The 61,267-nt window shown below is 37.9% G+C and overlaps 4 protein-coding genes across 4 annotated transcripts; all 4 read left to right on the forward strand.

Annotated features, from left to right (window-relative positions):
* Positions 1–4,386: 4,386 nt before the first annotated feature.
* LOC143889470 (serine carboxypeptidase-like 42) lies at positions 4,387–17,070 on the forward strand. The gene is made up of 10 exons (XM_077393688.1): positions 4,387–4,801; positions 11,386–11,493; positions 11,680–11,772; positions 11,950–12,042; positions 12,130–12,215; positions 12,910–13,188; positions 13,296–13,429; positions 15,957–16,049; positions 16,130–16,247; positions 16,710–17,070. Exons 1-10 carry the CDS (start codon positions 4,573–4,575, stop codon positions 16,869–16,871), a joined length of 1,395 nt encoding a protein of 464 aa, XP_077249803.1. The 5' UTR covers positions 4,387–4,572; the 3' UTR covers positions 16,872–17,070.
* An 8,121-nt stretch (positions 17,071–25,191) lies between these two features.
* LOC143889471 (phosphatidate cytidylyltransferase 1-like) lies at positions 25,192–41,950 on the forward strand. The gene is made up of 12 exons (XM_077393689.1): positions 25,192–25,596; positions 26,607–26,707; positions 29,067–29,320; positions 29,487–29,638; positions 29,880–30,021; positions 32,853–33,009; positions 35,625–35,672; positions 36,369–36,455; positions 39,400–39,528; positions 39,627–39,683; positions 40,930–41,013; positions 41,762–41,950. The coding sequence occupies exons 2-12, from the start codon at positions 26,642–26,644 to the stop codon at positions 41,837–41,839; spliced, it is 1,254 nt and encodes a 417-aa protein (XP_077249804.1). The 5' UTR covers positions 25,192–25,596; positions 26,607–26,641; the 3' UTR covers positions 41,840–41,950.
* A 3,892-nt stretch (positions 41,951–45,842) lies between these two features.
* Positions 45,843–57,590, forward strand: TBL7 (TRICHOME BIREFRINGENCE-LIKE 7). Its single transcript, XM_077393690.1, has 4 exons — positions 45,843–47,135; positions 50,208–50,366; positions 56,716–57,014; positions 57,250–57,590. Exons 1-3 carry the CDS (start codon positions 46,288–46,290, stop codon positions 57,002–57,004), a joined length of 1,296 nt encoding a protein of 431 aa, XP_077249805.1. The 5' UTR covers positions 45,843–46,287; the 3' UTR covers positions 57,005–57,014; positions 57,250–57,590.
* An 830-nt stretch (positions 57,591–58,420) lies between these two features.
* LOC143890568 (uncharacterized) lies at positions 58,421–59,434 on the forward strand. Its single transcript, XM_077395289.1, has one exon. It carries the CDS (start codon positions 58,421–58,423, stop codon positions 59,432–59,434), a length of 1,014 nt encoding a protein of 337 aa, XP_077251404.1.
* The last annotated feature ends 1,833 nt before the right edge of the window (positions 59,435–61,267 follow it).

The following is a 61,267-nucleotide window of genomic DNA, read 5'->3' on the forward strand; positions in this document are numbered from 1 at the left end:
GATTCCAAATCATTCAAGCTGATTACACAGAGAGCATCTTGAGAATGAGAAAGGGTGTAGAGTGGACCCTTTTTGTCTTTATTTTGCTGTCTTGTAGTGAATTTGTTCTTATCTTGAATAAACTTCCGTTATTGGCTGCCCTAAAAGTCCTGATTGGATTGCAAGAACAACATTTCTACCAATCAAAAAAGAAAAAAGAAAGAACATTTCTAACGGAAAAATTTTTCTCGGGAAAAACTTTTCTTTTCCATGATTTAGAGGAAAATGATATGATTATGGTTAATTTAGGGTAGGTTCAAGTTATCATAAATTGAAGGTCCTTCTAAGTAAAAATTAAACTGGGTAGGTTCAAGTTATCCTTTTTCTTTCCAATTTTTTTCGAAAAATTCCTACAATCCAAGTTGGGCCTAACTGTATAGTATCCCTACGCCATTGGGACAGTACTTGATGGGGTATAAAAACAGCAGCCTATTAGCTGTCGACACGTGGCTCAAGGATGGCCCACCGCAGACCCCGCGTCAGCAGGGGTAGTTTGGTAATTACAGCAGAGTAGGTGAGCTCGAACCTATCGTTGGCCGACACCTGTCCTGGTGTAATAACTCCTCAACTACCCCCGTTTTTCCTCTATAAAAGGGTTTTCAAAGCTCATAAACAGGGTAATAACTTCTGACCCACCACTCTTAAACTCGCTTTGCACTCCTGCTCATACTGACTTGAGTGTCGAAGGGCCTGTCCGGAGTAACACTCCGGGTCTCGTTTGCTCCTTATGGAGGGCTCAGCTACTCAGCTCCCTCACCTCGGTTTCTCAGGTCCTCCAACTTGGCTCTTACGTCACTGTCATATCTGTTACCGATTTTAGGCCTAACAGTACTCTATGTGAATAAATGATAGCAAGCCTATCCAAGGATAAAAATAAGTCCCACCTTGCCATTTGGGCAGTTCTCCACAGGGATAGAAATCCTTGGATAAGTTGTTCCTGGAATTGGCTACTCTGCTTTGTATATAGTTTTATCTTGAATAAACCCCTTAGATTGGCTACCCTGTTTCTATATTATTTGCTACCTATTGGGAGGTTACTCGTGAATGGAGGATAGTAAGCCTATCCAAGGATAAAATAAACAACCGCTTGCTATCCCATAGAGAATAGCTCCAATTAGAATTGCAATTTGCTAAAAAAGGTTAGACTTCCTTAGTTAGTAGAATGAACTAGGGTTGTCAGCGGACCCAATTTGGACATGGTCCACCCATGTCTAGGTCAATATCGGTTTGGATCCTTATCGGTCCGATCCTGATTCGAGAATTTCTCATATCTTATTTTTAGCACTTGGGTCATGGTTCAATTAGAATAGGACCGTCCATCACAGTCTCCTAGGTCCTACTACACGTGGGCCCGACCGACAAAGGGTGCAAATAGTCATTCTGGTACCATGAAGCACATTTCATATCACATACTGAAAATACCTCTCATGTTTCCCTACTAGCTAGAGAATAGTAAGTTCCTATTATGCTATATTATAATGTTAAATGCCAAAAATACCCCTCACATTTTGTCATACACATACAAAAATATGAAGGATATTTTCGAGTTTTGCCACTATCCTATCAAACATGGGACACTTTGACAGACCCACAACTTCTGCCTATGTCCCATATAACTTGATCTTGGTTGAGTCTACGTCCCACTCAAGAAACTAAGACAGACCCACAACTTGGAAACAGATGTATAGGGATGGTCAAATGGTCTATAAATCTGTCACTAAAAAGGGTTTTTCTCGAGGTTAATTATACTCTCTTTTTTCTGTTAAGTGATGGTAGTGTATGAGTGTTTATATGACTTGTTAAAAAATATAGTAAGGCCCTCCTTGTTTGAAGATTCAAACAATTCATTTGTTGGGAGTCGGTGCAGACAGATTGTTCCCCAAAAGAGAGAATCATCTTCTCTGGATGATTCTAAGCTCTAACCCTTCATTTTGTAGGGGGACAGCACCATTTAGAAACCTCTATACAGATTGGAGGGTTAGGATTATCCTATGGAGATGATTTTTGGAGGACAATTGAAACAAGGTGGGTCCCACTACATATTTTTTAAGAAAGGGCAGCTATGTGGGAAACCATATAAAAACTCACATGGAATCAATGATTGTACCATATTCTAAGTGATGAGATCATATAAAAGTCTCCAAAATACAGCTGATGTAATGCATGTGTACCAACTTGAGTAAGTTTCAATCGAGAAAAGGCAATCTGTAAGTACAAATTTTGATGAGCTAATCAAAAGTGGATGTTTGAAGTATCCTAATTCTAACACCAAAAATGATATCTACACTCCCTTGTTTTGACAATGGCATATATTAAATATTGGGAAATGATTTTAGCACTCCACTCTTAAGATATATATGTCCCTTCTTGTCTTTTTTTGTTTTTAATTGGTGTTCTCAGAGCATTTTGGGAACTGTAGACAAACCTTTTGACAGCACTTTAATCACTAAAAGACAAGAAGCTTTCGCCACATATAAAAGAGTGGAGTGCTAAAATATTTCTTTTATTAACAGTTGACGGCATTGCCTCTAACCATAGTAGATATAACTCAACTCGACTAAGCGATTGTCCCAAACTAGTTGAGGTTGGCCTAACCATGGTAGATATGTAAAACTTAAAAATAGCATTGCTATTATTAAGAAGGGATTTGCTAGGGACTTTCGTATAAAGGCATTTCATAGGTGTTTGTTGCATGAGAGAGCAGAAACCTCAGATGAATTAAATGAATAAGACAAAATCTGTTGAAAAATGACCCGGTGCGGCTGCTCTCACATGCAACAGATGGTCGCGAAATGCCTTTCTGCGATGGTCCCTAGCAAATACCTATGGAAAGGGGCGCCAATATCATAATAAGGGCACATAGAGGTTAATAAGACTAATCCCTTTTGGAGATGGAAAAGGCCAAAAAGGTGGTGTGTGTGTGTGGGGGGGGGGATAGATGGTGTTAGGCTCCTTCCTGTAAGACAGTTTTTGGGCGGCCTTGTTTGCAAGATAGTTATTTGTCATCGGATGGGGCCATGGATGTGCAAGTTTTGAGATATTAGATTGATCGAACACAATCCTCGTATATATTCAAACCAATAAGAAAGATTTGGGAAGTTATATATTCTCCCCCTTTTCTTCCCGGTCCACCCCCTTATAGTGTAAAAAGTAGGGGTGCAACACAGGTAGGGTTGGATCGGGTTGCGGCCAACACTAACAAACCCGGAGATAATTCCTTCAACCCTAACCCAACCATCCTCAGGTTGGGGATGGTCAACCCTAACCCAACCCAACCCAACCCATCTAACCCAAAATCAGGTTGGGTTGAGTCAGGTTGGATTCCATGTTCAGTTGGGGCCAAACAGAAAAATATCATAACCCAAAGAAAATCAAGATAAAATTAGAGGACGAAGATTGGCTTCGGGTCGGGTCAGGTTGCTAATACCTCAACCCTAACCTCACCCGAAATTAAATCGGGTTGGCTTTTCCCAACCCTAACCCAACCCAACCTGAGGAAATGCCAACCCAACCCAAGCCAAAATAAAGTTGAACCTGCCAGGTTTGGTTTGAGCCCGATCCAAGTTACACCCCTACCTTTAGTGTATTTATCTAGGGTTGTAACTTAGGACATGTTTAGGAATAATCATGGGTCATGGGTCGGGTCGGGTCGGGTCGGTTCGGTTCGGTTTTTGGATTGAAAAACCCAACCCAATCTCAGGTTGGGTCGGGTTTAAAGAAAAAAAAAAAACCTAAACCCGAAAACCCTGCCCGGCTCTTATAGGTATATTATTAAATCTTAAATATTTTGTGAATAAAATGACAAAACATTTTCCAAAATATTGATATAATTGTTTTCATTAACATTAAGTTTGTTACTTGAATCGGTAGTTTCCTTCTTAAATTTATTCACTATAATTTTTTGTGTGAAGATTTCTTGTTTCTAGCTACAATCTTGAAAATTAGTCACTATCCTAAGCTAAACATTAAAAATCCTGATCCAACCCGGCTGGACCCCAAGAAACACTCTAGGGTAGGGTCAGGTTTATTAATCTTGGGTTTTACCATAAAAAATTCGACCCAACCCAACCAGAGATAATTCCTCGCGTAGGGTAGGTTCTAGAAAGCCCGACCCGCCAGGCCCGGGTTGCAACCCTACTAAAGGAGGTGGGACCAGGGACGAAAAGTGGACGAATATATGACTACCCATAGTGGAAATAGGGCCCATCAAAAAAGTCTGTTAGACTAAGTATTCTATAGCGTCAAAACATTGGTCAAAGTAACGTTTCCAATTTTTTAACGGCTCTTTCCAGTTTCCAGCCAAAATCCAAAAAATCTCTCCCCAAATAGATAAATACTCAAAACCAAATTCTATTTTTAGTACCTAACATCCTTTACTTACTATCCTACGGAAAAGGCTTAAACAAAAAACCCGAATTTCACGTGCATATCTCAACAGAATTCTCAGACTACTTATTATTCCTCACCACATTGCTCTTCCCTTCATTTTTCTAAAGAGATCCTTTCTTTGTTTTGTAGAATTTTTGTAGAAAAATGGGTCTCTGGGTTTGTGGGTTTTTGTTGGGTTTGTTGGTTTTGTGTGTTGGTGGGTACCCGAGTGAGGATTTGGTTTTGAAGTTACCAGGCCAGCCAAAGGTGGATTTTAGGCAGTTTGCTGGGTATGTTGATGTGGATAAAGAGGCAGGGAGGAGTTTGTTTTATTACTTTGTAGAGGCTAAAGGGGATGCAGATAATAAGCCCCTTACTCTCTGGTTGAATGGAGGTTGGTTCCTTTGATTCATTGGAAAGATTTTTATGTGGATCTTTTTTTGTGTCATGAAACTTTTGCTTATTGTTTATAGACCCCATAAGATTTTACTGTTTATCACTCTTGTATGTTATAGGGTTTTATGGTAGGATTGATATGTTTTCTTCATTTTCTCTCGTATATGGAGTTTCTCTGTGATTATTTCCTATGTTTACTTGGTGGTTTTTTTTTTGGGGGGGTTTTTGTGGTGGAATTTAGCTTATTCTCTTGTATCTTTGTTTAATTTTTTACGCCTAGTTTGCTATTTTTTCATGAGAAGGAAATTCTTATTAATATATTCCCCCTTTGGCTGCCATTTTGTTTGATGATGGGATTGATATGTTTTTTTTCCTCTCTTATGTATGTAGTTTCTATGTGATTATTTCCTATGTATATTTAGTGGTTTTTTGGGTTTTTATTTAGTGGAATTTAGCATATTCTCTGATACCTTTGATTTGAGTTGTTAGCCTTCTTTGCTATTTATTTCATGAAAAAGGACATTCTTATTAATATATGCTCCTTAGGATGCCAATTTCTTATTCCCCTTACTCTCTGGTTGAATGGAGGTTGGTTCCTTTGCTTAATTTCAAAGATTTCCATTTGGGTCTTTTGTTGTTCTTTGAAACTTTTGCTTATTGTTTATAGACCCTATAAGATTTTACTGTCTATCACTCTTGTATGCTATAGAGTTTGATGATGGGATTGATATATTTTCTTCATTTTCTCTCTTAGCTGTGTAGTTTGTGTAGTTTCTCTATGATTATTTCCTATGTTTATTTAGTGGTTTTGGTTTCTTGTGAATGGAGGTTGGTTCCTTTGCTTAATTGAAAAGATTTCCATGTGGGTCTTTGTTTTTTTTATTTTTGATCGGCCTATGTGGGTCTTTTGTTGTGGTCTGAAACTAATGCTTATTGTTTATAGACCCCATAAGATTTTACTGCCTATTATTACTCTTGTATATAATAGGGTCCCTTTCAAAAAAAAAGTCACTCATGTATGTTGTAAGGTTTGATGATGGGATTGATATGTTTTCTTCTTTTTTATCTCTTATCTATGTGGTTTCTCTGTGATTATTGCCTATGTATATTTAGTGGTTTTTTGAGTTTTGGTGGGGGAATTTAGCTTATTCTCTGATACCTTGGATTTGACCTTATTCTCTGGTTGAATGGAGGTTGGTTCCTTTGCTTAATTGGAAAGATTCTCTAGTGGGCCTTTTGTTTTTTTTGTTTGTTTTTTGAATACCCATGTGGATCTTTTGTTGTGCTCTGAAACTTTTGCTTATTGTTTATAGACCCCTATAAGATTTTACTATCTATCATTCTTGTAGGCTAAGGGTTTGATGATGGGATTGATATGTTTTCTTCATTTTTCTCTCTTAGATGTGTTGTTTCTATGTGATTAATTTTTTATGTGTATTTAGTGGTTTTTTGGGTTTTGTGATGGAATTTAGCTTATTCTCTGATACTTTTGATTTGATTTGTTAGCCTTAGCTATTTGTTTCATGAAAAGGAAATTCTTATTGATATATGCTCCTTTGGATGCCAATTTCTTATTTCCCTTTTCTCTTTTGGTTTTCTGCTAAACTATTACCTGCAAAATTTATAATGATTGTAATACTTGCCTGTATTAGAAACAGATGCTTAAATTAAAATTTGATTGAAAGAGTTATTTCGTTTTAGTGTGTTAGATATACGAAGTACAGTGTTGAGAAACTGTTGATTTTTTTTTTTTCAGTTTCCAGTGAAGTTACTGTTACCACAGCCCAGAACTTTTTAGGTGACTAATTTCCCCTGCAGTGGGATGTAAAGAAAATATTAATGAGGTTTAGCCTATACCCATGAAAGAATTGCCAATTTTTTGACAGGCAGTTGTCTGCATATATTTAAATGGTAGTAGAGGTATTTATGATTTGTCTACCAGACTTTTTGCTGACAATCATCTTAATGTTGTGTGAAGCATAGGATATTTGCGACAAGATTAGGCAACTTTCCAATGGGTTTAGATTTTGCATTCGTCCTTCATTTGTCCAGAAAGAGTTGAGCTTCCACCTCAACATGTATTAGTCAATCTAGTCTAAAAAGAGTAAAATGTGCCAAAATATTCACCTTCCTGTCGTTATTGAAAGTAGGAGGTTTAGACATCCCAACTTAACTGTTTGGGTTTAAGAGGAGCTGATACAGAATTTATCACATTTTTTAACATAATTTTTTTTGTATTATGTTTTCTTATCAGCATGTAATATGCAAGAATCCCTAAGATATTCAAGAGTTAAGAATTAACCGCATAGAATTCTCTATATTATCTACCCTAGTGTCAAATTCTTAAATGAATGGGCCCCTAAGGGCATGTTTGCATTTCCTGAAAGTTTTTTCATTGAAATTTTCTATTCATAGGGAACTTTATTGCTTAAATTTTTTTCGATTGGTTTGTTCACATCCATCTATTTCCCTGAATATAAATTCTTCGGTTTGGTTGACATTGGTCAGAATTTTCACAAAAAATTATCTCTTAACAAAAAGTAGGATCTCTTAAAAACAAAAGTCTCTCTCTCTCTCTCTCTCTCTCTCTGGAAAGTAATGAACTGACTTATCAATAAATTTAACCCTACCAACCTTTGCAGCAGATACCTATACGTTGCTCTTGGTCCCAGGGTCTAGCTTATGAGTTTATATAATAACTTACCAAATTATTTTTTTGTAGGTCTTTGCTTTTTATTGTGACTGAAATTTCTGAAGGACCTTATCATTGTAACCATACAAAACAGTTAGGGATAACATTTTTCTGGACCTATGCATTGTCATGTTAGATTATAACAGTTTCTGCTAACATGAAGTTACAGAACATTTCTTACATTATTGTAGTCAATAACCACAAAATATTCCTTCCAGTTACAACGATCCATAGAGAACCTTCTTTTCTCATCTTGGTTTTCTTTAAATTGGAATCAAGGTTTCTTGCACTGATTAGTAGAATATGTTGTATAAATTAATTGTTATTCTTCCGTACTTTCTTTTCTCAACTACTATGGAGCTTCTCTAGTTTCAGCATAGAAAGCAATGCTAGGGATCTTTGAAGGCCCCATCATGAATGTCTCTATTAGTTGGATCTATTTCTTCTTTATGATCTATCTCTCTGTCATCCTTTGCCCCTACATATTGTTCGGCCTCTATCTCCTTCATTTCGTCAGCGCTTTTGACATCCTGCAACATTGTGAGCTGTAGTAGTGTGATACTTTCTATCAAAACGTGGGACCGAAAGTTTTTCTCACTAGAACTTTCTGGTTACCTTCAGCATGCTGGCAACCTTTGCTTACTCTTCCTTTCTAGCTGGTCTAGACCTCTCACTGTTATTATAGTGAAGCTTAGAATGGACTTCCAATTGAAGAAGTTCTGCTGACATGACTCCTTTGATACTCCTTTGGAGCAGCTGCCCCTTTGGAGAGATGGGTCTCTCTCTATGAAGCCTTGTCCCTTATGCGATCTTATGGCACATATGGGGTGAAAGGAACAGAAGGGTCTTTGATGACAAAGAAAAGGGCATTGGGAAGCTAGTATCTGACATTAAAGTGGATTTGGTTATGTGTGCTCTAGCGGCTGGCATCACTTCGCCATATTCAACAGTCGATATCATTCATAATTGGCAGGCGATTATATGGGAGAAGAAATTCTGAGCCCCCTCCCTCCGGTCTCTAAAACTGAATTTTGATGGTAGTACTATAGGAAAACCAGGCCTGGCAGAGGTCGATGGTCTAATTCACGATTCTGAAGGGAGGATGTGGATGTCCTTTTCCGATCCAATTGTTATTTGTGATTTGAATGAGGCGGAGGCAAAAGCATTGTTGTGGGACTCAAGTGGTAGGTGGAATACTTATCGCCCCATTGATTGTGGAGGGCAATTCATCGAATGTCATAGCATGGGCAAAAGGTTCAGCCCGAGGGCCGTGGAAACTGTCTGGCACCATTTTGGAGATTCGTGACTGCTACAGGGTGATGCAGATTGTTGGCCCAATAAGAGGCATATTTGCCCATTATGATTTATTTCCTTGTCATTTAGTTTTCTAGGATTTTTATTTCCATGGTATTTAGTATTAGGTCTTTTATTTTCCGTGTTATTTAGAGTTAGGGCATTTATTTATTTTCCGTGGAATTTTATTTCATTTGCGCATATATAGCCTCATGTATTAGGGATTATTAGTTTTGATGATTAAAGATTGATTGAGATTTCTCCCCTCTATAGATTTCTACTTCCTTATTCCCCTCTTTATCCTCTATTCTTATTCTTCTATTCTTCTTCTTCTTCTTCTTCTTCTCCTCTTTTCCCCTATTTCTTATATTTCTCTTCCCTGGCCTACATCATGTTTACTCAGCCTCCTAATTTAGATGGACAGTCATGCCTCTTCGTCATTGTTCAATCAGGTACAACTTCTGCCCACCATGTGAGTCTCTCCCCAAGTCCATCTCGGATTATTAGCTCGAGAACCTTGGATCACTTTAACAGGCAGGGATAAATGAGAATTGCCGATGGTTCTTTATCTAGCATATTGGGTAAAAGGACCATTTGGTGCAGCGGAAATCAGAACCATATCTTCGAACCCAGGTCCTTTGCTCTGATACCATGTAAAACAAACAATTACTCCAAAAGCTTAAGCTGTTGGAGATGGTGTTATTTAATCTTTTATACTTTAACAAGATGATAGTTCAAGACATGGTGTTATGCATTTGCAATGTCGAACTGGGATATATGTTGGACAAATATCCAGAGTGTGATTGAGTCAACTTTGCAGAGAAGATGATGAAAGGGTATGATCACACCACATGATCCAAGAGAATGATTGAATGAAGAGGAAAAATATATGGTGCATAGTTTTTTACATTTCAAAGGCGACATGCCAAATAAACAAGAGGTTATATTGGCCGTGGCAATTGTTTGGAGACTCAAGGGCGACTTCTTCCCAACTGACGCGAGTTATGCAGACCAAATGCCCCATGAAACCTCAAAAAAATTTCCATTAGCAAGAAGACAAATCTTAAGAGTCGGACAATTCATGCAGACCAAAGGTCCCATGACACCCAATATTTCTTCCATGAACAAGAAGACAATGCAAGAGTAAAAAATAGTCCTCGATGGGTTAAACTAATGATGTCATCATGATATCCCCATAACGTTATGATGACATGAATGGTTGGGCCCACAAGTTTGGCGGAAAGTTAGACAAAAGTGTATTTTTAATTTGCTAGGAAATCGATAAAGAATTTTGTTGGTTTGTTTTTTCGAATACCAATGAGAAAAATAGTACCACACTTTTTGTTTATCTTACTATTTTTTTAGTGCACCTTGACTTCTTAGAAAGATTTAGCTTTGTGATTTAAATGGATGTTCATATTATTAGAGTTTAGGTTAGAAGATTTCTTAAGCAATTGTTTAAGGAGAAGTCGGGGGGTTATTTTCTGACAAATTTATTGATATACGAGATATTCCTCCATTACTCTGGTCGTGTGATCAGTTTTCGCATGATGAATCTCCGTATATTAATCTATATTTTGATATTTTATTAGTGCATCTTGTTCCTAATTACTATACTATTTTATACGAGTTTCTCACTTTGTTTGGAATCAGACGAGTTTCCCTTTTCGTATTTGAGGTGATAGAGATTCATCAAATCCTATTTATAAAATATGGTAGATAAAGACATTGGATAAGCGTTTTGATCTTATTTTTAAGCTCCCTCTTAGATTCTACATGTTTTTCGGCAGTCTGGTTTACCACATTATCTCTTTGCTTGATTGCCTATTTTATTCACGTCGTTAGTCAGTTTATGGTAGCACCTAGGACCGTCCATTTGGCTGTGGTTCATCACATCATTAACCATTTAAAATTATTTTTTTTCCCTCTAGCTCTTTTCCTTTATTGCCATCATTATATTTAAGAACTTATTTAACGCTGATTGAGTTGGTGTGTTACTTCTAACTTACGTTAGGTGAATTGGCTTCTATCCCCATACTCTTGTTTTTAAGAACTGCAAGAAAAGTGACTCATTATAGTTTGTCATCGATATCTCTATTTTTTTTTTAAATATCTCAAAAATGTCAAAACAATTTTGAATTGATGATAAAATAACGATTTTTGAAAGATTTTGAAAATCATGTACGATACGAATCTCATTGTACGATTTGAATCTCATTGGTTTTCAAATTTTTCTAATGTCGCAAAAATTTGCAAGATCTATTGGCTTCTCTCTCTCTCTCTCTCTCTCTCTCTCTCTCTCTCTCTCTCTCTACGTGTGCGCATGTGTGTGTTTGGTGGGAAAGAAAGGTGAAATTTTCATTATTCCCATTTCTTTACAAGCATCCTGGAATCTTGAATTGTTAATGGATGACTGGACATGGTATTCATCAGACTTTTTTTTTTGAACGGTATTCATCTGACTTATCTATTTGAAGCATGCCATATTTGTTTTAAGGTTCTAGTAGCACTCTTCGCAAGAAATCTCCATTTGCGTTTTTTATCTTGGAATATTAGATTCTTGATCTCTGATTGTTAATTATACCTCTTATTTTCAGGCCCAGGTTGTTCTTCAATTGGCGGGGGTGCCTTTACAGAGTTGGGTCCATTTTTTCCTAGGGGTGATGGTCGGAGTCTTCGGAGAAACCCAAAATCGTGGAATAAAGGTCTCATTTTCTCATAAACTAAATAAAATAGATTTTGTTCCACCATGATGATGTTTTCTTGGGGTCTCCTGTCCCTTTTATCTTTGTTTCTTCCATGAATACCATTTTTGTATTTCTTGCATCTCTGATTACCCATTTTACTTGATGTAACATTTTACAATTCCATTGACTTTGTATCTTCTGTAGCATCAAATCTCCTTTTCGTTGAATCTCCCGCTGGAGTAGGTTGGTCATACTCAAATAGAACTTCTGATTATACTTGCGGTGATGCCTCTACAGGTAGGTGAATTACCCACCTCTAAGATTTACGTTTCCTTTACTTAATGAGTGGTATTAGAATAATCAGTTTCAAACTTTCTGTTCTGAAACATGTTGAGATTTACACAGTTTATTTCCATGAAAATACCAATCTTTTGTGTCTTGATATAACTACTGCCAATATTTTGTTCTTTTCAGCTAGTGACATGCATCAATTTTTAACGGGATGGTATGAGAAATTTCCAGAGTTCAAATCCAGGGATTTGTTTCTAACTGGAGAAAGCTATGCAGGTCTGAATCTCAATAGAAACATTAGAACCATCTTTGTTTCTACCTTCTATTTGAGTGGTTTTCTGACTGGGATTGGCATGTTTACAGGACATTACATACCACAGTTGGCTATTGCTCTGCTGAACCACAATAAGCATTCAAGTGATTACAAGTTCAAGATTAAAGGAGTAGCTGTAAGGAAACTTGCTCCACTAATGAAATTATCTAGCATTCGTGGCATGGGTCTAAAATAATTGGCCCAACACCCCATCAAAACAATGAGCTGTAAAATTGTGACTGCACCCTATGCATGGGCTTGGGTGGAGATTGTGGGACCCATCCCAGCAAAAAATGAGGCAGAATGGTGGCCCACCCGATGCATGTGTTTGAGTGGAGTTGGTGGGACCTATCATAACATGGTGTAAAATGTTGGAGACATACCCTATGCATTGATTTGTATGGAGTTGGTGGGACCCACGCTATCAAAATGTAGTGTAAAATGGGGGTCCACCATATTCATGGGTTTGAGTAGAGATGGTGTACCCTACTATATCAAAACATAGGGTGTACAATGGTGGCCCCACCCATGCTATGCATGTGTGTAAAATGATGGGCCTCACCTTATCAAAACATGTGTCGTAAAATGATGGCCCCACCCATGCTATGCATGAGGTGTAAAATGATACACCATAGAAAAATTACAGTAAAAGTTTTCTATGGAAAATGATTTCTAATAAAAAAATTCCATGGAAAGAAAACGAATGACAAAAGAAAGGAACACACACATATGCATTTGTTTCTATGAATCATAAAATGAATGTTTTTATATCTTTTAATTTAGTCTCTTGTGGTTATGACCAATATTATCATTATCACTTGCTTAAACAGATTGGTAATCCTCTTCTCAAAGTCAAGACAGATCTTCCTCCAACTTACGAGTATTATTGGTCACATGGAATGATTTCTGATGAAATTGGCCTATCTATCATGAATGAATGTGATTTCGATGATTACACCTATCCTAGCACCCACAATGTGACTGAAAAGTGCAACAATGCAATTGCTGATGCGAATCGAGTGGTTGGCGACTATATAAATTCATATGACATCATCCTTGATGTCTGTTATCCATCAATTGTCGAGCAAGAGCTACGTTTGAAGAAATTAGTACGTTTTCATTTCATCAAAAAGGATATATTTGTTATTGGAAGGTCTTAGTGTTGGGTTTGGTTCATGTGTCAATTAATTGTCTCTATTATACTGGAAACTGGCAGGCTACGAAGATCAGCGTTGGGGTTGATGTATGCATGACTTATGAAAGACGTTTCTATTTAAACCTTCCAGAAGTTCAGCATGCTCTTCATGCAAATAGGACCAATTTACCATATAGCTGGGGAATGTGCAGTAAGTAAGTAGTCTGGGCTTGCCTTGAGTGATATCATGGCTTATTCTATTGGTCATTTATTAGTTTGCCTACAAAAATATTGTTTTATCGTGGCTTATCCTATTGGTCATTCATTAGTTTGCCAACAATAATATTGTTGTTAATAGAACTCCTAAAGTCACAGACACTTCTGTTACTTGCTGAAGCTGGATTGATTCCAAATTCCTAACTACTAGAAATTGGATGAGAGAACAGAGTAAAACTGAATTTGCTTCACATTCAATTGTCAAATTTGGATTTTCTGTTCTTCCTTCATGATATATAGACTGTAGAAAAACCGAGAAATACCTCCCCGACTATGGATCAAACACGATGTGCAGCAAAAACGTCAAGAAACAATGCAAGAACACAATCACACGAGAAACACAAGATTTATGTGGTCTGGCAGTGCCTACGTCCACGGGGGGAAATTTTCACTATTTCGGTCTAGGGTTACAAACTCTCTTCTTCTTGGCCAAGAAACACAAAAGAGAGAACTCAAAACCGTAACCCTAACATGTTATATATCAATGTCACTACATGAATAAATTTACCGAAATACACTTTAGAGGAAATCAGAAAATTAAATTTTCCTTCCGGGGGTGCATGTGCATTGCGCACATTAGTTTGTTAGGGCCTGTATGATGCCAGAACCCAGAATACAAGACATCTGCACAACATAGACTATGAATGTAGGAAATTTTCTATGAAAGAACATATCCTTGCCCACTTCCGGGGTGCATGTGCATCGTGCACATTAGTCTCTCAGGGCCTGTATGATGCCAAGCACATTAGTCTGTCAGGGCCTATATGATGCTAGAACCCAGAATACAAGACATCTGCACAACATAGCCTATGAACAAAATGTAGGAAATTTTCTATGAAAGAACATATCGTTGCCCACTTGGGAACTATTTATAGTACTACTAACTATTTTTTAGTATCTAACTATTTCGGATTTATGCACATGACCGGTATGCCCATAAACTTCCTTGTGAGCTGCCTTTCTGCCAGATCTGTCTTATCTGCTTACATGTTGAAAAAAGCAATCCAAAATACTCTCCCATTTCAAAAAAAAAAAAAAAAAAAAAAACTATGATTTTACTCTGATTTGCCAGAGGATTCAGAGAGTTAATCCATCTGACTTGAAGAATTGAAATCCTTGAAGCAATCCATCCTTTATGATATCTTACACCACACTTTGATTAACAGTGGTTATTTAATTGCCTCATTTTTCACTCATATTTTCAATATTCAACTGTATTTTTTTGTTTATGTTCTCCTCAGTTATTATTTTCACAATTTGACCAGTTAATGCTCTCTCTGGAAGTTAGTAATTGTATCATCTCACTCAAAAGAAAACTAAAATTCTGCTCCCATGTTGAGAAGGCTCAAACAAAGTTCAGCCTTTCCCATAGTCTCTATGGCCTCAATGGTTAATGATTCAAACCTCATCTCTTTTCTATCAGAATAAAAAAATGAAAAAGCCTAATCCTTACTCGGCCACCATACAACAACACTCTCCTCTCTCAATTTGATGTGAAATGGGACTTTCCAAAATCCATAATATCCAGGCCCTTTGGTGATTTTGGTAAAGTTCTTTGGTGCGTAGTTCTTTTTTACTTAATTTGAACATTTGGAAAGAACATAATGATTGTATCTTTCAAGAAGTAAGAAAATTGTTAGTGAAAATAATAATGGAATCAAACTTGATTTATTATTTTTGGCCAAGAATAAATTGGTTGTGAGTGTGCTACCGTCTAGTATCACCTTATGCAATTGGAAAAGGATCATATAGGAAAGAAAGATAAAGATCAAAGCTTCATTCGATTGGCAGCCTTCCTATTTATCTCTTGGGTAAATAGGAAATCTGATAATCCATGGCATTTAGCTCCAATCTTCCTCGAGATTATTGACCATGTCTTAGCAATCTATCCTCAAATCCAACATAATCCAAGGTCGACTAACAAGGAAGCGGATATCTTGGCTAGGGAAGTTGTTAATAGATCTGTTTTAACAATTAGCAACCAATACCCGATTGTCTAAAGCTTGGTCTTTTTCTTTGTAATTTGACAGCCATCCTCCTCATGTATCTCCCTTTGATTTAATGAAGTTACAATCTTCAAAGACAAGGACAGGGTGAACTGGATGATGGTCATTGTTTTCCTTTTCTTTCTTTCTTTCTTTCTTTTTTTGGGACGGTATGGTCATTGTTTTCATATAACTGAAAAACAAACTTTTGTCAAGACCAAAATACCATTAGCTTACTTTTCTTTGATGATATTCCCACCTGAATTTTTTTCTTGTTCCTTTTTTTTTTTTGTCAAGACCAAAATACCATTAGCTTACTTTTCTTGTTCTTTATAAGTACACTTCTTGCTGACTGCTTGTTTAAAAAAAATGTGACTGAATCACAAAACTTGGCAACACTGAATTAACACATAAGTGGTAGTATAATAGCTGCTTGTGCAAATAAAAATAACTGATTCTTTTATTATTTCAAATGGCCCAGTCTACTGAACTACAGTGAAACAGATGGTGATATCAACATAGTACCCTTGCTTAAAACTATAATTCAAAATGGCATACCAGTCTGGGTTTACAGGTGAGCATTTCTTTATGAAGAACTATTGTCTGATTGCCATTTAAATGAACACTTTGATTGATAAGTCTCTTGAATTTCAGTGGTGACCAGGATTCTGTGGTGCCACTGTTGGGCTCCCGAACACTTGTCCGGCAACTAGCTCATGATCTAAATTTCAAGCCCACAGTCCCTTATGGTGCTTGGTTCCACAAAGGACAGGTATATCCTCCCCTCTTCGCATTACTTATAATAATATTGATAAATGGGTTATATTATGGGGGCCCAATCAGTGAAAATTGTTTTATACCCATATGCAAGTGTTGAGGTGATTTTGGGCCTCTTTGGATACCCCAAAATTTATTTGCATATAATCTTATATCCATGCAGTCTTTTTTTCCTTTTGAATAGCTATATGTAGTCTTATGTGCATGCAGCATATAAGTGTATGGATTGTAAATAGTTTATATATATCTTCTTTTATGGCTTCCAAAGTGAACTTCATGTCTCATTTTCAAATAACATGACTTAAAATAATCTTACTGCAAATAATCTTATCTTCTTTATGTCAGAATTATATATTGTCAACTTCTGTTGGTTAACTATTTGATTACTCTCTCTTTCTTTTCTTCTCGTTATTGATCCAACTTTTTATCTCCCTTTTTCTCAATGTTATGTGGAAAGGTGGCCGGTTGGGCGACTGAGTATGGGAATATACTGACCTTCGCTACTGTTAGAGGTGCTGCTCACATGGTACCCTATGCGCAACCTGCAAGAGCATTGCATCTATTCTGGAAATTTGTCTCTGGTAAAAGATTGCCAAACACAACTGATCCCATAGATTGAGAATCTCTCATTCCACCTGCAACATTGGGTGATCATGACAGCTTTTGATTGTTTCGAATTCAAACATTTTTCTTTCTCTAAGAAAAATGTCGAGGTCCACCCTCATCATTGGGTGATCATGACAGTGTTGATTGTTTCGAATTCAAACATTTTTCTTCCTCTAGGAATAAAAGAATAAATTACAAGTTTCTTTGTTTCATCGACCTTTCCTATATCTTTGTCGTGGTGGTGTTATTTTTTGTGGGAAGAATTTTTTTCCCCTGGAGAAAAATAAGTTATGCATGAAATGGTAACAATTCTGTCTAATAACATCAAAAACATCATTCCAGTCCTTAAGGCTTTCCAAACTTAACAGTTCCATATGTATTAAAATAGTTTTGGTGGACAAAACTTGCGTCTTTTTATGCTTGTTCCTCTGCTCGCTTTATTCTATAGGCTACAACAGAACGACATTAAGTTGAAAAACTAGATAAGGCTTGTGGTAACTCTAGATTTTGTTTAATTTGTGAAGGTGTTATTCTTATTAATATAATTACGAAAAGGCTACTTATATTGGCAGCGCCATGTTTTGATAATTGCACAAACTCGGTTTTTCTTTTCCTTTTTATTGGCTTCTCCTAGGTCTCTTTGGGAACTGTAATAACCTATCAGAAAGCAATTAAAAAGGAAAAGACAAGCTGCGTTCGTGCAATTATTAAAGCATCTCAGTGCCAATATCAGTAGCCTTGTGAAAATTGTATCGACGAACATTATTCATGTGAAAATATGTGAGAACCAGCACTTTAAAATGGAAGTTATTTAATAGCTAAATCAGTGTATATAATAACTAGGGATTTGCTAGCCAAGTGATGCATATTGTAGGCCTAATAAGAGGCATATTTGCCCATTAGGATTTATTTCCATCGTATTTTGTTTCTAGGATTCTTGTTTCTATGTTATTTAGTTTCTTGGGTTTTATTTTCCATGTTATTTAGATTTAGCCATTTAGGGTATTTATTTACTTTCCATGGAATTTTACTTCAATTGCCTGTAAATAGGCCTCATGTACTAGGAATTAAAAGTTTTGATGGAGAAAGATTAATTGTGATTCTCCCTCTAATATCCTGTCTTTTTCTCCCTTAGATTTCTTCTTCTTCCTCCTTTTTCTCCTCTCTTCTCCTCTCCTTCTCTTCTTCTCCTATTCTTCTTCTCTTCTTCTCCTCTGTCTTCTACTTCTCTTCCAGTTCTACATCAAACTTGGTATCAGAGCCAAAGCATCCAAGATCACGCTGAAAGGATCCGAGATCTGCGTTCCGAGCCGAAGGATCCAAGATCTACATCAAATCTAAAACAAGGTGCTCTCACATGCAACAGCCAGCCGCGAAGTGCCTTCCTGCAATGGTCCCTGGCAAAAATCCCTACAAATAAATGGCCAACAAGAAAAATGGATAGAGAAGTTCAAGCCCTTCTCCAAATCATGTGTTTAGTTGTTCTCATTGTTGATTACAGAGTTGCTGCTAAAGTTCTAAGGAATAGAGAAGTGAGATGGACCCTGTGGGCTCCTTGTGAAGATCTTGAGTTACTAGATACTGATGAAACCGCCCCCGTGTTAGATATTTTAGGAAAGAAAACGAAATGGTGTAGAAATAATGAAGTGAGATGAAGTGTTATAAGTAATACTTGGTTTATATGTAGTTTTGAAAGGGAAGGAAACGGAGGTGAGAGAGTAGCCAACCTCTTAACTAGAAGACAAGATTTGTTTGGAATTATTATGGAAGAAATTTTGAGAGAAAGATATATTGTCAAAGATGTTAGAATCATTCTTAGGTGACTTTTCTTTTCAAATGTTTTGGTATATTTTGTTGTGGTTGTATGATGTGATTCAAATGCATGCAAATAAAGTAAAAACAGAAGGTGGATGTCGGCCCATGCATGTCATGTGCATGGTTTAAAATTTCGACCGAAATTTCGGATACTGGTGTGGACCGAAACCGAAATTTTCCGAAATTCAATTTTTCGCCATTTGTCCGAAATTTCGAAATTTCGGTTTTATGACATTATTTATTTTTTTAAAAAAGTGTTACAAAATTTCGGCCGAAATTTCAGAATTTCGAAATTTGGGTCCGGAATTTGGAACCAAATTACCAAATTTCGGACCGAAATTTCGGCGAAATCCAAAATTTTGGTTTTTGGTGGGGTCCGAAACGGTTACTGAAACTGAAATTTTAAACCATGGTCATGTGTGTATAATTAGATATGGTGGGAAACCATATCCTGCCCATTGTAGTTGACCAACCATGATTGGATTAGGGATGAAACTTGGGTCGGGCTCAACCTGAACCTGACCGGTTCAAACCGACTTTTGGCTCATGTTTGGTTGGGGTTAGGAGTGGAAAAAGCCAACGCAATTTAATTTCAGGTTGGGTTAGGGTTGAGTCCTTGGGCAACTCCACTCACCCTGTCTCCTAACTTTATCTCCATTTTTTAAATCTCAGAGTTATGCTTATTTTTGTATTTGTTTTTTGTTTTTGCCATGAGGCAATCCGAACCAAACAAAACTTGATTTGGAAAAAACGAGTTAGACAGGTTGGGTTGATCCTCCTCGACCTGGGCTTGGGTCGGGTTAGGGTTGAGGGAATGCTACCTCGAGTTGGGCTAGGGTTGGCCTTAACCCAACCCCACCCTAGTTGCACCCGTAGATTGGATGATCCTATCTTGATCCACAAGGTGTCTTTAGGGGCATGACAAGAAATGCGAAACACTGCGGGTACATGCAAAGAAATGATAAAAAGGGCAGTATTTGCTAGAGAATTGGGAGTTCCCATCGTAATACATGACTACTTAAACTCTTTACATAACATAAAGTGAGTCAACTTGCTCGATTATTGCCACTTTCTTGTGTTTGCAAAGAGGTGATACAGTTGACTCGAAAGTCGGGTGCTTTGTTTACAACAATGTACTTAAAGCAATGTGCCCTATTAACGCCCCTATCACGTAAGTTGAAGTTCGCTTGCTGCTCCATAATCGCGCTCCTCCTTACTACGTTCAGCCCTTCTTAGTATAGTAGCCCTTTCACGCCCGGGTCTACAAACTGAGCTGCTTTCTTCCCTCTTGAGCGTGCTCCCCCTGCTACCGGAGCTTACTTACCTAAGAGCTAAAAGGGCAGGGACTTTGTTAAGCTGTTCGGCCACATTCTATTTTGACTTCTGGATTGCCTTACGAAATATTCACTTGTTGTCCATCAACTACACCTATCGGCATGATCTTAGGCCCTGACTCACCCTCCTGGATTGGGAATTGTCTTCACAGATAAGTGAGATGGATGCTGCTAAAGGTGGAAGAAGCAATCATCATATCTATAATCCGCCGACCGGCCCCAGCTAATGTGCCAGGTTGCAAAGTGGTTAATCCGGTGTGCAATCTTCGCCCAAGGCAAAAGAGAATACGTAACACTATGCATGTTGCATTTGTGCAGCATGAGACCCACACCATGAGCATCAACTAACGGGGACCATCCACGTGCTATGTGTGGGGCCAATGTTAAGATATTGGGTCCCGCAGAAACATATGTACTATGGGAAGCTCCATTAGGATCCAATGAAATATTCACCTCTTTTTTACTTGGGACGCCCCGTTCTTCATGACTACTCTTTTACACTGGGGGACTCGGGTTGGGTTGACACCAGCCGAGATAGCATTCCCTTAACCCTAACCCGAGCCTCAGGTCAAGGATGGTCAACCCTAACCCAACCCGCCTATAAATCTCTCAACCCTAACACAACCCATCTAACCAAATTGGGTCGGGTTGGGTTCGGTTCACCTAGGGCCAAACAAAAAAATACACGAAAAAAACTTAATCCTAAGAAAATCACGATAAAATTAGAGGACGAAGGTCGGATGTCTGGTTCGGGTTACAAGACCTCAACACTAACCCAATCCGAAATTAAATCGGATTGGCTTTTCCCAACCCTAATCCACCCCAACCCAACCTGAGGAAATGCCAGATCAACCCGAGCCGAAATCGGGTTGAGCCCGACCGGGGGGGGGGGGGGAATGAATACATCATTTCCCGTGTACTACTATACATACTAGGAAAACTTGGGTGGCCCCGAGGATATTTAAAACCTTATTATTGTAAATTCTCTTTAAATATTGAATGCCTTATATATTCTCTTTAAATATCATATACATGTAAATTTCTCTACGGCTATTTAAGACTTCTATTTATACTGTTTTTAAGATTTGGCTCTATTTTTAACTCATAAACATTTAGTCATAAATGCATGTATTTTTATTTTTTTTTGCATGAATATTGTTTTTTCCTCCATAGCTCGTGCATTGTCTTTTGGGTAATAAAAGCATATTTTATTTTGCATGGAACTAGTCTGACCAGGACATGCTTACTCCTTTCTTTAATTTTATATAACCTACCTCCTTACTTTATTCGTTTACTTTCACCCAATTCACTTTTCTTAATAGACTAATGAAAGTAAATTGCCTTTCCTAAAATACCCCTATCCCTTCTCTCACTCAAGGTTTAAAATTTCTTTGCTAAAATTACCTACATACCCTAATCACACTTCCTTCCTAACACATCTACCTAAATAATCTACTTTACAGGGATATAAACAAGCTAATTAAACTATTTATACTAATTAAGAGAGATGTTGAATTTTGTATATAGGGCTATAATCCTTTTTGGTAGCAAAGAATGATGAGAAGGAAAGAGAAGCAGCATTGAGATGAGCATGATAGATCAGTGGTTGGGAGGAGATGGGGGTATTTTAGGAGTTTCTATTTACTTCTTATTAGTCTATTAAGAAAAGGGACTAGCTAGAGTGAAGTCACATGAATAGATTAAGGAGATGGGTGATATATAAAATTAAATATAGAGATTACAATAGGATTTTACTACTTTGTTAGGTGATCCATTCAACACCCCTTCTCTACCACAATTTTTTAGAGGGCTGCTAGCAAAATGGGATTTCGTTTGGAAAATCAAGACAAACCCTATGTTGTGACACATGTGGGAGTGAGCTTGAATCCACACAAAATGCAAAAAATCTTTGGTCAGGTTCACTTTAAACTTTATTTTCCAAATTAATTCCTGTTCTGGAATATTTTTCCTTTTTTTATTTAAAATAAAGAGTTTCATTATGGGTCAAGCCTCTACCTAATTTGGGTACCGCTTTGTTCTTCAACCTTGAGGTCAGAAGTTCAATCTCAGCTTACTAGAAAAATGTGTTGCAAGCCAATTAAAAAATGTGTTAAAATGCTTCACAACTCTATTTTTATCCTTAGGACCAATTACCAATGGGGGACAAACATTAGGCAAAATTATCAACAGGACCCATGCTTTTCAAAAATTATCAATGAGGGACAGAAGAGGTCTTGTCAGTAAAAGTTGGACGAAAATGCCTTTTGGCATTTACAACACGTTTTGACCTTGGTTTTTCCTTCTTCCCTCTTTTTTTACTTTTCCATTATCACCTCTCTTTTTTTTTACCCTACCAGTCATCTTCCTCCTTGTTCAGCCACCATTGTTGTTGGCAAATCTTGAAAACTTGAATGTTGAGTTCTTACCATCTATCTCTTTGTATTTATGTTTTGTTTTTCTTTTATTTTTTAGGGTTTTGTACTAATTTTCATTCCTCTGTTTCTTATTTATCTTATTTAGGGTTTAAGCTTTTTTTGTAGGGTGAGTTCTGGAGATAATGCATGGATGGCTTCACTCACTTTTTTGGAAGACAAGTGGTTGTATAAGAAAAAGTTCATGTAATACATGAATGGATGGCTACGCATTTTTTGATTTACTTTTATTTTTTGATTTTTTTTTTGTAATACACAAATTGGGATGTAATACATGAAACACATTTAATGAAAACAACATCCATTTCTTTTGTTATTTCTATCATGAGCAGAATTGTAATGCCATTAGAAGAGTTGCTATAGGCTGAAGGGTTTTGTAGCAGAAGGGGTTTATCAATTCTCTGGAAGGGGGTTAGCAACTCTCAAAAGTAGGGTTACCAATTTCCAAATGGGCTTATCAACTGCCTGAAAATTGGCCGAGAGTACTGGAGTTTTCGAAGAGGGTTTTCAAGTCTCTAAGAATGGGGTTATTTAGTATAAAAAATGGGGTTACCAATTTCCGAATGGGCTTATCAAGTGCTTGAAAATTGGCCGAGAGTACTGAAATTTTCGAAGAGAATTTTCAAGTCTCTAGGAATGGGGTTATCTAGTATAAAAAATGGGGTTACTAATTTCTAAATGGGGTGATCAAGTCCCTCAAAATTGGCCAAGGGTACTAGAGTTTTGGAAGGGGGTTTTCAAGTCTCTGGGATTGGGGTTATCTAGTATCAAAAATGGGGTTACCAATTTCTGAATGGGCTTATCAAGTCCTTGAAAATTGGCCAAGATTACTGGAGTTTTGGAAGGGGGTTTTCAAGTCTCTAGGATTTAGGTTATCAAGTATCAAAATGGGGTTACCAATTTCTGAATGGGCTTATCAAGTCCTTGAAAATTGGCCGAGGGTACTGGAGTTTTGGAAGGGGGTTTTCAAGTCTCTAGGATTTGGATTATCAAGTATCAAAATGGGGTTACCAATTTCCGAATGGGCTTATCAAGTCCTTAAAAATTGGCCGAGGGCACTAGAGTTTTGGAAAGGGGTTTTCAAGTATTTGGGATTTGGGTTATCTAGTATCAAAATGGGGTTACCAATTTACGAATGGGCTTATCAAGTCCCATAAAATTGCCCAAGGGTACTGGAGTTTTGAAAGGGGGTTTTCAAGTCTCTGGAGTTGGGGTTATCCAGTATCAAAATGGGGTTACCAAATTCCGAATGGGCTTATCAAGTCCCTTATGAACACGTTTTTACTTCCCGTTTTTTTTTTCACTCGTTCATTTTCATGTTTTTTTTTCTTTCTACCGTACGATTCATCTTCCTCATCCTCCATTGAAAGGGAGAATGAGAAATGCAAAACCTTAAAACAAATGAAAAACAAAACCTAGATATTGAGAGATAGATGGGAATGAACTCACGTTTCAAAATTTTGAGTTTTCCCACCTCCAATGGTGGCTAAATGATGGAGAAGATGACTGGTAAGGTAAAAAAAAACAAAGTTAAAAATGAAAAAGTAGAAAAAAAGAGGAAAAGGAAAGAGAAGAGGGAAAAGTGGAAAAGCAAAACGTGTTGCTTAAGAAAAGGGCATTTTTATCCAGCTTTTAATGAGAAGACATCTTTTGTCCCTCTTTGATAATTTCTGAAAAGGATGGGTCCTGTTGATAATTCCACCTAATTTTTGTCCCCCATTGGTAACTGTCCCTTATCCTTAAAACCACGATTATGACAATTGATTGTGAGTCCAAAACCAATTATTAGACTCAAAATTAAGAGTCTTAGACTTGTAATTTTTTCAGCATATTAATTGGTTTTGGACTCATATTGGGTTGTCATAATCTTAAACGAACAGGGCCTTAACAAGAAGTACTCAAACCCATTGCCTTGGTCCTATCATAGAGCCCCTATCGCCATTGCATCCAGCCAATTGGCCTGCTTACCTTCTGTCTTTCTCATCTTGCCTTCCCTACCAATGAAGAGATAATTCAAATGGGTGTTGCCTGAAGACGATTTGCTTACCATAACAGACAAGATTTAGAAAAGAGGACAGTGACAGCCAATGATAAGGAACTATAATCAGAGAGGTGCCCCTCATTCTCCCTTGAGATATATTATTTACAAAAGGAAAATGATATCTGTGACCGAGAAAGACCGATGAGAGAGCCTAACAATGAGAATGTGCCATGTGTGCAAAAAAAAAAAAAAAAAACTTTTTGTTGATTTCCCTAAACCTAAGGGCTCACTAACACTACTGCTCTATACAAAATCTATCGTAATTAAAAGAAATTGAAAATATTTGCCTTTTAAATAGAGAGAAATTATTTAAAATTTGTGAATATTTTATTACTACACATAATTTTGGAATTGTTGATGGATTTGTGGAATAAAGCAAAAAAGTTAGAAACAATTCATTCAGGCTACTGATATTAGCACTGCCATGAATTGATAATTGCACTAACTCACCTTGTCTTTTCTTTTTTAATTTGATTTTGATAGAGCTTTTTGGGAATTGTAATAACCTTCGACAGCTGGTTAAATAATGAAAGACAAGGTAAGTTAGTTCAAGTATTAAAACAGGGACAGTGCCAATATCATTAGCCTTCATTTAACTGCCATTTTAAGCAAAGCATTCCGTTTTCTCAATAAATTGACGAACATGAAACTTCACGTGGGAATATTATTAAGGCATCATTTTCCTTTGTAAAATTTGTGCATCTCTTCGCATATATTCTTCCCTCTTTCACTTGGGACAGCCCCCTCTTGTATATTTATGACTACTCATTTCCACTAGAGGGGTCTGTCCAAAGTAAAAATAGGGGATGAATATATAATTTCCCTTGTTCTGTTTTTCTCATTGGTTAGGCCTCTCCGTCCCTGTTCTTAGATACCTTCCTTTCCCTCCCATCTCTTTATTTTTTTCTCTCTTTCTCTACCGCCGCCTCTAAATCCTCCACATAGGCCAGACCCACTTACTAAATCATTATGTGTGCATTTTTTTTTACTTCTTTTCATTCCCAAATCTAGGGTTTTGTTTCTTTAGATTTGGCCCTTTTTTCTTAATTTCCTACTCAAAGAGAAGTCCCTCAAACCCTCTCTCTCTCTCTCTGAAGAAGTTTCTATTGGAGACTGGTAACTTCATTTCTCTTCTCCTCTTATTTTTCTCTTGTGACTGCATTTTTTTTTTTTTTAAATTTATATTTGTTATTTGCATAGTTAAAGCCAACCTTAGTACTGTTATTATAATTTCCTTGCAATTCAAAAAAAAAAAAAAAAAAACTCAGATGAGTCTGGTATCTATGGTTAGGCTCCTGATGTTACGCGAATCTGGCTGAGTGTACAAACGGTCCTGATGCGCTGGGTCCCACCTTTTTTGCCTGGTTATGGAGGGAGGGGGAACCCTTTGACACTCAAATCAGACGGAGGCACCCGAATGAGAGCTGAACACGTGGGTCGGGTGGATACGCGGTGTGTTGTGCTATGATAAAAATGGTTTTGGAGAAATGGAGGGCTAGCACCAAAAAACCCTGGACGTGGAATGGAGGGTTCCCTTTTATATAGGTGGATTTCAGTGTTCCCGGTGCGATGTGACCGTGGCGTGACACTTTGATAATAGCTGGTGCAGGTACCGTCACTGGGGTTGTACGAAAGGTCAGAGATATCAAGCCACTGATGTGATGTTGACGGATGAGACACATTGTCCCCTATGGCGGTAGGGAGTTGCTGTGATCTCGTACGACAGGGGCGAGAAAGTGCCTATGATTGTCATGACATGCCAAACAGATGTAGAACCGAACCATTCTTGACACTAGTTTGGCATTGGAGGCCTCTACCATCTGTAGACTTGTAGTTGTAATGCTAAAAGTTGTCCTAACATACTTTCTTCTTTGAAGCCATTCTTGAGTTTAGGCTGAAAAATTGCCTTTTGAATCAGATTATGCTGCACAATTCTTTATTTATGTTGGTTCTAGCTGTGATACATTTCTCTCATTCAAGCATCTATGAATTTTAACGTTTTTCTTCATTAGAAGTATCATCCTTTTGCTTTCTATTTCATATTTGTATTCATTCACAATTTATTTACTTAAAGCAAGTATGCTCTCTTTTTCTGATAGGATATATTTTAATTTGGTGTCTTACAGGGACTTTACTCGGCATTTTTTAGTTAGTTGAAGCCATGCAAAAGGATACCCCTTCATCTAATCCTTCTGGTCGGGTTAGACACCGTAAACGCTCAAAGGAGGTTGGTTTCTTGGTTTTTTCAGTGTCGTTTGGAGCCATTTTCTACTCTTTGTTTGGCTCTTTTGGTTTAGAGGAATGCTAGATTCACAGGCGCCGTTGCAAAAAAAGGGGCAAAGGGCGCCCCCATTGGTCAAATCCCATTTAAGATGGCACATAAAATTACAATCTTAACTGTCTTTAATGGGATTTGACCAGTGGGGGCGCCCTTTGCCCCCCTTTTTGCAAGGGTGCCTGTGAATCTAGCATTCCTCTTTGGTTTAATAGTCTCAAAATTTCAGCTGACTTTGTACAAAACTGCAAATGCTAAGGGGCTCAATATATGTGCAACATATTTTACTCTTGCAAGCTATGCTTTCTAGGCATGGAGTAAACTATATTAAACTGAATGGTTCAGTTGCAAATATTTGCTATGAGCTTGTGTATTTGTTGATAAAAAATTTTGTGCTCTTCTCTGGGTCGATCAGTCCACCATTTGAATTCTGTTCAGCAACATATATGATTTTTAATAGCCAAATTACTCAGATAAAAAAGGCTAGCCTATCTCTGTATCTTATTCCACTGCCCCTTTTTTCTTAATGATTCAGACTAGGCTCAGTTCTATGAACTGATACTTTATCCTCTTATTCTAGCACATGATGCAATATGTCAGATCCTTCTGCCTTCAAACTCAAGAAATTGTTTTTTTAGTCTCATAATGGGTTTGACCATACTATGTTCCTATCCAATTAAACTAGCTTCCAACTAGTGAATTAAAACAAAGAGCAGATAATGAAATCAACTTTACCAGTTGGGCCGTAGAAAAAAAAACTAAATTGAAATCTAATTTACATTTCAAATATGTATTGATCTATTTGTCTTTCTGTTTATATCATAGTGAATGTTACTTTTTTATATATATAACACTTTATTACCATTTCTCAGCATGTTTTTAAATTTCCACAGAAACTGACACAATATGACCGAAATGTTCTGTTTCCTTCCCCACCGAAATGCATACCAAAATCGAAACATATACCGAAACCAAAACTGTAAGTGTATTAGCGGTATATTAAATTAGTATGTTTTCCATAATTATATTTATATTAATTGCATGTAAAATGTGGTGTATGCATTATGTATGCGTATTTATATGAATTATATGTCAAATGCGGTATAACCTGAATTATCAAACACGCACTACTACGCATGGGTGTTCGATATTGTAAAAGAAATTATGGTTGGTCGTCCTGCTTATGTGATGGTTTGTAAGTGTGTATTGCGCTTATTCTATCATTTCCTGTAGTTTCATCTTAAAATTATATCATTTGAATATGCTTCCTTACATTTTCCATCATTTTATAGGATTCCTACCGAAATTTTCAACCGAAACCGAAATGGTTCTATTTCCACGATGACCAAAAGGTCCAAAACCAAAATTTAAAACCTTGTTTCTCAGGCCTTAGATTAATTCAATATTGCTTATTGGCTTTTACTAGGTCTAGATTAATTCAGTATTGCTCATTGGCCTTTACTAGGTCTTCATCATTTTCTGTGATAATTTGATAGATTAAACCCTGAAAATAGCAGTTAAATTTTTTTTTTTGCTAATTGGGTATTAGATATTTTAAAGATTGTTTTCATTTTAAAATTTTATTATTTTCTTTAGAAAATCCACTAAAAATAGGGAAATCCTATATTTCGGAAAAGAATCCTATCATATATGCATGTTAGCTTCAAATTTATCTGATGTGTCTTATTCTTGCCCGATCTATCAACTAACAGAGTTCGATTTTTTTTATTTCAAAAGTTAATTATTTTATTAATCTTTTCTTTAAAAATTCTTTAAACTTCCAATCTTAATTATATGTGAGGATCTTTATTCTTATCCATATGCGACAAAAGCATATTAGATCCTTGTTGTACCCATATTCCATGATTTTGCTATTTCGGGGGATACCCGTAGCCAATCCCTTCCCATAAGATACTTGTATCTGTATTGAAATAAAATAAGTTGCATTTGCTAGGGACCATCGTAGAAGGCATTTCCTGGAATGGCTGTTGCATGAGAGTGCAGCCACCTTGAATGATTAAATGAATAAGACAAAATCTGAGACTATGTGGCTGTAGTCACATGCAACAGCTGTTCCGCGAAATGCATTCTGCGATGGTCCCTAGCAAATCCCAAATAAGTTTTATTTCGTTGGTTGGTGCTATGATGCTTTGCTTACCACATCAGCCATTAGGGTCTCGTAGTGCTGTTTCATCTCTATCAGTTAGGACCAAGTATGTCGTTATTTTTCTAGTGAGCTGTTCATCATGGAGCATGATTGTGGTCTTCCTCAAAACTGTTGTGTAGCTTAATGATCTTTATTTGGTTTCAGGTTCCTCACGATACAAATAAAGAAAATGGAAATCATTTACTTGTTGACGATCAGAACAAATACAAATCGATGCGGATTCGTGCACACTCATCTGTGTGGATGATTGGTGGTTTTGCATTTATTATCTACATGGGCCATCTATATATTTGGGCCATGATTGTTGTCATCCAAATATTTATGGCAATGGAACTTTTCAATCTAATGAGGAGAGCTCATGAAAGCAGGCATCTTCCAGGATTCAGGCTCTTAAATTGGTGCGCAGTTCTTATTATCTTGCACGATCCTATTTTCGAAATATTATATGGAAAGCCCTTTGTTTCATTATCTGATTGGTGGAACATTTTTTATGATACTTAGTGATTCATATTCAAGTGCTTTGCAATTTTCATTTATGTATTTATCCTTCATTTCTACTTGCAGGCATTTTTTCTTCACGGCCATGTTGTTTGCATATGGGCGTTTTCTTAGTCGACAGCTTGTGAACACTGTATCTTCAGATAAAATCTTGTACAAGTTTGTGAGCGGCCTTATCAAATATCAAATGTTTATTTGTTATTTCTTATATATCGCAGGTTACCTTTTCTCTTTCTCCTTGTTTTCTATATACATTCTGATATCAAGCATATTTTCTAAACCTTACGACAAATGTCCACAGTTTGCATATTCTATGTTTCATTCAGCATGCCATTTCTTTTCCCCTGGATTTTCTTCTGTTTTATTTAGTAAAATTATTTATCTCTATTCTAGTAATCATATTTATATTTATAGTTACATACTTCTCCAGTTATGGTTTTTGATCTATATTGTGTGTAGGCTTTGTCTGGTTCATTCTTACCTTAAAGAAGAAGATGTACAAGTATCAATTCGGCCAGTACGCATGGACACACATGATTCTTTTTGTGGTATTTGCACAGTCCTCCTTCACCGTAGCAAATATTTTTGAAGGGATTTTCTGGTAATATGTCATTTTCAACTATTTCTTATGATGTTAATTTAGTATTTTTCATGAAAGCCAAAATTAACCTCTGTGAGGTCATTAGTGACTTCTTTGTGTAGTTTGGTACAACTTCTTTCAACTTATGGGTTATTGTTAAGTGGCTGCTTTAACCATCCTTATTTTTATCCTCGCATTTATTTGTAGTCCAATTATGCAGTAACTCATTAAGTTGTAATGCATTATTATGCACTTTGAAATAGTCTATTAATTATGTGCCCTTTACAGATCTGTATAAAACATATGCCTCAATTTCTTTACTCAACTCTTAGTTGAAGATTAAGGGATTTTGTTCTTGAAGATAATGCAGTGTACTTCCAGCCCACTTTACCTTGTTCCTGTGATCTAACTTGAGAGTGTTGTGGTGTGTGCTCAGATGTAAATTTCATTTCGCTTGTCGTTTCGTTTTGGCTACCGGAGCGAATATTTCGGTCATTTCGGTCGGATTTTGTTCGAAACTTTTCGTTCCACTACGACGAGGGGAATTTTTCTAATAGTTAAAAATATGAAGAAAAAATAAAAAATTGTTAGAAAATATAAGAAACAATTAAATGAACCATATATGTAAAAGATCCAACAGCTACTTAAAGGAAAATCAATCGCTATTAGCTGAAATGCACGTGTTAACATTTTCTTTTGAAGAATGTCACTGGTATTAATGCTTTCCACAATAACTATCCAACAGAAAATTGCCAGCCCGGTCAAGAATAGGAAGAAGTAACACATCGAGAAGGTGCCGTTAGAGTCCCATATACAACATCTTTTGCATGGTGATTTGGCGCAATATAGACCTCTTCAACATATTTTACCATATCTAAGAATTTGTTCTCTTCGTCATCTTTGGAATATTTTCTAATAGACCTGATCCAATCTACTGGTCCATTGATAGGATTCAATTATAATTGAATTCTTCTTGATGGAAACATTGTAGAGAGAGGGTGAAAAAGCGTAAAAGTGGTATCGTCCACCCACCTGTCCTCCCTAAATGTGATATTGTTTCCTTTACCAACACAAAATCTTATACCCAACATACAATTTTCTGCCACGACACGCATAAATCTCCGAGCCATATAACCGCTACCATTACTAAGAACCTTATTATCCCAAGTGTTACTGTCCATACCATACTTGAGATTAATAACACATCTGTGTATGGCATCCCTCTCCTCCCCGTATCTTCACAACCATTTACCAAGCAACTCACAATTCCTCCATTTTAGGCTATCAATGCCCAGACCTCCATTTTGCTTGGGTCTGCAAACCTCCTTCCAATTAATGCGGTGAATCCGGTGATTGTATTTCTTCTTCTCTTCTTTACCATCCTCTTTGCAAATTTTCTTACCTTTTTGCAGCATAGCCAGAGATTTTAAATAAGGACGTGAAATAAACCCAAAGATTGGGGGATTGGGCAACAAAAATAACCATTACTATCCCACTCATTCAATTTCTTTTTGTCTGGCTTCATAGTTCCTCTTTTTGTAATGTCTTGAAAGTCTTCTAATGATATGCATATGGAGTTTCAATGTGCTATGCTTATTGATCTATTTTGTTGCAAGACAAGTTTGCCCTGGTTAAGACCTCAACCGGGATTGCTCTAGTGCTGATAATTCTATTCCCAAATTAGTCTACTCTCTGTTTTGTTGATGACTCTCTCTCTCTCTCTCTCTCTCTCTCTCTCTCTCTCTCTCTCTCTCTCTCTCTCTCTGTGTGTGTGTGTGTGCGCGCGCACACGCATTCGTGCGTGTGCAAGCGTACAGGTGTGTTCGTGCCGGTCATTCGTCTCTATATCCACCACCAAAATCAGTCTCAGTTCGCTTTACGACCCGTCTCCTCTACATGCCCTTTCTTGTCTGACCACGGTGAGTAGTCAATCCTTCCTTTACCTCTCCTGTCATTGTTACCATCTATAAGCAGCCACCAAGAAAAACGACACCGTGCCAGAAATTTGATCACTGGTCTCCATATGAAGTGATGAATCACAAGAAGAAATGGGTACATTTGATGATTGCAGCAGGGACAAGTGTTTGATTGCTCTCTTTGCTGTCTTTTATGTTGACGGGATTTCGTATTTAGGAACACATCCCCATGCCAAATGATTAAATGGGATTTGAGTTTGGTATACCCATGTCATATGCACTGATTAGCATGTATCGCCGTTGGGGAAATAGAGCAGGTCTACACAAATTTCTTCAGTCAATAAACTTCAAACACCTTAGTCCTTTGGACTGCTACAATTATAAGGAAGAACCCAGAGTTGTAAAGACACCATGGTAATTGATCCGTTTCGGCAGATGCAAGTTGCATAATTATCTTATTTTTAAAAAAAAGTTGCATAATTATCCTTTATCATGGATTAATTAGGTCGTTGATAGACTTCCTGCAACCAAATAGACCATTAAGCGAAATTAGACCTCATGAATATGTGCATAATGCATCCATTGGGGTTCTGTTTTTTAGCAAACTATTAACTGATTTCTATGAAGATTGCACATCCTGCTTTGAAGAAGCTATGCATATTACTCATGGAATGTACTACAAAAAGATCATTGAAGTTTATTTACATATGAACTTAAATGAAATTCACTTAATTTTCTTTTTGCTACCTCCATGAAATTGCATAAGACAGTCTGATATCAAGCGTGATCTATTTTTTCATGAAGAAATATCTCTTTTGTGGCATGAGTTTTGCTAGTTGTTTTAATCTTGTTGATATCACCTGTTAAAAGTAAATTCTGCAGTTTGTTATTACAATTAATCGTTTTTTTCCTGATCAAGGTTAGATTTTAATGCAGGTTTCTTTTGCCAGCGTCACTTATTGTTATCAATGATATTGCTGCCTATATCTTTGGCTTTTTCTTTGGCAGAACACCTTTGATCAAGTTATCTCCAAAGAAAACTTGGGAGGGTTTTATTGGAGCATCTGTCGCCACTATTTTCTCTGCTTTTGTGGTGAGCACCATTTTTTATTTTGCATGACTATATGCTCACTTTTGAAAATGTTCTTATTGTTCTTCAAGAAGCTTATCTGGTAATTTTTTTTTTTATATATTTGATAGATCGTCTTTCTCGTTTGTAGAGAGTTTCTGTAAATTGCACCCTGGCCAGTTTATGTCTTGCCCCAGAGTAAATTTGTTATATACATGAGAATAGGGCATTGCATTTTTTTAAACTTAAAATTTATCTAGGGATCCGATCCGACAACTTAAATTTTATTAATATGAAAAAAATACAAGAGGGGGACATATAATAGGGCATTGCCAACTAGACACATAATCGTTCATGCCCAAATGCATGGGCAGGAATTCTCACAAATATTTCCCACATACTGATTGTTTATGTAATGTACTAGTTCATGTAGGCAACTGCGCAATGGTGGTTTTTTTTGCCTATAGGAGGAGGTGGTTCTTTTGTTAAATTGTGCACTATAGTGTCATCTATTTGTCAAGAGTAGGTTGCAATGATTATCCATGACTATCCATGGAATTTCCTGTCATCATCCATAGGATTAGACTTCAGATAGGATTTGGGACCAGCTACACTATGACACACTTACTTGCCACATGCAAAATTTGTTCATATTGGATCAATTCAGTTTCTAATATTCATGCGAATGCTAACCATTGGTGATTATTACATCCATTTCTTAGTTTTTGGGTTATTCCATGCCTCCATCGGAGGTGATGTTTTGGTTCTCACTTATGAAGAGAAGTGTGCATTATTTCTCTATTGGTTGGGATCACAAAGCTAAAACTGTATGAACCGCCTCAAAGCTTGGTCGAGTTAACTTGACCTGACTCATTGAATGATTTGGTTGGTGGTCTTTTAATTAAATACATATATAATACTTGTTAATGTATGAATGTTTGGTATTTTGATGAAAAATGCAGTTTAGTTATTTTGTAGCTCCGTTTGTTTTGATCAAGGTGGGATCACCCGACTCACTTTTGAGCCGATTCGAGTTTTTGGGTTTTTACATTCATTCTTCTTAGTCGATACATGAGCTTTCCTTTCATTGAATATTTGGTTAAATACTTTCGTTCTATTTTAGGGCTAGAAAGCGCTTGTAAATCTTGAGGTGATATGGACACATTTTTATTGATGATGGATTGATGGTGATGTTTTAGGAGACATGCCCTCATGCTCCTTGACAAATAAGTTGCAAGCGGAAGTTACTATGAAAAGAACAATCTTGAGGAATGGATCAGATACTAGGGTACGGGTATGGAATACTTTGGGGGAATTTTCCGTAAAATCGTTCTACCATCGCCTCATGTCTTGCCTTGTCGCGCTTCTGGTATAGAAAGGGTCTGGTCTACCCATGCCCCCAAGGGTTGGTGTATTTGGTTGGGCCGCTCTTCGTAAGCGAATTCAGACGGTGGATTTTCTCAGGGGGCGAAAGATGTTGATTGTTGATCATTGTGCTCTATGTATTCAAGACGGGGAATCAATAGATCACTTATTCATACATTGCACAATAGCTAGGGAGATATAGAGCGGTATTTTGCAAAGATTTGGGATCTCTTGGGTGTTCCCTAAGCACCTAAGCGTCCTTTTGGACTGGTAGCAATTGACTCCTTGGAGGAAAAAAGGCAAAATCCTATGGAACACTATCTTCCTTGCAGTTGTTTGGGTTTTGTGGAAGGAGAGGAATGCCTGGATATTCAAGGGGTATGCTAAGAGTCCTTATCTATCTAATAAGGCAATAGCTCTCACAATTTTCTGGGTAAAGGCACTTCCAAGCTTCAAATTTATTTCCGCCTTTGATTTGTGGAATGGGTGGAAGGGGGTGTGTCTTAGTTCGGAGATGTGACCTTCGATAGTGCAGGATTGGGAGCCACCGGCCCCTGGGTTCTTGAAGCTTAATTTCTATGGCTCTACTCTTGGAAATTCGGGCCCGGTAGGCATAGCGGGTTACGTGAAGTGGGCCTTTGCATGCCCAATTGGAGTGGCCGATTCAAGTGAGGCGGAGGTGCGTTCAGTCCACCAAGGAATCAAGAGCTCAGAATAATCTGATCATGGTGCGATCAGTAGCAATGGCCAAACTAGTGGTGGCCCACCAGGTCAATGGATCCAATCACCTATACATTTTCCATACTTACAGTGAACACCATGTATCACTCTTAACACAAAGTCAAAAACACCGTGTTGTACCATTAAGTTGAATATGTGTACAGTAAACACCATGTGACACTCTTAACATAAAGTCATAAACACCGTGTTTTACGATTAAGTTGAATATGTGTTCCGTCTTGGATTGATTGTTTCATCGGATTGCATTCAATTAGATCCCTTGTTTGATGGTGCATCGTAATTTATTTATTTTGTTGATCATGAAAATGTGTCACGGTTCTTCTGTCTTCCAGTTAATATGTACTACAGGTCAATTGTTCACATGTTTGTGCATGCTCTGATGTGGCTATAATGTTTTCTAGATTTGTACTCGGAATGTCTGCTTGAGTGAACTAGAGAGGAACTATATGTTGAAGCATTATGAATCTGAGATGACCCACCAAAAAGACAACTGAGATGTACTGACATGATCATTTACCTTATTTATTATGCAGCTTGCAAATGTCTTGGGCCGTTTTCAGTGGTTAACATGTCCGAGGAAGGTATTTCTTTTTAACTAAATGCAGTTATCAATGATCATTGTAATAAATAATACCGGGATTCTTGTATAGTCCCAGAGTGCCCGTATCAACAGGATACGACACATATACAGGTACAAGATATGGCTCCATGAGAAAAAAGTTTTATTTGAGTACTCCATCAAACTAGACAATCTGTGTCATTATCATCTATCTATGATTCCAAAACCACAAAAACACCATAACATGGTTAACATTCAAGCCTTTATATTTTGTAATAAATCACTAAGTCAAAATCTTTCAAAAAAAAATCTCTACATCAAATGAACTTAGTTTTATAAATATTAGAGTAATGCTAGGGAGACCAAGAGTATGACCAAGCAGGGGACCAAACAAGTGGGTTCTCGCCACAATATCACATTTGACGTGAGCCAGCCCTTAGGTCTTGGAAAATCAACAAAAAGTAAATTTTTTTGCACACATGGTACATTCTCATTGTTGGGCTCTCCCATCGGTCGTACTCTCGGTCTCCAGATCATTTTCCTAATGTTATAGTAGCCATATCTGTGTTCTTTGATTTTACAAAAAATGTCATATCATACTATTACTAGCACATCCATATCCGTATCTGTTTATGTGTCTGGGGCATCATAGATTGCATTACACCCATGAAATCTGGAGATATTTATTATTCTATTTTTATGGGCAAAACACATGCAGGATTTATCAACTGCATGGCTTCACTGTGATCCCGGTTTGATGTTTAAGCCAGAATATTATTCTTTATCAGGATGGGTGCCACAGTGGGTGAGTAATTAGATACTGTTCCTTTTTACTATTATTGTGTATAAAATCTGCTTGGTTCATTTTTCAAAAAAAAAACAAAATCTGCTTGGTTGGTAGTTGCTGCATAGACGAACCTGAATATTTTAACAGATAGGGAAAGAGAGTAAGGTGTTATGAAGTCCTTGAATTAACAAATATTGTTTGCTTATGGACGTTTTCTTTGATAACAGGTTGATTGTTTTTATGATCTAACTGCATTTTATATTTCTAATTTCCCTTCTGAAATATTTAAGCTCTGAGAATATTTTAAAAGTAATCATTAAATATTACGCCTTAAATGAGAAGTTTTTGAATAATTAGATTATCCTAGAGGGAAGTAATAGTGTGACCTTGATTTTTTTGTTTGGTTGGGCAACGGAAAGCTTTTTTAGCATATAAATTGTTCACGACTCACGTTTATATAGGTGAGTAACATATGATGATTGAGGTAAATCTCACCAAAAATTCTGTAAGTGCACATGCACATGGGGTTGTTCGTTCTCGAGTCAAGAATGTTAACCTTTTTATAGAATTGATGTGTTTCAATTTTAAATTAATTTTTTCAGTTTATTTACTCAAGCTGTCCATGCATATCGTGACACGTTCAGTTTGGTTGAAGTTTGATAGTTACGTTTTCTAGTTATAATCTATGTTGCAGGGATATGGGTACCAGTGTCGGAATGTGACACGGTTACCAAGTTTCAAATTTAGTAAGCCAGAACAATGTATTTGTTCCATTCAAAAAAAAAAAAAAAAATGTATTTGTGTATTTGGTAATATATTTTAATCAATTTTAAAGTTTCAATACTTATACATCTGAAATGGCTGTAACAAGATATTGGGAATTTTAATAGATTAAGCAAATGCCATGTTTTATTTCCATATAAAAAAATCCAGTTCTTAATGGGGGTCGGAGGTTCAATCTCAGCCTACGTACCCAAAAAAAAAAAGAAATCCTGTTCTTGAGATGGATAAAGCTCAAAGCCTATGGAAAATATAAGTTTGTGTTAGTAGAATTTGTAGAATAGAAGCGTTCAAGAAGTGTCCTATCGAATCCATGGAGTGATCGAATCCAACGAGTACATTACCCATTTACAGTATCCCGTGTAAAATAGGATATAATCAAGTCATTTAAGACTATTTTCTTCCAATTAATCAACTGAGATTATTCCTATTTGTATATGCCTCAATTTACTCTTTAGAGCCTTTTCTTATCTGTACATTTCTATGTGCACAATATGTAAAGGCATCTTCTTGGAATATATAACTTGATGTTGTCGTTTTCTGTACAACTTTGATCCTTCACACTTTCATGGGTACTTGATTATTTATGATTCCATAGTCATAGTCGCTTTTTATAAACTTCGGAAATGTTGGCATAGACGGTCATATTTCTACATGCATGGACAATGTCGACATGCGTATTCCTGTGCTTGAGATTTCATAGCTCAAATGAGGTGACCTATGATCAATTGCAGGTTTTCTAAAATCTTGAAAAAGCGAGTGGAAATTCCAGTCAAAGCGGGGTCCATTGATTGGAGGTTGAAAATGATAAGGTGAAACCTTTTTTTGGTGAAGCAGTCTCAATGAGGATACATAAGGGAACATGGTCGTAAACACGAGGAATGTTAGCTTGCCAGAAAGTTGAGATTTGACTGCTGGTTGTATATGGTTGCATTGAGAAGATTAGAAACATTAGGTGGGATTTAACCTTGTTGAGTAGAGGGGGTTAAGTGGAGGCCTTCCCAAAAGAGTTTGGGTTGGGGGTGGTTGAACCGTTGAAGTGTCTTGGCTTCTGGTCTGGTGCCTACACGGAGTAGACAAAATGATTAGGGATGCAACAAGTAGGGGGTGTACTTCTTAAGAATCCTTTACCAATGATAAGTCCTTTGAGATAGACAAAGAAGTGATAAGATTCATGCTGTGAAGGAAGTGATATATTTTGTTCAATATGTTGAGAAATACATAGAAATGACACACTAGTAGAGTATCACACGTGATGAAGGGAAACCCAATATAGCTATACTTCAAATCACTCGACCATGACCATCTCTACCCCCCCCCTCTCTCTCTCTGTAATCTGTGTTTCGTGCGACTAATTGGCTTGTTAGCTAAATAGCAGTGATGATCTACTATGAATCCGTCTTTGAAATTATTATGTACATGACCTTTTGCCTTACAAAATGATCGTTGATCTCTATGTCCTTTGTTTTGGTGGGAAGGATGGATTTTGTGAGATATTGACAGCATTCTGATTGGCACAATAGAGAATGTGAGTGATATCTTTAAATGGGACTCCTAGGGTAAATGGCTGATCCATATTAGTTCAGTAGAATTTATATATCTATAACTTGGTTTCAAAACTCGACTTTGCCATTGTCCGTTGTTTCCTACTGACCAATGACACTTTGTGGTCATTAACAATGTTACAGAAGAGGCTTCCAAAAAAAAACTACTACACAAAACCCAATAATCAAGGTTTTAAATTTCAGTTTCGATTTCGACTTCGACTTCGGTCTGCATGGAAATAGAAACATTTCGGTTTCTGTTGGAAATTTTGGTGGAAATTCTGTAAAATCACAGAGACATATGAATACATATGCAAATGAAGGACGTTTAAGATGAAACTTCAGGAAGTGCTAGAATAATTACAAATACACAAAAAAATATATCACATAAGCAAAAAAAAAGAAAAGAAAAAAAGAAAAAAAGAAAACTAGCCATAATGGTTTAATAACATGGAACACATAGTGACATACCATCTATATTTTATGTTGTTTCTATCCTATTGGGTTGTATTTGGTTATCATTTCATGACTTGTTCTGTACTGGCATAGCTTTTTTAGTTTAAGTTTGTCCGATATAAGCTCTATATGTGTCAGTCTATGCTCTAACCAATTTTATTTTTTCTATTATTTTTTAACAGTTTCCATCGAAAGAGGTGCCGATTTTGCCCGTACAGTGGCATGCTTTAGCTCTTGGTCTGTTCGCATCCATTATAGCACCTTTTGGAGGCTTTTTTGCAAGTGGTTTCAAAAGAGCTTTTAACATTAAGGTTTTTCCTCATTGATTGCTGCACTGAAGCTGAATTGATAAAAATTTGCATGATAAAACTTGATGCTTTTTAACCATATATTTCTTCAATTATTACAGGATTTCGGTGACAGTATTCCTGGGCATGGTGGGATTACTGATAGAATGGATTGCCAGGTAAGATGCTGAGTAGGAAATGTTTTTTCTTTGTGGGTAGGTGAACTGGCTTGAAAATTCGGAAGGTTAATAGTTTAGTACTAGCGTACATTGATATGCGTTTCTGGCTTGCAATAAGAAGTGGTGCATCATAAAACATGAAAACTTAATGTTATTAGATTTTTGAAGTTGAAAGTTTATTTCTGATAAATTTAAATTTAAAAGAGGGACTTTTTTATCTTTATAATTGCAAACTAAATGTGTATTGTTTTTTTAAATGTATTATATTCGCAGTTTGCTTTGAGAACTGCATGCTAAAGTTTTGAAAAGAGAGACAACTTTTTCATTTGTGTTTGTGAGTTTCTAAACTTGTTAATTTCTAAGGAAATAAGTTCCATCATAGTCGCTAGATGACCTAGCACTTGTTTGCCATGTGATCATGATTAAACAATTATCCGTGCTTATTCATTATGTGGAATTGGTCCAATCTGATCATTTCATGCCAGCTGGGCTGATGTGACTTTTCCAGTTCAGTGGTTGATCCCGTTTTTAAAGACATTGCCTCGAGTATTAAAGTTAGTAATCTTCTCAAGTTTCTAATGTACTTGTGGTGTGCTTAGTGTGATTGGATTTGATCATCCAATGGATTCCAGTGTCGAATGGTCACTGATCAAAATATCTCACTCGTCTGATAATCCTAATCTATACGGGATTTTGCCAGTTGAAAGTGAAACATTTTTAACGGTCCATTTGCAGGGCACTGACAAGATAGCTAGCATTATCTGATCAGGGAGATTTATAAATTAGGACCCATCCATGGTGGGCCCCGGCTGATGACTAGTTTCAATCACCTTTTAACTAAACAAGCCTTATACTTAATTATGCTATCATCTCATTTTTCTTCTTTAACTAAACGGGCACTTCTACTTAATTATGCTGTCATCTCATTTTTTTCATCTGTTTCTTATTCAGTCATACTATCAATTATGTTCTGTTATATTCAAACTCCCTTGTGTTTATGTGATGTTTGCTTATCCTTGAAGTGGCATAGTTGGTGCTGCTGCTTTATCCTTTATCTTTCTGGAGGTGTGCTTTGTTAGTCAATAAGAGTACCATATTTGGGTGTTACCTTATTGTATCTGGACTTCTTGACACATTTGCAATTCATGTTTCTGATAGAATGTCATGGTCATCTCATGAGACCTATGTGCGAATTGCTCTTTCTGATTGATATGATGTATTTTTCCGTGGGTTCTTCTTTTTGTAGATGGTAATGGCCGTGTTTGCATACATCTATCATCAGTCATTTGTCATGCAACAAAGCTATTCGGTCGAGGTGATCCTGGACCAGGTAAAATCACGCTTCTCATTCTGCATTAGTTTTTCTTTCAAATTTCTTTTGAGAAATGATTGACTCACACAAGGAGTCATCAAAGTGAGTCGTCCAGTTAGAGCTAATTGAAATGTGCTACGCACTTTGACGACGTTCGGCCACCATGAAAAAATATTCCATGGTTAGTTGTGAGAGATGTGCGGGAGACGGTGGGAGTGAGAGGAATATGAAAACCCCTTAAAAAACAGGAAAACGGAAAACTAAATCTAAATAGGTATTTTCTTTTCACTAATCTTTAGGGACTTTTTATGCTATTTCTACTTCCACCCATTCAGTTCTCTTCCCTTGTTCTCAGCCTCTCACACAAATATTCCATGGAATAATTTTTCATTGTTGCCAAACATGGCCTTTATATCAACTTGCTTGCTTTTTTCGTATGTGGTGACGTGTGTCGGGCCCTTCATTTCCATCAGGGATGGTCCCCACTCGCCTACATTGGCATCTCACTGAATTTTGGTCCCTTCTAGTCAAGATGGAGAGCCTTGACATCGTGGGGGTGAGGGAATATGAAAAGAAGCTCTTAAAAACCAGAAAAACTAAAAACCAAATCTAAATGATTATTTTCTTTCCACTAGTTTTTAGGGATTTTATATGCTTATTTCTAGTCCCCACCCATTCAACCCTGAGCCCACAAATAGTCCATGGAATAATTTTTCGTCTTTAGATCAACTTGCTTGCTTAAATATGTGGGGTGGTTATGATGCAGATGAGGAACCTTGCATTCGAGGACCAACTTTTTCTATACAAGGAGCTTGGGAAGTTCTTCGAAAACACAGGCGGTTAAAACCATGAGGCATGTTTTCGCATGCGTATGTACATGGTGTTGCGTTCTACGTGTCTTCTTTTTATACTTAACTCAGGTTTTCAGTATATAGAATCTTTATTGTGCTTGTAAGTTTGTAACTATCTTCCTCTGGCTTTTCTGTCCCTCTTTTCTTCATCTAATCATTTTTACCTCTAGGGAATGTTCCAATGAGATTCACCATCATGATCTGGACCATCCATCTAGTGTACCTTGATCTGGACCATTCACCTGGTGGACCCATGTTAGGTTTGGTGATCTTAGTGATACTAATAGTGGCCTGTTGAGTCCTTTCATTGGGTGGTTGGACTTGGGTTTGTCCACCGAGTGTAGTTTAAGTCTTTTTGGCATCTTCACAAGTAGTGGTCACTAGATGGGAGATTACAATTATGCTGATATCAGGTGGGTGGGCTCATAGTATCATTTCTGATACTTGCACCACCAAAATTAGCCATTCCACCCCCATTTGCTTCTCTTATGTAACAACCTTGATTTCGCCAAGTTGGTGCAGAAAATAGTTCGGCTTCTTTTACTTTGTCTCACCCTTCACTTCTTTTGGACATCTTTTTTCTGTTTTTTCATGCAACTCAGCATATGGTGGGACGCCACTGTTTTACATCTGATGTCACATGATGGGTGGGTCCTACTAATTGGGGCCACCATTTTACACCTCATGTTATTGATGGGATGGGGCGACAGCTTTCATCTATGTTTTGTTACGGGGTGGGGCCTACCATCTTTACCAAACCACGCATTGGTGGAGCCCACCATTTTATCCCCTAATGGATCGTGCCCCATTTTACACTTCACATTTTGAATATGGTTGCTTAACTTATCTTTTTCGTGTGCGTAAAACTATGAACTTGCTTGCGAACACAGAGATATCGCTTTATATACTAAGGCCAGGTATGGCAAACATGAAGATATTAGTTGTGAGAGATGGGATGAGAGGGTGGGAGAGAGGGGAGCATGAAAATTCCCTAAAAAATACGAATAGAAAAACCCAATTTGAAGTAGCATATTCTCATGCTTGTGCCCTCTCAAGTCTCTCCATCCATCCTTCTTAGCTCCTCTTTCACAATTGGGCCCGCCAATATTCGATAAAATAATTTTTCATAGTTGCCAAACATGCCCTAAAAGGGTTGATTAGTTTACCAGAGATTACTTTGGATGATTTTTTATTTTATTTTTTTGAAATGGTACTTTGGAATTTGGATGACTATTATATGAAAAACAATCTCTTCTTACAGTTCCACCAAAATGTTGTGTTCAATCAAATCATTAGCTAAATGGAAACCTTCTTATAGTGTCATCATGACGATGAGGTGAATAGCTTAGCACCAATGTTTAGAAAGAATTTGTTATTGTTGAGGCTGAAATTAGAGCTAAAGCTCTCAGAGGCGGTCCCTCGCTGAACTCGGCTGTTGTGGACGGCCTGTGCTCGTAGAGCACAGAAAAAGCGTCTATAATTTGGACTTTGGGACATCCTCCGATACTTAAGTCAGATGAGGCAACAAATACAAACTGAGCTGGAGAGGAAGATCAATGAGAACAGAGCCATTAGATGTGCAACTTGGATTTCGGTCCCCATTTTATGGACTTAGAGTCGGCAGTTTGGGAAGCTTGCTATTCTTGGAGTCTCATTTGATTAGTCAAACTTCAGGGAAAGTCGGTTTCCTCTCTTGCCCTCAACTGCCTTTGGGACGCTTGCGCCCCGAACATCATGGTGCCACTTGTCAGCATCTCAATGGAGGTTGGATTTTTACCTCAACGGTTATAATCTCGAAGAAGTTTGAAAAAGAGTGATATGTCAGGGGAGTACTATCCATTTTCTCAAAAGGCTTATCAACAATAAAACTACGGCTCTTAGTCGTACTCTTTTGTACTTTGGAAATTTATTACTTGCATTCATAATTTTGGGTTTGCTTTACAAGTATTGATGCAGATTGTAATGAATGTAAGGAGTTTGTAGATAGCTTCCTTCATATGTAAGAGAGGAGGGGAGGTGTTAAAACTTAAAAGTACATGGATTTCTCTGTAGTTAAGATATCTCTTTCTATCGGTTAGGTTAAATAATTAACTGTTTAGTTTTAAAAAAAAATCATAGTTGGTAGACAACATATAAAGAAGGGGACTGATATCAGCACTACCATATTTTCATAATCACACTACACTATTTGTTTTTTTCTTTTTAATAAGCTTTTCAAGGATGCTATAATGCCCTATATGATGTCAGGTGAGTAGTGCTATTATCAAACTATAGTAGTGTGAATATCAGCCTAGTATAAAATAATTTCATATATAATATGAAAATCGTGTGTATCGTGCCCACGACCCAACACTATTTAAAATATTGAACATTAACATTCGGGTATCTATGTAGCTCCATTATTAATTGCTTTCAAATCTAGTACATATATTGCTACAAACATGGGGGAGTGATAAATCGACCCCCCCAAAATGATAAATCGACTCTCCATGTATCTGTCTCTCTCTTCGGAGGAGAGAGATAGACACATAGGGAGTCAGGAGAGAGATAGACATATGGGGAGTCGATTTATCATTTTGCGGGGTCGATTTATCACTGCCCCAAACATGGGTGTCATGGGTCCGACCAATGGCAAAAACTATTACAAAAATTTGTAGTCTTTTAGAGCATTGAGAGGTGCCCATGACACCATGTTTTCTTGTTATATAATGTATTATATAATATAGATATAGATGGGTACTGACATAGATATGGAGATACATATAAGAAGATGACATCCACACCCCTTTGTTTTAATAATGGCACTTTTCTTTTCATTTTAAATTTTAAATTAGCTATATTAAAAGTTGGGAAAATAATTCGAAGATGCGAAAAGATTAGGAGAGGGGCATTCCTTCGTTTAAGATTCTCTGAGAACCGATTGTGAGTGCTAAACCGATTATTGGACTCAAATTTAATCATACTAATGAGTCCAATAATCGATTTGGCACTCACAATCGGTTGACTTAATCATGAACAGAGCTTAAAAGTTGAAAAGTTATAATAATCTTGGGAGTGTCAATGTTCAGATTGGATTTACCTGTGTCTTGGACAAGATCCATTCGAATTCTTTATTGGCCAGGTCTGTTTTAAGGGTGAAACGGAAGGCTCAGTTTGATTAATTGGAATCAACCTGAACCCGGCTCAATTTTATGGTAAAAGCTCAAACCGAATTCCCAAATATTGACCGGAGTTGCACCATTAATCAATTTTGGAGTAATTTTAAGATATTACTTTGTTGAGTTTGGGTCATGAACTTCATGAAAATTTCCTAAAGGATTCATTAGCTAGTTTGGGACAAAGGCTTCGTTGAGTTGAGTATTGAAGCGTCCCAGGTCTTACTTATGTTGTACACAATGAGAATGTGTGTGTGAGAGAGAGAGAGAGAGTCCATTAACGTTTTGAATCTTTTGGACCAATACCATTAGGTCCATTGACACCGCCAGACAAAGTATTTAATGGAAAATTATACGAGTGTGGCCGTACAAACCCATATTTTTCAAAAAGTAGAGTACAAACCTAATCATAGGATGATTCAAACCATCCATTTGTGGGGCCACAACGTAAATAGTTTGTACCCCAAAAATCATTTCCATAGGATGATCCTAACCCTCCGATATACAGAGGGACTACACATTATGAAAACTTTTATAGATCAGATGGTTAGGATCATCCTATGGAAACAATTTTTGGGCCACAATCTATTTACGTTGTGTCCCACCAAATGTAGGTTTGGATCATCCTATAGTGTGGGTCATACCCTACCTTTTGAAAATAGGGTCACACATAACTCAGGAGTCTGCATGCTAGATTTTAATGTCTCTAACTGAGGAGTGCCATTATCAGAATAGTGGATTGCATATATGGATAGTATAAATTTCTAAATTACCTAAATACCCCAAAAGCTCTCTCCTTAAGTCCCCATCTATTTATTTTATCATTCCCTCTCTGATTTCATTACCTGCTTTGCCACGCCAAGTCCTTCTCCGCCATTTCCTGCGCTTCCTCAAAGCTTGAAATTTCTAGGGTTTCTCCAAATCCAACCCCAAAAAAATAAAATCGGTTCGATTTCTATTTCCTTAATCTCTCCACATTCTCTTTTACATATCTTTTCCTTCTAATTTTCTATTGGTAATTAACGCGGTTTGTTTGGGTGGGAATGAGTTATTGATTTTGTATTGGATTTAGAAGGTTTTGTGAAGGATCAGATTCTTGGATATCTTGATGTTTTATAGACAATTTAGGGTTATTGATTTTGTATGGGATTGAGCGCTTTTGTGAATGATCAGATTCGTGGTTTTCTTGATGTTTTATGGACAATGTGGGGTTATTGATTTGTTATGGGATTGAGAGAGTTTTGTGAAGGATCAGATTCTTGGATATCTTGATTTCTTGATGTTTTATGGACAATGTTGGGTTCTATCCTACTTTTCTGATTGAGATGGTGAGCAGTTTTAATCGGAGTTCTTCTGCCTATTTCACACGTAGAAGTGTTAGTTTCAATAGCCCTAGCCCTAGGGTTTTGGCACACCGTAATAATTGGGTTTCACTATCTTTCAAGGTGGCTATTGTGATTTGGGTGTTCATAACTATATTTCTTGCTGTTGGTTGGGGTTATATGTCAGTCTTCCCCAATTTTGGTAAAGCCTTTAGTCATCGATATGGGATTCCTGAATTCATTGGGTCGAATGGGTCATGCGATTTTTCTAATGGTAGATGGGTCAAAGATGACACTTATCCTCTATATAATAGCTCGGAGTGTCCTTTCGCTGAACGGGGATTCAATTGTTTGGCGAATGGGAGGACCAATAATGATTATCTAAAATGGAGGTGGAAGCCTCAGCATTGTGATATCCCGAGATTCGATGTGCATAACATTTTGGAAAGGCTTCGTGGGAAACGGGTTGTTTTTGTGGGTGATTCGATGAGTAGAACGCAATGGGAGTCTTTAATATGCTGGCTTATGACTGGGGTGGAAGATAAGAGCACGGTGTATGAAATCAATGGGAATAAAATAACAAAGCAAATTAGATTCTTGGGTACACAGTTCAGTTCTTATAATTTTACTATCGAGTTTTTTCGGTCGGTTTTCATTGTACAACAGGGCAGGCCACCTAGACATGGACCGAAGAGGGTTTTATCTACACTGAAGCTGGATGTGTTGGATGATATTAATAAGAAGTGGATTGATTCTGATATTCTAATTTTCAATTCCGGGCAATGGTGGAATAAGGGGAAGCTTTTCGACACGTAAGTACCTCATTCTTATGGATCAATTTTTTCTTAATAGTTCAGACATGGGTAGTTACATATGGGTTAGCTTGTAATTTTGTAATTGTAAAACCGGTTAGTATGCATTCATGAATTATACAATGCTCAACCTGTGTGAATTGGCATTTGCTCTTGAGCCAGCAACAGTACAGGTGGGAACCATTGGGTAGTATTGACCATTCATATGGCGTATTGGGCCCCACAATATCTCCGCCAATGTGCTATAAGTCTCCTTCACTCGACAATCCTAGCCATCTGACCAGTGGGTCTTCTCCCATTGAATGTTGACTGTTTGCAATTTTTTTTCTCCTTTTCATTATGGAAAGACAAGAAAATTTCAGGGTAGCAAACATTATCTAGACTTTCTCTTAGATTCGAACCCATAGCTGATGATGGAACTAGAATAGATATTTTTTGTTTCTTACTCACACGGGCCCATATCCTTTGCTTTTCTATCAATTTCTAATTCTGATCTTCCTCCCCAATCTGATATTATGCTACCGGTACAGACAGAAATTCCCTTATGGTCCAATTCTGAACGGTAATGTATTTTTCTCAGCCTTCCATTTTGTGGAACCAATTCGATGGTTAGAATTGATGATGTAGGCTACTAGGTCATGGCCTATTAAAGTGGGCCCATTTGATGAATGGTCTGGCTCATCAAGTGATAGGCCTACCTGTGCTGTTTGTTGCTTATATCTTACGCAGCTGACTGGTGTCATGCTCGGGCTATGCAATTGTCTGCTTCCTCTAATTTCTGGTTCAGTTATTGTATGCTTCTGATTTTTATGTCTAGATCCAGTATTATAGCATTAAACTAAGACCTTGATTCATTTTTTGTTACCTTTGACATTTTTTTAATTTGTTCTACATGGTTCATGCTTCATATATCTAGGCACATCATATGGTAGCTTGAAAATGCACCTATCTTTTTTTGGGAAATGACAAATGCAGCCCTTTTCATCCCATGGGACACCCAACTGCAGTGTACGTGGCAATCAAATCTCTTGAATCCTTCTGACGTGAAGTACATCGGCCTCTCTGCAGACATTGATACACTGCTGCTGGGTGTCCCAATTGATGAAAAGGGGCACATTTATCATTTCCCTTTTTTAAAATTTTTTTCCCTTGCCCGAGGTCTTTATTCATCCATTATCTTTTTTTCTTTGGTTGTTTTTTTTTATCTTGAAATATCCTACTGTTTTTATTTTATTTATTTTTTATTGTTGACATGTGGCTGCACACCTCAGGCTTCATTTTACGATCTTCAGTTTTCAGTGAATCTTTTTTCCTTCACCGTGTCAATCCTTTAAATTGTCGTAAATTAAAATTGCATTGACACTGAAAAGGGAAAAAAATACTAAGGAGATATAAGAGGTAGATGGAATTAGAAGCAGGTGGTCAAACCTGTGTTGCATCGGAGGTGATTTTAACTAACACGACAAGATTCATTGAGGAAAGGGTTGGGATCGTATCTCACTATGCCATTACCTATCATTCTCTACTTCATCACCTCATCCACTGTACCTTGCAGCTCTAGAATGACCAAAACTTTCACATCTTTATTGATTTCCAATTCCACATCAATCTTCTGTGGCCTAGCTGCCTTGCCACTTGTCGGTTCCGCCTTGCAATCTCACGGCTCATGGCCACACCCATCCCGATGACAGTCCTCACTCGTTCTCTGCAGTCTGTGGATGCCCTCACCTTTTCATGAGACCGACCTTTTCTTTCGTTCTTTCTCCCTCCAACAGAACACATGCTTTCTCTGATTTTTTCTTTTTATTTCTTGTTCTTTTTCATTTCCTTTCCTTATCCCTCCAACAGAACGCCACATCATTTCTGGGGGTTCTCCGACCCAAGGAATGCAGCCGAATGCGGACTAATGAAATTTTTTTTTTTTTTTTTGCAGAAATCCCAAAGGTTGGTATGGTAATATTTGTTAGTATAATTGTTGGACCATTCTATTTTGTTAGTTTTGAAATTTTCTTGGTTAATGCGAAAGCTCTAGTGAAGTTTGAAAGCTTTGAGTTATATTGGAGGTCCCATTATGAAATATCAGTGTTTTTTTTCTGTTTTTTGAAAATGGTAGCCAATGTTATTAAAAGAAGAGGAAGTGAAATATCAGTTTTATGGTGGTAGCCAATATCAGTTTTATAGTGGTAGCCAATATCTTGTATGAATAATAAAAACCATTTGGAGCGGGTTTAGAAGCTAAAACAAACATGAGTTGTGAGAATTTGTGACTGCAATTTTGATTGTCATTTTGGTATTTTCCCCATCCGAAGTAACAAATATCTGAAACATTTGTAGTGTTTCGTTTGAATTGATTAGTTAGTGAACATTGGTTTTTGAAGATCCATTTACTTTTGAGTTTCAGTAGACCCCATGGTCTAAGTTGCTTTCAATGTTATCCAGTTCATACACCTTTATGTAAAGTAGGCATCTCATACATGCATCCTATGTACAATTATAGAATTTGTACGGCTTGAGGAACAGTTAACATGTTTATCCTTTGCAAAATAGGATCATCACTTTCGCGCATGCATTGTTACTTTTTGACTGAATTAGTATGTGTGACTCTGAACTTAGTATCCATTTAGGATATTAACATTTTTGACAAGAGGAATGATAGAATGGAGGCTGCCCTTGCAAAAACCACTTTAAAGGGCGCTCCCATTAGTCAGTTTCAGCAATCGTCAAAGACGTTTCTGTTTTTTCCTGCGCCATCTACTTTTTTCGGCGTCATCTTAAATGCACTTTGATGAAACTGACCAATGGGGGCGCCCTTGAAAGTGGTTTTTGCATGGGCGCCCTTCATTCTATCATTCCTCTTTTGACAAGCATGCATTTCTTTCAAACAAATATCCATTTCATCCACAAAATAATCCAAAATAAGTCCATTTCATCAATGGATAACTTTACAATAATATTTTGATGGACAATGACTCTTTCTAATACACGCATATAACAGCTTTTGACTATAAGAAGCTTTGTTCTTTGATTTTGTTAAGGCCTGTGTAGAAAATGCTTCTAAAATGTGTTTCACAGGGGCTGTTATTTCCAGGTCAATGGATCACTAAAGCTCGGAATGCCTATCACTAATGCATTCAGGATAGCATTAGAGACCTGGGCATCATGGGTTGAAACCACGGTCAACACAAGCAGGACACATGTCTTCTTCCGGACGTTTGAGCCTTCACATTGGAGGTATTGACTGGAAACCTTTAGCAGTACCTCATTTGTTTGGAAACTCTTATTGGGACCTGCTGCTCAAAGCATGTATATAATATAATATATGCATGCATATACTTACATGGATACGTACATGCATATACATACACACACATATGCTGCATGGGTTCGGTTACAAATGTTTGAATCCAACACAGGTACCTAGTGTCAAATTCGATAAACCTAAAAAAATAAGGACTTGTGGATTGTGAGATATATTTGTAATCAAGTTTATAAATGTAATACTTTTATGTGTATGTTGCATGGTTCGGTTATAAATGTTGGAATCCAACACAGGTACCGAGGGTCAAATTCGATAAACCTAAAAAACAAGGACTCGTGAATTGTGCAATGTATTGTAATCAAGTTTATAAATGTAATACTTTTACATATTAATATGGTTATTAAATTTTATATATTAGGAATTTTAAAAAGTTAAGTAGATGTGCTTTTTTATCTTAGCTTATGTAGTCAGAAAACTTGGGTTGTCATGCATATACACCCAAGTTATTTTAAATTTTAGAAATATGTCCTATTTTACACTATCCTATTCCTATGACCTTCTAAATAGTATTTTCTTACTTATTGTATAATGTCAAGCTATAGTCTACCTTTTTATTTAGGGCGATGATATTGTCACCCCCCCTAAATTACGCATTCGCTCCCCTTTTGGCTTGATTTGACGTCAAAAAGCATTAATAAGGGGGGCGAATGCGTACGCAGGGGGGGTGACAATATCATCGCCCTTTATTTATTGTTAACCTAATATCTCATCCTAATTAATTGGATTTCAAGTTCTGAAGGCTTTTCCTATAGATAGTCCAATTTGCATTTTGAGTACGCATAGAGGGGGAAAAGTCATCTGAGGAAACTCTCTGATTTATTCTCGAGACTTTTGTAACATTTTTTCTTTTTATCTACTTGTCCTAACCTAATCTTAATTTCTAAAGGAACTATATATATATATATATATATGTATGAGAAAATGTTTCTGCGCTTGAGCAGAGATGAGCTTATCTGCGCTCGAGCACAGAAACAGGGGGGGCATTGGGGGGGTGATACAAACCATTCATTTGGAAGGCCCCATCATGGAGGGTTTTTTTTTTTTTTTTTTGGGGTGGGGGGGGGGGGGGGGGGGGGTGTCTACCAAAAATCAGCTCCATTGGATCACCATAGGCTGTCCATTTGTGGGGCCGAAAATGGACAGATACTGTTTGTCTACAAATCTGTCAATTTATGGCCCCACAAATGGACACCCTAAGGTGATCCAATGGAGCTGATTTTTGGTGGACACCCTATCCACGAAAGGGCCCATCAAATGGATGCTTTGGATCCCATAAAAAATGTGGCCCCACCCTTTGTTTCTGTGCTCCAGCGCAGAAACCATTTCCTCTCTCTCTCTCTCTCTCTCTCTCTCTCTCTCTCTATATATATATATATATATATATATATATATATATGAGGAAAATGATTGTGAGCTTGAAACTCATATAGCTTATATGAGCTTGAGGGCCCAAACACATGTGGGCCCACATTGTTAGGATGATCCAAAGAATTCATTTGAAAGGCCCTTACATAGATAGGGTGTGTACAAAAAATCAGCTCCATAGGATCATCCTAACCCATCCAAAAGTGGAGGGCAAAATGGACAGACACCGTTTGCCACAAATCTGCCCATTTTTGCCCTCCGCTTTTGGAGGGGTTAGGATGATCCAATGGCACGGATTTTTGGTACACACCCTCTCTATGATGGGGCCTTGTAAATGAATGGTTTGGATCACCACAAAAAATGTGGGACCCATGTGTTTGGGCCCTCAAGCTCATATAAGCTATATGAGCTTCAAGCCCACAATCATTTTCCTCTCTCTCTCTCTCTCTCTCTATATATATATATATATATATATATATATATATATATATAAGGAAATGGTTTGTGTGCATGGCTGCACAAACCATTGGGGGGTGGGGGGTGGGGTGGGGGGGGGGGGGGTGGGGGCACATTTTTGGGGGGATCCAAAGCATTCATTTGGAAGGCCCTTTCATGGATAGGGTGTGTACCAAAAATCAGTCATTTAGGATCATCCTAACCCTGCCATTTGTGGAGGGAAAAAATTGGGCAGAAACAGTGTCTGTCAGTTTTCCCTCTAACTTTGATTGGATTAGGATGATCTTATAGGGCTGATTTTTGGTACACACCCTATCTATGGAAGGGCCTTCCAAATGAATGCTTTGGATCCCCCAAAAAATGTGGCCCCCACTATGGTTTGTGCAGCACAGATAGCTTATTTGTGCAGCTGCGTTTGTGCAGCCATGCACAGATAGCTTATCTGTGCAGCTGCACACAAGCCATTTCCTCTCTCTCTCTCTCTCTCTCTCTCTCTCTCTCTCTCTCTCTCTCTCTCTCTCTCTCTCTCTCTTTGAGACAGTCTCTCTCTCTCTATATATATATATATATATGAGAAAAGTGTAGCTACACATACATGTAGCTAACTTAGCTACATCGACAGCTTAAAATACAGTGGGCCCCACATTGTTTGGGTGATACAAACCATTCATTTGATGGGCCCTCACATAGATAGGGTGTGCCAAAAATATCAGCTCCATAGGATCATCCCAACCCTATGATTTGTGGAGGCAAAAATGGACGTGTAAAAACCTTCACAAATCTGTCCATTTTTGCCTACACAGTTTGAAGGGTTGGGATGATCCTATGGAGCTGATTTTTTGGGCACACCCTATCAATGTGAATGGTTTGGATCACCCAAACAATGGGGGCCCACTATATTTTAAGCCACCGGTGTAGCTAAGTTAGCTACACGTATGTGTAGGTACACTTCTCTCTCTCTCTCTCTCTCTCTCTCTCTCTCTATATATATATATATATATATATATATATATATATATGAGGATAGAGTTGCTGCGCTCGAGCACAGAAACAGGGTGGGGCCACATTTTGGGTGGGATCCAAAGCATTCATTTGATGGGCCCATTCATGGGTAGGGTGTCCACCAAAAATCAGCCCATTGGACCACCTTAGGGTGTCCATTTGTGGGGCAAAAAATGGACAGATTTGTGGACAAACAGTATCTGTCCATTTTTGGCCCCACATGGACACCCATTGGTGATCCAATGGAGCTGATTTTGGTAGGCCCCTCATCCATGATGGGGCCTTTCAAATGAATGGTTAGGATCACCTCCCAATGGCCCCACCCCATGTTTCTGTGCTCGAGCGCAGCAACCCCTCTCTCTCTCTCTCTCTCTCTCTCTCTATATATATATATATATATATATATATATATATATATATAGAGAGAGAGAGAGAGAGAGAGAGAGAGAGAGAGAGAGAGAGAACGGTTTCTTCTACACACAAGTGTAGATAAGTTATCTACACACTTGCTTAAAATACAGTGGAAGGCATATTGTTTGGGTGATTCACACCATTCATTTGATTGGCCCTCACATAGATATGGTGTCCACAAAAAATCAGCTCCATAGGATCATCCCAACCCTACGATTTGTGGAGGTAAAATGGACGTATATAAACCTTCACAAATCTGTCTTTTTTTGCCTCCATGGTTCGAAGGGTTAGGATGATCCTATGAAGCTGATTTTTTGGGCACGCCCTATCTATGTGAGGGCCCATCAAATGAATGCTTTGGATCACCCAAACAATGTGGGCTCCCACTGCATTTTAAGCTAGTGTGTAGATAACTTCTACACTTGTGTGTAGAAACCGTTTTCTAATATATATATGAGGAAAGTGTTCCTAAGCTATAGCTTAGATAAGCTTATCTAAGCTATAGCTCAAAAACACATGTGGCTCCACATTTTTTGGGGATCCAAAGCATTCATTTGGAAGGCCCTTCCATGGATAGGGTGTGTACGAAAAATCAGCCCTATAGGATCATCCTAACCCTGCCATCTGTTAGGAAAAAAAAGGGCAGAAACATGGACACACAGTGTCTGTCCATTTTCCACTCCACCTTTGATTGGGTTAGGATGATCCTATAGGGCTGATTTTTGGTACACACCCTATCCATGGAAGGGCCTTCCAAATGAATGCTTTGGATCCCCCAAAAAATATGGGGCCACATGTGTTTTTGAGTTATGGTTTAGATAAGCTTAGATAAGCTGTAGCTTAGGAACACTTTCCTCATATATGTATATAACTAGAAAATTAGGGTCTACGAAATGAAGAAAAAGCTACATGTTTGATAAATGAAATATCCTTCTTACCCCCATCCAACCCCCTTCATCCATAGGGCTCAGGACAATAATATGAAGTAACCACCTGAATCAGAGGTGCCATCCCCTTCTTCGTGATGCAAAGGTGACCAGCTTTAGCTATAGGAACTCCTTCTCTTTCGTTTGGTTGTATCCTTGTTCTCTCTTATACTCTCTCCAAGATGTAAATGAACAAGTGTCACGCACCAGCAAGCTATTCATTGGTGGTCAAATCTCGGGGAAAATATACCAATCTATTCTCCTCTATCGCGGGCAATCATTACGAACATGCACTAACCTCTTCTACCTAATCAATCGTCCACTTCTTCGGGCGACAGGGAGGTCCATCCGTCGTATCTACTGGTCTGGTTGGAGCATAATCATACTTTGAGGTTTCATACCCGGGCAGGACATAGGAAGGAACTCCTTCTCCTTCGTTTGGGTGTATCCTTGTTCTTTCTTATTCTCTCTCCCGAATGTAAATGAACAAGGTGTAGGCACTGGCTGAGGGTAGGTAGTCATTGATGGGCCAAGTCGCAGGCAAAATATACCAATCTAGTCTCCTCTGTCCCGGGCAATCATTACGAATATGCACTAACCTCTTCTACCTAATCGATCGACCACTTCTTCGGGCGACAGGGGAGGTCCATCATCATATCTATTGATCTGGTCAGAGCATAATCATACTTTGAGGTTTCTTACCCGGACGGGCCATGTGAACTCTTTTGTTCGGGTGTATCCCTGTTCTCTCTTATTCTCTCTCCCGGATGTAAATGAACAAGGTTCAGGCACTGGCCGAGTGTAGGTAGTCATTGATGGGCCAAACTCAGGGAAAATATACCAATTTATTTTCCTCTATCCCAGGCAATCACTACGAGCATTCACTAACCTCTTCTACCTACTTGATTGACCATTTCTTTGGGCGACGAGGAGGTCCATCCGTCATATCTAACAGTATGGTTGGAGCGTAATCATACTTTGAGGTTTGATACCCGGACGAGAATGGGAGGGTCAGAGTTAAGTATACGCTAGACTCGAAGAGGTAACCAATTCTTGAGTGACTTGACTAAGGAATGGGTAATAGAGACGGTCGTGCATGCACTTGCAACACAAAATACAGTGGACCCCACATTATTTGGGTGATCCAAACCTTTCATTTATTGGGCCCTGACGTAGATAGGGTGTGCCCAGTAAATCTTCTCCGTATGATAATCATAACCCTCCGATTCGTTGAGGTTTAAAATGGAGGGCGCAGTATAGAAACCTTGACGGATCTTGGGGTTAAGATGATCCTTATGGAGAAGATTTTCTACGCACACCCTATCTATGTGAGGGCCCAACAAATGAATGGTTTAGATCACCCAAACAATGTGGGCCCCATGGTACTTTGGGGCTGGGCGTGCATGCACAGGCGCACAGCCATCGACCATATAAATTCTCATAAATCACTTGTCTAATGACTTTGCCTGCATTGGATTTGAGCATTGTACATGCTCTTTTCTTGTTTCCAATTAAGAAGCTTACTATTAGTATGGGTAAAACTCAAAACCAATGGTAAATATAAATTTGTGTTGGTAGAATTCAGAAATAAATATGTCATTAAAAAAATAAAAAAATCAGAAATAAATAGACAAAAGAAATCTATAATTGTTGGACTCAAATCCATTGAGTATCCTAATCCGATATAGGTGGTTTGCCCATTTAGAAGAAAATCCATGTAACATTGGGCTTGATGGATCAACGGCCTAGGATCATCCGATCTAGGTGTTCTCAACTGCATTTGGCTGCACTTTGGTTGCTGTTCAGATCAACTGATCTATCCGATCACGTAAATGAGGCAGAATGGGGCCCAATAAGTGTCTATTATGAAGGAGTGTATAAATTACTTTCTTTTTAGCTTTTTCCTTTTATATTATATTTGTGAGTATTGGAGTGACTGGTCCTCCCAGCCATATCCAGATATCAAAATATTGATTTCCAGCTGATTTCAAGTTTTGGAATGTTAGTTCACAATTTTTTGTTCATTCTTTCATCAGTATAATTTTCTCCACATCTTCGACATAAGAAAACTGACAATTTTATTGTGTTGATTCTGGATTAGCAATCCGGGGGTTTGTACAGTGACTCAACAACCCCTGTCAGAAACCAAAGGACATGAACACAATGAGTTTTCAGACATCATATCAGAAGTGGTATCCAAGATGAAAGTTCCCGTGACTGTTCTTCATGTAACTTTAATGTCGGCCTTTCGGAGTGATGCACATGTAGGCACCTCAAGTGACAGTCCATTTGTGCCTGATTGTAGCCATTGGTGTCTTCCTGGAGTACCTGATGCTTGGAACGAGCTTGTATTTTCATATCTCCTGGGAAATCGAGGAAATTTCTTCTAGAGCGAGTAATGTAAGCCTATGATCTTGAAACCAATTCGTTTTAGTTCAGTTATCTTTCTGGCCATCTATTTTCTTTCCATTTTTACATTGTTCAACCCCAACCCCTAGGTCATTGACCTAAAATACTCGAAATCTAGCCATGAGAATAGTCAGTGACTTGAGCTAATTGCTTACGATTTTCATTTCAATGTCCAAAGTTATAAGTAAAACTTACCCTTTATTTGACTTATTTTCATTGCATACAGGATGTGGAAATTCTGAGATCATCCGGGATCAGGACTATATTTTTTTCCTCTTTGGCAGGCAGCTGCTGAATTGAGTGCAGTTCTCTGAGATAAAGTGGGTGAGGCGAAATTGTTCCCACTTTTTTTATTTTTTAAACATTCTTTTTGTATGTATCTGGAAGAGAGGCTGACTTCAGCCAATGACTGTTGCAATTTGTTCTGGTAATCTTCATTTTTTCCCTCTTCAGGTGTAGGAAATGAAATCTGTTATTGTGTTTGTCATTTCATTCCATTCATGTGTACAGAATGCATTTTCTCTTGAGATGTGACTACCAGATAATGTGAATTGTTAATTTTGGGGAGATCTTCACTTTTTGTCAAAATATGTTCTATTATGAGGAATTGAATCTTTGTAGTAGACAATCATTGATTGAGTAGTCAGCACAGGTGAGAGGGATCTCAATTTTTTTAAAGGTAACTTCATTAATTGCTGTAACTAGACTACATCAACGGGGACAAGGCGTCGCACTAGTAAAAAAACACTTACACAGAGAAAACCCAAAAAAAAAAACCTCTAATCATTACCCATTTATACAAACCACCTCAACTAACTGTCACAGTACGAAAACATGCTGGGTGGCGATACGAATCGATTCCCGTTGACGAAGCTGGGGCAGAGACGGTTCCTCAGGAGTCCTCGGTGGGTGTGGACTCTATGGAAATTGAGATACTAAACAAAATCAATGATTGCTTAAAGGATGGAGAGGACGGGGTCTCATCCGAGTCAGCGAGCAATGCGGACAATGTTCATGCCCTGCTGAACATGGGTCGTGATTTCGGAATCCAGTTTGAAGAGAATGTTTCCAAGACTTAGGAGATGGCAGAGGAGATTGATAATAGGGAGGGAAAGAATAAAGCATCAGCCATGAAAGGGGGCGGGGATCGAGGGAACTAAGGCGCCTTCAATAAGGGCTTTGGGGTGAGGGTGCTGGAATTTCTTGACGTTACAAATGAAGGTTATTTTCTGGGACATAAGGAGGGGCTGGGTTCAGATAGAAAGAAACTGGCCGTCAAAGATCTCTGCCTTGTTAGAAAACCGGACATTATAGCAATTATTGAATCCAAAATTGAGGGGGTCACTGAACGGCTGATTGATGATATCTGGGGAAGATCAAACCGAAGGTGGGAGGCGATGGATGCCAGGGGATCGTCTGGAGGAATAATCATAATATGGAAGGACAATATTTTCGATAGATTGGATTATGTTATCAATGAACATTCCATTTCGATCAGGTTCAGGTGCAGGGCAAGGGGGTGTCAATGGCTGATGACGACGGTTTATGGTCCATCTAGGGCAAGAGAAAGGAGGCTCCTATGGCCGGAACTTAAGAGTATCCGGGATCAGTGGCAGGGGGCATGGCTCATTGGCGGGGATTTTAATACGGTCCGATTCCCTTTGGAGAAAAACAGGGGAGGCTCGATTAGAACCAGCATGCAGCGTCTCTCAAACTTTATTCAAGAAAGCGAGCTGGTCGACCTTCCTCTCGAAGGTGCAAAGTTCACATGGACTAACAACCAGGAGTCGCAGGTATTAAGCAGATTGGACAGGATTTTGATATCTAAGGAATGGGATGAGGAGTTCCCACGAATCTGTCAGCGAGCTCTTCCAAGGCCAATATCAGATCACAATCCTGTGATGATTTTATTGACGGAGTTTAACGGCGGACCGAAACCTTTTCGTTTTGACATGGGCTTATGTGATGTGGAGGCCGTCAATTCCAAAATCCCGGAATGGTGGAACGCTGCAGCACAGGAGGGTGGTTGGAAAGGTATTGGTGTATGTCAAAGATTAAAAGTTCTCAAGACAAAGATTAAAGAGTGGGCGAAACATGCTAGGGAGGAAAGAGATTTCAGGAAGGGAGAGGTGTTGTCTAAACTGGGCCACCCGGAATATAAGGAGTCTGAAGCAATTTTGGATGAGGAGGACAGACAGGCTCGTGTGGAGTTGATGGCTGAGTATGACGAGATCATTCGCAGGGAGGAGATTAGTTGGAGGCAGAAATCCAGAGTCTCCTGGGTTAACGAAGGGGATAAGAACACCAAGTTTTTTCACCGGATGGCCTCCTTGCGGAGGAGGGTTAATGCAATTAATTGTGTATCAGTGAATGGAAGCCTACTTGAGGAGAAGGAGGCCATTCGAAGCTAAATAGTGAACTACTACCAAAATCTGTACTCCTCACGGGTTAGTTGGCGCCCTAAGCTCGCGGGTCTTAATTTTCAAAGGATATCTGGGGATTGGGGAAGATGGCTGGAAAGACCTTTTTCCGCTGAGGAGATTGAGTCGGCGTTGAAATCCATGAGGAAAGACAAAGCGCCAGGCCCTGTTGCACACTTTGATTCTTTGGAAAATACTACCAATTTGTGTTTCTAATTTTATACTAGGGTCATTTTGTACAAAAAACTGAAGTGTAGAGAATTTATTTGAGCTCACTTTATTCTCAGGAGGACAAACTCCTGCTCTTGGGTTGGAATGAGCCATGGAAGATCAATATCATGTCAGGTGAGACACATCATTTGCCCAATAAATGTACAGAGATTGGCCATTATCTGAATATTTTCAACTTTGTAAGCATCCACTACTTATATATTTTGATACTGGAGCTGATAATGTGCTTCTGCTTTGCATTTTTCAAGTAATTTGTTGTAGCCATTGAACCCATTGTTCAAAGCTAGTCTTTTAGGCTCTGTTCACTTGCGTTCCCGGGAAAGCAAATCCTTGGAAAACAGCCTCTTTTTTCCTTGACAAGACCTTGACAAGATAGAATTTTGGTGTTCACTTGCTTTCTCGGGAAAATAGAATTACACATATGTAATTTCTACAATAAGTCAAAAAATGACATGGAAAAGCCCATTCCCTCCCCCCGTTAGGCTCTGTTCACTTGCGTTCTCGGGAAAGCAAATCCCTGGAAAACAACCTCTTTTTTCCTTGACAAGACAGAATTCTGGTGTTCACTTGCTTTCCTGAGAAAGTAACAAGCCTAGGTGGAAAATGTCAAATAATGACATGGAAATTGCCAAAAATGATGTGGAAATGTCTCTTTTCTCACAAGTGTGGGAAACCAAATCCCACTATTTTGGTCCGATTTGCTTTCCTGGGAAAACTAGTGAAAAAAGGTGGGCAAGCAGTTTCTCGGGAAACCTTTTCCTTCATAGTTCCTGCGCACGTGAACAGGCGCGGGAAACCTTTTCCTACACAGTTTCCCTGGAATTATTTTCCTAATGCCACGTCAGATTTCTGGGAAATCTTTTCTTTTCCTTTCCTGGGAAAACAAGTGAACAAAGCCTGTAATAGGGTTGGCCCCTTGCTCTATTTCAACAAGAGGGATTTTATTTTATCGTTGGATGGACTTCCTATCCTCCCTTCATTTCAACCTTTGTTCTTGACTAAATAACACTGCGGAGTCCGACTAGCAGGACAATCATTCTTAATATTGGGCCCTAACGACAAATATGGGTCCCACATGTGACCTGTACCTGTAATTGGGTGGGCCTGTTGCTCTATTGGACCAGCGTGAAGTGACCCATATGGTCGGTCCCAACAACTACACAGAAAGTCACTTTTATGTTCAATGGTGAAAGGCTCTTTGTGAGTTGCTCAAAGTTCTTCTCTTGTGCTTCACTGTAAGGCAAGAAAAATAAAATCCCAAATGTGGAGTTGCATTTAAGGACATGTTTGGCAAGCATGAAAAATTATTCCATGGAATATTGGTGGACCCAATTGCGAAAGATGAACACTACTTCAAATTTGGGCTATTTTACCCTATTTTTCAAGGGCTTTTCATGCTCCCCTCACTCCAACTCTCTCCCTCTCAGCCCCTCATTACCAGCCCTACTAATATTCCATGGAATATTTTTTTCATTGTTGCCAAACATGCCTTCAATGAATTACTAATATTCCATGGAATATTTAAATCTAAAACCAAAGATTGAATAATTCGCATATACTATGCAGGATCCAATGTTCATTATTAAGAGGACT

Source organism: Tasmannia lanceolata, unplaced genomic scaffold (genome assembly GCF_043159265.1).
Source record: "Tasmannia lanceolata isolate RefF3 unplaced genomic scaffold, GAP_Taslan_0.1 ptg000013l, whole genome shotgun sequence".
NCBI lineage: Eukaryota > Viridiplantae > Streptophyta > Magnoliopsida > Canellales > Winteraceae > Tasmannia > Tasmannia lanceolata.

What these genes read in the sequence shown, in the direction of transcription:
- LOC143889470 (XM_077393688.1), top strand. Translation starts at nt 4,573, where the DNA reads ATGGGTCTCTGGGTTTGTGGGTTTTTGTTGGGTTTGTTGGTTTTGTGT. An exon ending in CCCAAAATCGTGGAATAAAG is followed by an intron (nt 11,494 to 11,679) that starts GTCTCATTTTCT and finishes TATCTTCTGTAG; the next exon opens with CATCAAATCTCCTTTTCGTT. An exon ending in AACTGGAGAAAGCTATGCAG is followed by an intron (nt 12,043 to 12,129) that starts GTCTGAATCTCA and finishes GCATGTTTACAG; the next exon opens with GACATTACATACCACAGTTG.
- LOC143889471 (XM_077393689.1), top strand. Translation starts at nt 26,642, where the DNA reads ATGCAAAAGGATACCCCTTCATCTAATCCTTCTGGTCGGGTTAGACAC. An exon ending in ATTTTTGAAGGGATTTTCTG is followed by an intron (nt 30,022 to 32,852) that starts GTAATATGTCAT and finishes ATTTTAATGCAG; the next exon opens with GTTTCTTTTGCCAGCGTCAC. An exon ending in AAAGAGCTTTTAACATTAAG is followed by an intron (nt 39,529 to 39,626) that starts GTTTTTCCTCAT and finishes CAATTATTACAG; the next exon opens with GATTTCGGTGACAGTATTCC.
- TBL7 (XM_077393690.1), top strand. Translation starts at nt 46,288, where the DNA reads ATGGACAATGTTGGGTTCTATCCTACTTTTCTGATTGAGATGGTGAGC. An exon ending in AAGGGGAAGCTTTTCGACAC is followed by an intron (nt 47,136 to 50,207) that starts GTAAGTACCTCA and finishes TGTGTTTCACAG; the next exon opens with GGGCTGTTATTTCCAGGTCA. An exon ending in TTTGAGCCTTCACATTGGAG is followed by an intron (nt 50,367 to 56,715) that starts GTATTGACTGGA and finishes ATTCTGGATTAG; the next exon opens with CAATCCGGGGGTTTGTACAG.
- LOC143890568 (XM_077395289.1), top strand. Translation starts at nt 58,421, where the DNA reads ATGGATGCCAGGGGATCGTCTGGAGGAATAATCATAATATGGAAGGAC.